General features: G+C 47.5%; 2 protein-coding genes across 3 annotated transcripts; both read right to left on the bottom strand.

Moving 5' to 3' along the window:
- Positions 1-26,603: 26,603 nt before the first annotated feature.
- On the bottom strand, positions 26,604-46,778 carry Acvrl1 (activin A receptor like type 1). 2 transcript variants are annotated; one of them, XM_070041389.1, is made up of 10 exons: positions 46,595-46,778; positions 40,005-40,073; positions 39,006-39,257; positions 38,625-38,833; positions 38,335-38,434; positions 37,408-37,554; positions 36,829-37,104; positions 35,459-35,656; positions 30,652-30,782; positions 26,604-28,700 (listed from the first exon to the last, which is right to left on the bottom strand). In XM_070041389.1, exons 2-10 carry the CDS (start codon positions 40,066-40,068, stop codon positions 28,566-28,568), a joined length of 1,512 nt encoding a protein of 503 aa, XP_069897490.1. In that variant the 5' UTR covers positions 40,069-40,073; positions 46,595-46,778; the 3' UTR covers positions 26,604-28,565. The 2 variants fall into 2 exon arrangements, with proteins under 2 accessions (XP_069897490.1, XP_069897483.1); XM_070041382.1 differs by having other exon boundaries at positions 39,006-39,269; positions 46,595-46,762.
- Positions 46,779-61,451: 14,673 nt separating this feature from the next.
- Positions 61,452-64,836, bottom strand: Ankrd33 (ankyrin repeat domain 33). Its single transcript, XM_070035299.1, has 3 exons — positions 64,707-64,836; positions 64,160-64,300; positions 61,452-62,257 (listed from the first exon to the last, which is right to left on the bottom strand). Exons 1-3 carry the CDS (start codon positions 64,825-64,827, stop codon positions 61,536-61,538), a joined length of 984 nt encoding a protein of 327 aa, XP_069891400.1. The 5' UTR covers positions 64,828-64,836; the 3' UTR covers positions 61,452-61,535.
- Positions 64,837-70,071: the final 5,235 nt, after the last annotated feature.

The following is a 70,071-nucleotide window of genomic DNA, read 5'->3' as shown; positions in this document are numbered from 1 at the left end:
TTTCTGCTCAGGCTAAGATCCTTTGATCTCCGCCTCCTGAGTAGCTAGGATTACAGGCATGAGCCACCAAGCACCCAGCTCCTCCCACATTCTTACTCTCCATGGAGTAGGCAGAACTTCCTTTCCCTGTCCCTCTACTTCGGAGTCCATGAGGTCCTGCAGATGGTGGATCCGGGTCCCCCAAAGAAAGGCTGCAAGGCAAATCTCTACCCAAATGAGAAACAGGAAGGCTCTTGCTGTGCTCCCTGCATTATTGGTTCCTTTGTACTCTGACACAGAACAGACACGGGGTTTAAGCCCAGGCACGCAAAATGGGGGCTGCCAGAGGCTGGAAGAAGCTTGAGTGATCCAAACCTCATACGATTCTTTCCATTCCTCTCTAAGAACATGAGGTGGAAGAGGGTCATACTGACTCTGCCAAAATGTGTAGAAGCTTTCTGTTCCCAGATAGGCTTTCAGGCTAACAAACACCCTTCTCTAACCACCATTTCAGAGAGGACTGGCAGGGACTTGAAGAGAGAGTCTGTGGCCTCTCTTCATTCATTCTGCAGAGGTGGGAAGGAATGGATTGAAAGGTGATGGGGCCCTGGGGATGTAGCCCTGGAACAGAGTGCTTGCCTAGCACATGTAACACCCTGCTTTTGATCCTCAGTCCCAGGGGAAAGAGAGTGTATCTTTCGTTTCCTGCCTTCCAGGGTGAAACCATGGCATCGGTCTCCATGGAAAGCCTGTCTTGTGCAAATGTCAGATTTTACTCCAAGACCTCAGTGGTAAGCTCCTAGTTAAAAACAGGGAATAATCTATTAGAGCTATGATAGAAAGATTGTTTAGACCAGCGACCACTGCATTTGCCACAGGCAGTGGGGGACTTTTAAAAACCAAAGGCCATTTTGGGGATGAGCAAAAGGCAAGGTACACAAAAATGGAGGGAGGAAGGATGAGCAAATGTAGTCATTATATTCAATGTACATTATGTAAAACGTGAACTATTATAACTTGAGGGTAGGGCAGGAGGGAGAAATGGAGGAGAATGAAGGAAATGGTGACCTTGACGAAGAAGCATTATACTCATCAGACTTGTGGAATTGTAACCTCTTTGTACGACTGCTTAATATAACAGTTAAGCCTGAGTCAGGCGCCAGTGGCTCACACCTGTAATCCTAGCTATTCAGGAAGCTGAGATCTGAGGATCACGGTTCAAAGCCAGCCTGGGCAGGAAACTCCGTGAGACTCTTATCTCCAATAAACCAGTAGAAAACCGGAAATGGCACTGTGGCTCAAGCTGTATAGTACTCGCCTTGAGCTGAAGAGCACAGGGACAGTGCCCAAGCCTAGAGTTCAAGCCGCATGACCGACCAAAAAAACAAACAAACAACAACAACAACAAAAACAGTTAAGCCTGGCCTTGGTGGCTTACACTTGTAATCATAACAATTCAGGAGGCTGAGATCTGAGGGTTACAGTTTGAAACCAGCCCAGGCAGCAAAGTCACTGAGATTTTTATCTCCAATTACCCACCCCCCAAAAAAGCTAGACATGAGCTGTGGCTCAAGTGGTAGAGCATAGAGCACTTCCCTTGAGCACAAAAGCTCAGAGTCAGAACCTAGGCCCTACCCTGAGTTCAAGCCCCAGGACTGGTACCACCACTGCCAACAACAACAACACTGGAAGAATAGTAGGAAAAATGTCTTTTAAAGTGACAGAACCTTTCCTATCCCAAACTCTAGGCACTGAGCACTCATGTTGAGAATCCCTACTTTGTTTACAAATAAAAATCTAAAATCTCTAAGTGGTCTCCTCCTTTAGCAACCCCTGGACTAGTTACACAGAAGGAGCTAGGGTGGGGAAATACACCTTCTAGCAGCCTCTCCCAGGTGAGGCAAGCAGGTTTGGGTGGGTAGGCTTACCTGCCTTTAGGCCTGTTGTGAGTAGGCGGGCCCACTGCTGCCTTCAGAAGGGGGCCAGTGTCTAGGCAGGCAGACACTTTCTAGTAGGCAGACAGTTTGTCTGTGCCTGCTCCAGTGTGTGTGTGTGTGTGTGTGTGTGTGTGTGTGTGTGTGTGTGAGAGAGAGAGAGAGACAGACAGACAGACAGACAGACAGACAGACAGACAGACAGACAGACAGAGACAGAGACAGAGACAGAGAGACAGAGACAGAATGCATGCTTGTATATACACTGGAAAAAAATTGGCACAACACCAAAGCACAGAAAGGTGCCCAACTCTCATCCCTTGAACTATGTCAACAAGTCACGCCCTTTCTCCTGGAACCTATAGGAAGGTATTAAGGCCCAGATCTATTTCCACTCAACTTGGGAGAACAAAGACAGATCTGAATTCAAACCCCAGCTTTATTACTTATTGGCTATGGCATGGGGCCTATCACTTAACTTCTCTGATCTTCGGGTTCTTTATATGTAATATAGGAATAATAGCTTTTAGTCTTGCAAAATGTGCACAAGGATAGACAAAAACCATCCTTTATCAATTTGCAAAGGCTGCAGAGAGCCAGGTGCTGGTGGCTCACACCTGTAATCCTAGCTACTCAGGAGGCTGAGATCTGAGGATCACGGTTCAAAGCCAGCCCATACAGGAAAGTCCGTAAGACTCTTATCTCCAGTTAACCACCAGAAAACTGGGATTGGTGCTGTGGCTCAGGTAGTAGAGCACTCACCTTGAGCTAAGGAGCTGAAGGACAGCGCCCAGGCCCAGAGTTCAAGCACCACAACCAACCAACCAAAAAAAAAAGGGCTACAGAGATAAGAGTTATAGCTGAGAAGTCATTGATGTTGGCATTGAAGCAGACAGACAGGTTTTTTGATTGTTTTCATTACACACACACACATGCACACACTCTACCTCAAGAGTTGAATTTTAGGTGTGTGTGCATGAGCCTTCTCCCCCCTCCATCACCTCTCAATGAACAATCCAGGGGCATGCCAAGTTCTGGGGACTAGCTCTTGGTCCCTTTTCCTTCCTCTGTATGACTCCCTGCAGTCTCTTTGCAATCTCTTGCATCTGAGGGTAATGACACAGATCAAAAGATTTGGCTTCCAGGTGCTGGTTCCATGTTTTACTGGCTAAATGACTCAGGATTTCACTTGGGAGTTCTTAGGCCTCTATTTGCCCATTTGTGAAATAGCACTCACCATACCTGCTCTGTAGACTCATTGTCTTGAAGATGAAGAGGACTGGCAAGTTAATTATAAAGCCCTAGATTCTCAGCCAAGCCATTGGTTAGCCACACAATGATGTTCAGCACTGAGCCCTGTTGTGTGTGTGTGTGTGTGTGTGTGTGTGTGTGTGTGTGTGTGTGTGTATGTGTGTGTGTATGCGCATGCGCATGCGCGTGTCAGTCTTGGAGCTTTAACTCAGGGCCTGGATGCTGTCCCTGGAACTTTTCTGGCTCAAGGTTAGTGCTCTACTACTTGAGCCATCACTCTACTTCCAGTTTTTTAGGTGCTTAATTGAAGATAAAGAGGCTCATGGATTTTCTTACCCAGGTTAACTTTGAACCAGGATTCTCAGATCTCAGCCTCCTGAGTAGCTAGGATTACAGGCATGAACCACTGGTGCCTGGATAGGGTTCTGTTTTTGAAAAGATGATAGAGAAATGGTGGCAGACAGGATTGAATCCACGGGATTTTGCCCATCCAGCCATAGCTCTTCACTGAAGGGCCCACTGAGCACTGTGTACAGGTGATACAAGAGTGAAACCTCGCCAGGCGCTGGTGGCTCACGCCTGTAATCCTAGCTACTCAGGAGGCTGAGATCTGAGGATCGCGGTTCAAAGCCAGCCCGGGCAAGACAGACCGTGAGACTCTTATCTCCAATAAACCACCAGAAAACCGGAAGTGGTGCTGTAGCTCAAGTGGTAGAGCGCTTGCCTTGAGCTGAAGAGCTGAGGGACAACGCCCAGGCCCAGAGTTCAAGCCCCACGACCGACAAAAAAAAAGAGTGAAACCTCACAGACAGACTTTGCCCAGCCCCCACTGGCTGGCTCTGCTCTGGAGGGTAGAATATGGCTATCCCACTATTGTAGTGGCTGTTCTTAATCAACAACCCCTTTCTCCCCCAAAGTGAAGCAGATCTGTAGGTTCCCATGACAACAGCACGCCTGGGAAGGACCAGCTTCGAGAAAAACCAGATTTTACTGTAAAGAAAAGCTGGCCTGAAGCCACAGGCAGGGCAAGCTGGGACAGGAGTTCTGCACAGGGATTGGGTCCTGGAACAAGGACCACAAATATGTGAGCACCAGCTCTGTGCTGGGTGGTACAAATGTGCTTGATAGGTATGTTGGGAATTAACAAATATGAAATGGGTGCCATTGTTATCCCTGATTTAGAGGTAAGGTGACATTAAAAACTGGCAGTCAGCCGGGCACCAGTAGCTCACGCCTATAATCCTAGCTACTCAGGAGGCTGAGATCTGAGTATTGTGGTTCAAAACCAGCCCAGGCAGGAAAGTCCATGAGACTCTTATCTCCAATAAACCATATAGGAAGCTGGAAGTGATGCTGTGGTTCAAGTGGTAGAGTGCTAGCCTTGAGCTGAAAAGCTGACGGCAGTGCCCAGGCCCAGAGTTCAAGCCCCACAACTGACCAAAAAAACAAAACAACAACAACGAACAAACAAGCAAACAAAAGTGAGTGAGGCACTGGTGGCTTACACCTGTAATCTAAGGATCATAGTTTGAAGCCAGCCTGTGCAGGAAAGTCCTTGAGACTCTTATCACCAATAAACTACTTAGAAAAAGCTGGAAGTGGCTCTGTGGCTCAAGTGGTAGAGTGCTAGCCTTGAGCACAAAAAGGCCCTGAGTGTCCAGGCCCTGAGTTCAAGCCCCACGACCGGAAGAAAAAAAAAAAGGCAGTCTTGCCAGGTGCCAGTGGCTCGCACCTATAATCCCAATTACTCAGGAGGCTGAGATCTGAGGCTCAAAATCTTTTTTTTGGTTAGTCATAGGGCTTGAACTCAGGACCTCTTCATGCTCGAGGCTAGTGCTCTACCACTTGAGCCACAATGCCACTTCTGGTTTTTGAGTGGTTAATTGGAGATAAGAGTCTCATAGGAACTTTTTCGGCTATGCTAGCTTTGAGCCACAGTTCTCAGATCTCAGCCTCCTAAGTAGCTAGGCGTACAGGCATGACCCACCAGCGCCTGGCTAAGAAGCAAAAAATTTAAACCTACCCAGTCAGACAAATCTGAGAGATTCTTATCTCCAAGTAATCAGCAAAAAGCTGGAAGTGGAGCTTTGGCTGAAGAGTCAGAGTGCTAGTTGTAAGCAAAGAGAAGAATGCAAGGCCTTGACTCAAGCTCCAGTACCATGGAGAGAGAAATAGCAGGGAGTGGGGGGAGGGGGGGTAGAGGAAGGGAGGGAGAGGGAGAAAGGGAGAGAGGGACAGAGAGATTGTTCACATAAGGTACATCCCTACAAAGTATTGTAGAAAGTTTAATAGGGATTAGGTTGAAGCTCAATGGTAGAACATGTGCTTAGCATTTATTAAGCCCTGAGTTCAATCTCAAGCAACAACTCCCCAACTCCCCCCCCAAATTTAATGACATGAAAAGATGTTTATGATATACAATTAGAATAAAAATATAAAGGGCTGGGAAGGTGGCTCAGTGGTAGAGTGCTTGCCTTGCATGCCTGAGGCCTGGGTTTGATTCCTCAGCACCACATAAGCAAAAAGAAAAAAGCTGGAAGTGGCGCTGTGGCTCAAGTGTAGAGCGCTAGCCTTGAGCTGAAGAGCTGAGGGACAGCGACCAGGTCCAGAGTTCAGGCCCCATGACCGGACCTCCCTCCCCCCCCCCAAAAAAAATATATATAAAGGGCTGGGAAGGTGGCTCAGTGGTAGAGCGCTTGCCTTGCATGCCTGAGGCCCTGGGTTCGATTCCTTAGCACCACATAAGAAAAAAGAAAAAAGCCAGAAGTGGCGCTGTGGCTCAAGTGGTAGAGTGCTAGCCTTGAGCTGAAGAGCTGAGGGACAGCGCCCAGGCTCAGAGTTCAGGCCCCACAACCGGACCCAAAAAATAAAAAATAAAAATACTAAAATATATGCCATTAAATCTAAAATTATGCATAAGAGACATGGAAGGATGCAGACCCAAATGTTTATAAGTTCCTTCTGCCTGGTGAAATTGGAAATATATTCTTTCATATTCAAAAATGACTATGTATTACTTTTACTTTTTACTTTTTTTCTTTTTGTTGTTGTTGTGCTGGTCCTGGAACTTGAATGCAGAGCTTGGGTTCTGACTTTGAGCTTCTTTTGCTCAAGGTTAGCACTCTACCATTTGAGCCACAGCTCCACTTCTGGCATTTTGGGTAATAGTCTCACAGACTTTCCTGCCTGAGCTGGCTTTGAACCACAATCATCAAATCTCAGACTCCTTAGTAGCTAGGATTGCAGGTGTGAGCCATTGGTGCCTGGCTCACATATTACTTTTGTGATTAAAAAAATTAGCAAAAGTACATTTAGAATAGAGATTATTCTTTTAATTTGATGATGATGATGATGATGATGATGATGATGATGATGATGATGATGATGATGATGATAGTACTGGGGCTTGATTCAGGGCCTTTTGCACTCTTGCTTAGCTTTTTTGCTCAAGGATGATGCACTATCATTTGAGCTTCAGTTCATTTTCTGGCCTTTTGGTGGTTAATTAGAGACAAGAGTCTCATGGATGTTTCTGTCTAGGCTGACTTCAAACTTAGATCCTCAGATCTCAACCTCCTGAGCAGTTAGAATTATAGGCATGAGCCAATGGTGCCTGGCAAAAATAGAGGTTATGCTGATTAAAATATAATGTATGCACTTGCAAAATCCCATGATATACCCTTGGTATGGTTAATATACAATAAAAAATTAATGACAGGAAAGTAAAACAGGCACTGTTATAAGTTAGTATCAGCTGGATGGGAGAGGTTGAGTAGAGAGTGAATGAGGGTAAACATGGTCCAAATGCTTTATATGCACATATGAAAATGCAAATACAACCTGTTGAAATTGTTTTAAGAAAAGATAGGGGCTGAGAAGGTGGCTTAGTGGTAGAGTGCTTGCCTTGCATGGCTGAGGCCCTGGGTTCAATTCCTCAGTATCACATATGCAGAAAAAGCTGGAAGTGGCACTGTGCCTCAAGTGGTAGAGCACTAACCTTGAGCTGAAGAGCTAAGGGACAGTGCTAAGGCCCAGAGTTCAGGCTCCATGACCGGAAAAAAAAAAAAAAAAAAAAAAGTAATCCTAACTACTCAGGAGGCAGAGATCTGCATTCAAAGCCAGCCCCAGCAGGAAAGACCGTGAGACTCCTATCTCCAATAAACCACTAGAAAACCGGGAGTGGCACTGTAGCTCAAGTGGTAAAGCGCTTGCCTTGAGCTGAAGAGCTGAGGGACAGTGCCCAGGCCCAGAGTTCAAGCCCCATGACCAACAAAAAAAAAAAAAGAAAGAAAAGGTAGGGGAGATAAGGGAGAGTAAAAGAGAGGGTAAGGTTGGGAATACATTATATATACATTATATGCACACATAGATATGCCATAATGAGATATCTCTTATACAATTAACATAGGCTTATCTTTTTTTCTTTTTCTTTTCTTTTCTTTCTTTCTTTTTTTTTTTTTTTTGTCAATTATGGGGCTTGAACACTCTGGGCTGTGCACTGTCCCTGAGCATTTCAGCTCAAGGAGCACTCTACCACTTGAGCCACAGCACCACTTCTGGTTTTCTGGTGGCTAATTGGAGATAAGAGTCTCACGGACTTTCCTGCCCAGGCTGGCTTTAAACCGCGATCCTCAGATCTCAGCCTCCTGAGTAGCTAGGATTACAGGCAAGAGCCACCAAAATTTTTTTTTTTTAAGAAAAGTACATTTAAAATATAGGACAGAGCAGAGCACCAGTGGCTCACACCCGTAGCTACTCAGGAGGCTGAGATCAGAGGATCACAGTTTAAAGTCAGCGTCCTTAGGAAAGCCCATGAGATTTTTAGCTCCAATTAACCAGCAAAAAGCAGGAACCAGTTAGCTTTGATTAAAAAAAGCTAAAGAGGGGCTGGGAAGGTGGCACAGTGGTAGAGTGCTTGCCTTGCATGCATGAGGCCCTGGGTTCGATTCCTCAGCACCACATAAGCAGAAAAAAAAGCCGGAAGTGGCACCGTGGCTCAAGTGGTAGAGGGCTAGCCTTGAGCTGAAGAGCTGAGGGACAGCGCCCAGGCCCAGAGTTCAGGCCCCACGACTGGACCTCCCCCCCAAAAAAAGCTAAGGAACTGTACCTAGGCACTGAGTTCAAGCCCCAGTATGGGGCTAGAAAGAAAGAAAGAAAGAAAGAAAGAAAGAAAGAAAGAAAGAAAGAAAGAAAGAAGAGAGAAAGAGAGAGAGAGAGAGAAAGAAAGAAAGAAAGAAAGAAAGAAAGAAAGAAAGAAAGAAAGAAAGAAAGAAAGAAAGAAAGAAAGGAAGGAAGGAAGGAAGGAAGAGAGAAAGAGAGAGAGAGAAAGAAAGAAAAATGAAGGAAGGAAGGAAGGGAGGGAGGGAAGGAAGAGAGGGAAGAAAGGAAGGAAGAACACATGATGGCAGATGGCTGATCTGTAATCTCAGGAACTCATGGATCTAAGACTAGACCTAGGCAAAAGGTGAGAACTTAAATAGTGGCATAAGCCTGTAATCCCAGCATTCAGAAGCTGAAGCAGTTGGATTGAGAGTTCAAGTCTAGTCTGGGTTACACAGTGATTCTTTAGCTAGCCTTTGCTATAAACAAGACAAAATACTGCTTCACAAGAAGAGAAGAAAAGAGAAGAGAAGAGAGAAAAAAAGAAAAGAGAAATTAATCTTATCTACAAAGATAAACATTGCAAAATGATTTATGATAGCAAAAGAGGAAAGCACATCTTCATAAGGAATAGCTTTATAAAGTATATGATATACTCTATTAAGTATCATAAAATCACTAAAAGATAATAAATTATGTAGAAATATTTTCATGGTTATGAGATGCTAAATGAGAAATATTAGACACAAAATGGAATGTGCAACATGATTATAAGTATGGAAATTATGTATACCAAGAAAAAAATTGCAACTGGGTGCCAGTGGCTTACACCTGCAATTCTAGCTATTCAAGAGGCTGAGATCTGAGGATTGTGGTTTGAAGCCAGCCCCAGCAGGAAAGTCCCTGAGACTCTTATCTCCAAAAATCCAGAAGTGGAGCTGTGGATCAATTATAACGTGCTAGCCTTGAACAAAAATCTCAGGGGTAGTACCTAGGCCATGAGATCAAGTCCAAGATTAGCAAATCAAAAAGAATATGGAGATGTGGCTCAAGAAGTAGAGTGCCATCCTTGAAAAACAAAGGTAAGGGATAGTGCCCAGGCCCTGAGTTCAAGCTCAACTACACACACACACACACACACACACACACACACACACACACACACACACACACACACACACACACACACACACACACACACAGAGCTTTAATTAAGTAAAATGTGGTTACGTGCAATTTTTTACCTCTTTTTCAAAATTGGCTAAATATATGATCCTTTGCTTTTTCAATTATATCTCTATTACTAGCTAGCTAGCTATGGCTGATCCAGTAGTAAATGTCTGTAATTCCAGTACTTGAGAAGCTAAGCAGGAGGACTGTTTTCACCAAGGAGTTTGAAACCATACTGAGAAACATAGACCCTGTCTCAGGAGAAAAAATATTATATATATATATATATAGACACACATATGCACACATTATCTATCTATCTATCTATCTGTCTATCTCTCATAGGATCAATAGTGAATACGCACTGGACTCCATTTCTGAAACAATTATAAGGAAAGATTCAAGGGAGTTCCAATTCCTCTCCTCAGACCTCTCTTCATGCATTCCTTTAGTACACAATAGTAATAAGATAATTTAATAAATATCTACTTTATATGTACATACCTCATTTCCAATTTTCACAATGACTTTTTCATAAGGTAGGTACATTACTTAGGATTTGATTGGTTTTAGTCATTGAAATCTATATCCAATCTAGTTAATGAAGGGAAATCCCCTTCCTTCCACTGCTGGCCGTGGAGTATCAGGATACAGGGGTTTCTGACAGACTTAATACAGCTAGCCTCAGTCAGTGGCTGGAAGCAGGGTATCAGATTTACAAAGTCCTTTCTCTGTTTGTCTTTGTCTTTCTCCTTATGCCCTTGCTTTGTCCAGGTACCTGCCTCCACCTTCAGTTCAGACCAGCTCTCTCTGCTCTCTCAGGAGCCTATGGGCCTGTGGCAATCTAGCCACACAGAAGAGGAGGCTGGTCTAAGTCTCTCTGGATCCTAATGCTTAGTAGGAAATAGGGCTGATGTCAGGCCCCAGCCTCTGGTCCAGTTATCTATGGGTAGGCTGTGTCATGCTGGACGTAGCATGTAGCTGCTTGGGACTACCACCATCTGTATGAGTAGAGATGAAGGGGGCAGTACTCAGTGTAGATGTGTGAGGGTAGGTCTTGTGGATGAAGAGAAAAAATAATGCATGTGAGGCATGGTAAGTTGTGTGTGTGTGTGTGTGTGTGTGTGTGTGTGTGTATGTGTGTGTGTGTGTGATAGTACTAGGGCTTGAACTCATGCTCTTGCTTGGCTTTTTCTGCTCAAGACTGGAGCCCTACCATTTGAGCCACATCTCCACTTCCTGCTTTTTGTTGGTTAATTGGAGATAAAAAATCTCATGCACTTTTCTGAAGAGACAGTCTGGTTTTGAATTCAGATCCTCATCCTCAGATCTTAGCCTTAGTTGGTGTGAGATACCAGCACCCAGAAAATATGGTAGGTTTTATTATGTCTTTCTCTCTCTGCAGATGAAGACTTGAGGTGCAAAGAGATTGGTCAACAGGCTTAAGGTTATACAGCTTAGAGGCTGGGTGTTGGTGGCTCACCCAGGCCTATAATTCTAGCTACTCATGAGGCTGAGCTCTGAGGATCAAGGTTCAAAGTCAGCCTGGGCAGGAAAGTCCATGAGACTCATCTCTAATTAACTACCAAAACAAAATCCAAAGTGGAGATGTGGTTCAAGTGATAGAGCAGGAGCCTTGAGCAAAAAGGCCCAGGGACAGTACCCAGGCCCTGAGTTCAAGGCCCAGGACTAACTTTAGAAAAAGAAAAAAGAAAAGCCAGGCACTGATGGCTCAAGCCTGTAATCCTATCTACTTAGAAGGCTGAGATATGAGGGTTGTGGTCTAAAGCCAGCCCAGGCAGGAAAGTCCATAAGACTCCTAACTCTAATTAACGACCAGAAAATTGGAAGTGGAGTTGTGGCTCAAAGTGATTGACAGAATACTAGCCTTGAGCACAAAAGCTCAGGGACTGCACCCTGGCGGGAGCTCAAGCCTCACAACTGACTAAAAACAAAACAAAGCACAACAAAAAAGACAGTTACATTATCTAGAAACAATGGAACTGGAATTCAAACCCATATCTGTCTCTTTCCAAGGTCTTCACATCTCTCATTTTTTTACTAAAGGAGCAGAGCAGATAGTACATCAGAAGGCCTCCAGGCAAAAAGGAACTAGAGAGCTAAGGTGCAGAAAAGTCCTATAAGGCTAGACCAGGAAGAGGGAGGGAGGGGCTGTGGAGAAAGCTCCGGCTTAAAGGGCAGGTCAGGTCAGATGAAGTGATAAGATCCTGTTAACAAGGAGTTAGGACTTTTGCCTGAGGTCAGTGACATTCTGGGGAGGGTGTCAGGCCAACCAGCCTGATGCTGAAGGACTGGAGGGATCTAGATATCTTTGCAGCGCTTGAGCAGGTGGCTCACATCTATAATCCTACTACCTGGGAGATTTGAGGATCACAGTTCAAAGCCAGTCCAGGCAGAAAATTCCATGACATTTAACCAGAAAACAAACACACAAACAAATAAACTGGAAATGGAGCTGTATCTCAAGTGCTAGAGCACTAGTCTTGAGCAAAACACACACACACACACACACACACACACACACACACACACACACACATGTGCGCACGCCAAATGAGAATGCAAGGCCTTGAGTTCAAGTCTAATACTGCATGAAACAAAGAAGCAAAACAAGACAAAAAAAACCCCAAATCTACTTGGAAACCAAGTGAGATTTCTGCTGACATACATGAGAATGCTGGGAAGGGATGGAGAGAGATAGCTGGAGCTTGAGAGGTGACTGACAGTCAAAACAGATAAGACTGTGTTCAACTAATTGGAGTGGGGGAATAGAAAGTTATGAATGAAGCATATGTTGAGCTAGGAAGAATTGCCTGAACTCTGGAGTTGCAGCAGATTTGGGCAGTTCTGTGTCAGATGTAATGAGTTTGAAACGCCTAGGGGCCTCCAAATAGCCATCCACAAAGAGCAGAGGCTTGAGGGCAAGAGTTCAGAAGGGAGGCTCAACCGGAAACAGATCTGTTGGACATTTGTAAGAATCAAAGCCAAGGTGCATTGAACTCACCCAGGAGGGAGGGGTGTGATGCAGAGGGAGAAGAAGGCCTAGCCTGAGTACCAGGAAGGACAGTACTGGATCCAGAGGCAACCAAGAGAAGGAGCTTTTGACCTCAGGAGGTAGAGGAGACCAGCGCGAGGTACCTGAAAAGCCAGAGGCAGTTGTAGTGCTGAGGGGCCAGCTAAATAGGGAAGGGCTGCGAAGGATCCACTAGATTTAGCAACCAGGAGCCAGTGGTAACCTCCAAAGGATCAGTTTCCATGGCAAAGCCAGAAGGCAGTGGGCTGAGGAATGAGTGGGAGGTGAGCAAGCAGATTTTTTTCCAATATATGTGACCATAAAGGGGACAGGACAGAGGAAGAGAGTTTGGAGTGTGGGCTCAAAGGTTCTGTCTGTAGCAAGTTACTGGTGAGAATGGCCCAATAGAGCAAGGTAGACTGAGTACTCAATCAGAGAAGTGAAAAGTCATGAAGAGTAAAGAAAAATAGACTTGAACCCAAGAGTTCAAGGCTAATCTGGGCAGTACAGCAAGATGCTGTCAAAAAAAAAAAAAAAAAGTGCTGGACCTGGTGGCTCTGCCTATAATCCCAGCCTACTCAGGAAGGATTGAGGCAGCCCAGAGAAACAGTTATTGAGACTCTATCTTGCAGATAGACCTATGATTCATACATGCCCCAGCTATGTGGGAGACCACATAGGAGGATAACAGTCTGAGCTGACTATGGGCAAAAATGTGAGAATCTACCTGAAAAAGAACTAAAGCACCAGCCACTGATAGCTCACTTTTGTAATCCTAGTAACTCAGGAAGCTGAGATTTGAGGCTAGTGGTTCAAAGCTAGCACAACAGGAAGTGAGACTCTTACCTTCAACCAACAAAAATCTAGAGGTGTAGGTATGGCTTAAGTGGTAGAGTGCCAGCTTTGAGCAGAAAAGACAAAGGGACAACACCCAGGCCAAGTTCAAGCTCCAGTACTGGCACACACACAAACAAAAGAAGCTAAAGCAATAGAAGCTAAAGCTGGAGATATGGCCCACATGATAGAGTCTCAGCCTAGCAAAGCACGAGGCCCTGAGTTAAAATTCCAGCATTGTACACCTAGAACAGGACCTGAAAGTTAAGAGGGGATACAGACTCAGCTGACTTTATAGGTACAGTGCTTACAACTGAAGGATATTTTTGAGGGCTTCCTTTTTGTGTGTGTGAAATCAAGCCCCTGAGTTCTGGTATATGTTTTGGGTACTATGGGATCCATTTTTCAGATTCACACCTGAAATACAATGACAATGCAGATCTGGAAACCTTTGAAATTGGGTGCACACTGGTTTTAAAAAGAATGGGAGGGCTGGAAAGGTAGCTTAGTGGTAGAGTGCTTGCCTAGCATGCATGAAGCCCTGGATTTGATTCTGCAGTACCACATAAACAGAAAAAGCAGGAAGTGGCACTGTGGCTCAAGCGGTAGAGTGCTAGCTTTGAGCAGAAGAAGCTCAGGGACAGTGCCCAGACCCAGAGTTCAAGCCCCAGGACTGGCAAAAAAAAAAAAAAAAAAAGAATGAGAGCTAGGTAGCCATGGTTTACATCTGTCTATACAGTAATCCTAGCTACTCAGGAGGCTGAGATCTGAGCATCCCAGTTCAAAGCCAGCTAGGGCAAGAAAGTCCACAAGACACTTAACTCCAATTAACTACTAGAAAACTGGAAGTGGTGCTGTGGCTAAAAGTGTCAGAGTATTAGCCTTGAGTGAAAAAGCTCAGAGACAGCACCCAGACCCTGAGTTCAACCTCCATGACCCCCTTCCCTCCCCCCCACACAAAAAGAATGAGATGCCTAGTGCTAGTGGCTCATACCTGTAATTCGAGCTACTCAGGAGGCTGAGATCTAGGGATCACGGTTCAAAGCCAGCCTGGGCAGGAATGTTCATGAGACTCTCACCAACAATTAACTAACAAAAAGTGGAGGTGTGGCCCAAGTTGAAGAGCTTTGAGGGAAAAATCCATGTGACAGTGTAAGGCCCTGAGTTCAAGCACACACACACACACACACACACACACACACACACACACACACACAAAGTGAGAAATAAATGCTTGTATATATTTCAGGTGCAAACAGTACCACAAAATATTACCTAGTGCTTGGGAAGGAATCATTTGTAATTAACATTGAAATTGTTTGCAATGTAAATGAGAGTTTCTGAAGTACTTGACTATGCTTAAAAAGAATACTTCAGTATTTTAAGAATTCTCCATGTGGGGTAAAACCACTTTATGTCTATTTTAAGACCTTGTTAAGTCTGCTTAAATGGAGTTAATTTTTTTTTTTTTCTGGAAAAGATACCGGCTACATCAGAAAGCAGTTTCTGGCAAAGGTAAGCTGGTGTAATTGCGTACTTTGCACAAGCATTTCCAAAGGCCATTTCCACCAGAGTGCAGATCTGATTGCCCGAGATTGTTACTAAGGGAACCGTAGAGCGTGAATAGAAATTTCATTTCTCTGAAGACCTAACTAAAGTATTGATCCAAGGCAAGCAGGCAGTGAGTACAGGATGAGGAGCCATTTTCTCATCAAAACAAATAAACATAAATAGACAAATGGGCAGCAACATTTCTGCGGGGCTTTCCCCTTGCCCTGTGGGTGGAATCGCTCCTTCTGAGCTGCTTGCTGCTTGGCTGTGGAGGTCAGCAAGATAAGGAAGCCAGAGGTGTTGACTGCAAGCTGGGGCCTGCAACTCTGCAGAAGCGCAAGCCAGGGCTGCTGTGGGCAGGACTATGTTACCACCAATATTATTATTATTATTTATTGGAAAATAGCTGGCCAGACCCTTTGCCCTACATGATTATGACTCCTCATATCCCCTAATACATTATCCCCACTGAAAGATGAGGACATGGTCCCTGGAGGGCCTGCTCAGTTTCCTGCCTAGGATCACAAGCTCATGAGTGGCTGAGTCAACATTTAACCCTGTGGTCTAGATTCTTTTTTCCCCCTCCCTTCTCTGTGCCTCAGGTTAATCATAGGGTAACATGTTATTATCTGTATCCTATGCAAGGGCTCTTAACTTTTTTTTAATGCTGGTCCTGGGTCTTGAATTCAGGGTCAGGCTCAGTCTCTAAGCTTTTTTGGTCGAGGCTAGTACTCTACCACTTGAGCCACAGCTCCACTTCCAGCTTACTTTGGTGGTTAATTGGAGATTAGAGTCTCATGGATTTTCCTGCCCAGGCTGGCTTCGAACTACAACCTTCAGATCTCAGCTTCCTGAGTAGCTAGGATTACAGGCATGAGCATGTGTGTATGTGTGTGTCTGTATGTGTGTGTGTCTGTGTCTGTGTGCATGCATGCACACACATGCATGGGTTCCTGTACCGGGTCTTGAAGCTTGAACTCAGGGCCTTGTGTTCTTGCATGACTTTTTTTCCTTTTTTTTTTTTTTTTTTTTTACTGGTTCTGGTACTTGAACTCACAGCCCAAAAGTGCTGTCCCTGACCCTCTTTGTGCTCAAGGCACTTGAGCTACAGCACCATTTCTGGCTTTTTTTTTTTTTTTCCTGGAGTAGCTAATTGGAAATAAGAGACTGGCTTTGAGCCATGATCCTTAGATCTCAGCCTCCTAAATAGCTAGCTAGGATTACAGGCATGAGCCTCTGGTGCCTGGCTTGCATAACTTTTTGCTCAAGGCTTGCACTCTACCACTTGAGCCAATACCTCTACTTCTGGCTTTTGGCTGGTTAATTGGTGGTGAGTCTTTTAGACTTTTATCTGCTTAGGCTGGCTTTGAGTCAGTATCTTCAGATCTCAACTTTTAAGTAACCAAGTTTACAGGAGTGTGCTACCAGTACCCAGCAATTTCATTCTCTTTTTTGCTGATTAATTCCATATTCTCAAGATTTATGTTAGATAGATGTGTATATATACACACATACTCATATTTGGTTTACTCCTTCCAATCACTGATAGCATATTCTGAGAAATTTATTCTTAGCATTTTGCTTATCTACTCCTTGGGGGATGGGCAACAAGGATGGTGACAGCCCTGCTACCACAAACAGCAGTGTGTTGAACTTCCTTGTGGGAGTTGTGCCTTTGTGGACTTCTATGGGAGTGTCTCTCAAATATGCAACATCATAATATGTCAAGGTCAAGTGTGGCAAAGGTCTTCCCTTGCTGGGACACTGAGAAAGTGCTCCCAGGTGCTGCTTTCCCAGCTGTGAGAATTTCCATGTCCTTGTCCACGCTGGCCTTACTCACTTTATTTTGTACTTGGATGGATATTAGTGGCACATCTCATTTAGCTGTACATTTTTGGGAGAATGGGGTGTAACTCAGTGGTAGAGTGTGTACCTAGCATGGGTGGTAAGTTTTTGAGTTCTAGCCTAAATACTGCAAAACAATTACAAACACCAATGGTTCATGCCTGTAATCCTAGCCACTCAGGAGGCTGAGATCTGAGGATTGTGGATGAAAGCCAGCCTTGGGGAGAAAAGTCCATGAGACTCTTCCCTCCAATTAATCATCAAAAAGCCAGAAATGGAGCTGTGGCTCATTTGATCTAGTGTTAGTCTTGAGTGAAAAAGCAAAGCCAGAGTGTGAGAATCTGAGTCGCCCCTGTACTGGCAAAAGAAAAAAAAAAGGCAGTGATAGTAGGTGATCTCAGCATCCTGCATACTGGGAGAAGAAGAGTATGAATGAGTTCATGGTTAGGCTGGGGTAGAGTCCAGGCTGGCCTGGACTACAGAGTGACTCTGCCTCAAAAACAACACAAAGCAAGAAAGTAAAACAGGTTCTGTTGGACAGTGGGTATCAGTGGGAAGAGGGAAGGGGAACAGAGGGTGAATGAAGGTGATTGTGATTGAAGTATTTTATATGTAGTTATGAAAATAGAAAGATAAGTTGAAGTTGTTTTAAGAAGGGAAGAGAGGGTTAAGGAGAGCAATAGAAGGGGTGAGTTTGATGGAATGTATTGTGTGTAAGTATAAAAATGCCACAATAGGCTGGGAAGGTGGCTCAGTGGTAGAGCGCTTGCCTTGCATGCATGAGGCCCTGGGTTCGATTACTCAGCACCACATAAGAAAAAAGAAAAAAGCCAGAAGTGGCGCTGTGGCTCAAGTGGTAGAGCGCTAGCCTTGAGCTGAAGAGCTGAGGGACAGCGCCCAGGCCCATAGTTCAGGCCCCATGACTGGATCCCCCCCCCAAAAAAAAAATGCCACAATAAAAAGCCTCCTACTACTGTATGCTAACAAAAATCTCTTTTTTTCCCCCTTTTCTTTTCTTTTTTTTTTCTTTTTGGTCAGTCATGGGGCATGAACTTTGGGCCTGGGCACTGTCTCTGAGTTCTTCAGCTCAAGGCAAGGGCCCTACTACTTGAGCCATAGTGCCACTTCCAGTTTTCTGGTGATTAATTGGAGTTAAGAGTCTCATGGACATTCCTGCCCTGGCTGGCTTTGAACTATGATCCTCAGATCTCAACCTCCTGAGTAGCTGGGATTATAGGCGTGAGCTACTGACATCCCACTTTTTTTTTCTTTTCTTTGTGCTGGTGCTAGGGCTTTAACTCATGGCTTGAGCACTGTCCCCTGGCTTTTTCCACTCAAGGCTAATGATTTGAACCATAGCTCCACTTCTGCTTTTTGGTGGTTAATTGGAAATAAGAGTCTTATAGACTTGCCTGTCACCAGAGTCAGCAAAAAGTTACATTCAATGAAACGTGTGTGTGTGTGTGTGTGTGTGTGTGTGTGTGTGCATGCACACATGTGTGTACAGCCCTAGGGGTTGAACTCAGAGTCTGGGTACTGTCCCTGAACTTAATTTTTTTTTGGGGGGGGGTCCAGTCGTGGGGCCTGAACTCAGCCTGGGCGCTGTCCCTCAGCTCTTCAGCTCAAGGCTAGGCTCTACCACTTGAGCCACAGCACCACTTCCGGCTTTTTTCTTTTTGCTTGTGTGGTGCTGAGGAATCGAACCCAGGGCCTCAGGCATGCAAGGCAAGCGCTCTACCACTGAGCCAACTTCCCAGCCCCCCATGAACTTTTTTGTTCAAGAATAGCACTCTACCTTTGAGCTACAATTCTAGTGTATTATGCCATTTGAATTTAAAATCTTGTAATTAAAAATCCAATCCTAGCAGGCACTGGTAGTTCACACCTGTCTGTAATCCTAGCTATTCCAGAGGCTGAGCCCTGAAGATTGTTGTTCAAAGCCAGCCTGGGCAGAAAGGTCCATGAGGTTCTTATCTCCAATAAGTCACTAAAAAGTCAAAAGTAGTTTATTGGAGATAAGTGGTAGGCTAATGTTGAGCAAAAGAAGCTCAGGGACAGCACATAGCTCTGATTCAAGTCTTAGGATGGGCACAGAAATAAGTAAGTAACTAGATAAATAGATAGGTAAATAAATAAACAAGAGTGGCAAGAAAATAAGTCTGGCTCAAGAGGTAGAGCATCAGCACTGGGGGATGTGTGTATATGAGAGTGGGGAAACAACAATAAATGACAGCACCCAGGCCAAGTTTAAGCCTCAATTAAAAAAAAAAAAAAAGAGTGGCTAGGCCCAAAGTAAGCGTTAGTTTCTAGTTTGGTGGTAACCAAGACTGGAAATAGCTAAGAGTTCAGGATACAGTCTCCAAGTTGTACTAGCTCTTGGGTTTTTGTTTGTTTTAGAAAATTGGACACTTAGAACTATCTATTTTCCTGCTTTATATTTACCTGTTTTATTTAAAAATTGCATCTTCTGAGGACAAGGAGGAGGAAAAAAGAATTGATGAACATAAGGTCTTTTTATCGTTTTTCTGTCCTTGAGTAAGGACAACTTGGAGCACAATGCAGACAAAGCCTCCTCACCCACCTGGTGGCAGGTCACCCTAACTGCAGGTCAGACACGTTAGAAAAAAACCTTTGTCAAGATGAACTTTAAAATCCAAACCCTCCATCCCTGTAATCCCTAGCTACCAGGAAGCTGAGATCTTTTTTTTTTTTTGGGGGGGGGGGGTCCGGTCGTGGGGCCTGAACTCTGGGCCTGGGCGCTGTCCCTCAGCTCTTCAGCTCAAGGCTAGCACTCTACTACTTGAGCCACAGTGCCACTTCCGGCTTTTTTCTTATGTAGTGCTGAGGAATCAAACCCAGGGCCTCGAGCATGCAAGGCAAGTGCTCTACCACGGAGCCACCTTCCCAGCCCAAGGCTGAGATCTAAGAATTTCAGTTCTCTGCTCAAAGTCAGCCTGGGCAAGAAAATCCATGAGACTCTTATGTCCAATTAACCACCAAAAATCTGGGAATGGAGCTGTCACTCAAAGTGGCAGAGCTGGATTATTTATCATAGCTAAGATATGGAACCCACCTAGATGCCCCTCAATAGATGAACGGATCAAGAAAATGTGGTATATATACACAATGGAATTCTATGCCTCCATCAGAAAGAATGACATTGCCCCATTTGTTAGAAATGGAAAGACTTGGAAAAAATTATATTAAGTGAAGTAAGCCAGGGGCAAAGAAACATAGGTCCCATGGTTTCCCTTATTTGCAATAACTAGCATATGTCTAAGAGAAGCAGAAATGGTCAGATAAGTTGATGTTAAGTGAAATAAACCCCAAGATAAGGACTCAAATGTTTTTTCTTTCTTGCTATTGTTTTATAACATATTTATAAGATATTTCTTTGTTGCTTTGTATGCCCCTCCCCCACGGTATAACCCCTGTTTTCACTGTATTTGATGTTGGTATAATTTGTGGAGGGGAAGGGAAAAAACCAATTGTTTAAATAGGGATACAGGTAGACCCATTGCAACGATGAGATGTACAAGACGTTATGTCAAAAAACAAACTTTACAACTTTGGTGTGGGGTGGGGGTGGGTGGGTGGGGTCAGGGCAGGGGGTTGGTGGGAGATGGGAAGGGATGGGAAGGGGAAACAAAAGAGGAGGCAACAATGCTTGATAAGAAATGTACTCATTACCTCGTCCATGTAATTGTAACCCCTCTGTACGGTATTTTCACACACACACACACACACACACACACACACACATACACACACACACACAAAAGTGGCAGAGCTGGACAGCCTTAAGCACAAAATCTCAGTGATAAGGCCCTGAATTTAAGTCCCAGGATTGGCACTAAATAAATGAATAAATAAGTAAAATCCAAACCTCAGAAGGACAGTGGTAGGGTAGGGTGTGCCTTGAGAATGTGTTTGCTTTGTTTATTTTCCTAAACACAGCCTACTTCTTGTCCTCATAGATCATACATTACAAAATAGTAAAGTCAAAATTAATGAGATTTTTTTCCATTAATAAGCCTAAGAAGAAAGTGATAGGAAATCCACTAATTTATAGACTATCTAGCCACCTAACCATTGCTCGGATCCAAACCTCTAGGAGGTTGAAGAGAGAGGGAGCAGGAAGGGTATAAATATAACCCAACCTGTGCCCACCTGGCATTCCTTCCTGCTTGTTGCCCTTTCCCCTAGGCTTGGGGACCTCAGCACCCAGTGCTTCCTGTCTTTGGGCTCCTCTCCCAACCTAGGCTGATCCAGGATCTGCTTCTAAGGGCTATGTAAGTCTTCGGGCTAAAATTCCTGGAAACTCCAAAATAGAGCCCATAGTTGAGGGGGGTGAGGGGGTAGCGTTTCTGCTCAGTTCTGGGAAGTAGTTGAGGGGTGGGGGGGATGTTCAGAGAAGGAAGAGGGGTAGAAAAGGCTGACAAAATGCCCATTATGCCCAAGCTTATCCATTTCCTTTTTTCATCTCTTTATCAGTGTTTGTAAGAGAGCTTCTTATCAACAGGAAACGCCTGCCTGAGGGGATGATGCAGGTCCTACAGAACTGAACTTCAGATAGGAATTCTGGGTAGTGTGTTGCTGCTGGGAGGCCTTGCTGCGTGCACTCTTGATTGGCAGAAGACAGGCTCTCTGCCTTAGCACCTAGTGGATCCTTCAATGAACACAGGGAAAAATACACTAACCAGAGGCTTAGGCGTCTCCAGAAAGGAGTTCTGATTCTCTGTGACCAAGGACGGGTCACCAAATAGCTCAAGCAATAAAGTGAGGAGAATTGTCTTTGCTCTTGATCTCCACCAATCCCCTTCCTTCCTAGGTGAGGGGAGGCCAAGTATCTTCCAAGGTCATAGACAACTTCTTGATAATCATCCCAACTGGCCCTTCTGGTGTGTTTACCTCTGAACCCACAGAGGCAGCATCAAGCCAAGGAGAATCAAATTCTTGTATACATTTCTAGCTGAAGGAATGAAGGGGGCTGTAACACAGACTGACATTAATGAGTCAAACATCATAAACATTGGTTGTTGCTGGGAGCCGGGGGCTCACGCCTATAATCCTAGCTACTCCAGAGGCATCTCAGCATCATGTTTCAAAGCTAGGCCTAGGCTGGAAAGTCCATAAGACTTTAAGCAGCAAACAGCTGGACGTAGAGCTGTGGTTTGAGTGGTAGAGCACTAGTGTTGAGTGAAAAAGTTCAGGGACAATGCCCAGGCCCTGAGTTCAAGCCCTAGGACCAGTACCAATATATATCCATATATTTGTTCACCAAACTAGTATGCTAAACCAGGTGCTCGTGGTTCTGTAACCCTAACTACTCAGGAGACTGAAATCTGAGGACTGGTTTGAAGTCAGACCAGAACGAAATCCAATCTCCAATTAATCACAAAAACCTGAAAGTGAAAGTGTGGAACAAGTAGTAGAGCACCAGACTTGAATGGAAAAAGCCCAGTAAGGCCCTGAGCTAAAGTCCTGGTACCAGCACAAAAACAAAAACAAGGGCTGTCAATGTGACTTAGTGGTAAAGTGTTTGCCTTGCATGCATGAAGCCTTGGGTTCGATTCCTCAGTACCACATACATAGAAAAAGCACATACACAGAAAAGCTGAAGTGGTGCTGTGGCTCAAGTGGTAGAGTGCTAGCCTCTTGAGCAAAAGAAGCTCGACAGTGTCGGGGCCCAGAGTTCAAGCCCCAGGACTGGCCAAAAATAAACACAAAAACAAAAACAACAACCTAGGATTCTGATCTCTCAGATAGGCCTCCCAGAAGAGTGGCTAATTGAAGGTCATTTTTCCCAGGGGGCTGATGTCAACTCTGAGTGCTGAAAAGAAGTTAAAAAAAAAAAAAAAAAAAAAGGCCCAGCTGCCAGTGGCTCATGCCTGTAATCCTAGCTACTTAGGAGGCTGAGATCTGAGGATTGCTGTTCAAAGCCAGCCTGAGCAGGAAAGTCTGTGAGACTCTTAGCTCCAGTTAATCACCAGAAAACCGGAACTGTCACTGTGGTTGTCTTGAGTTGAAGAGCTGAGGGACAGTGCCCAGGCCCAGAATTCAAGCCCTATAACTAACCAAAAAAAGAAAAAAAAAAAAAAAAGGCAAGGTTTTCTGGGTGGCTAAGAAACACAGGTTTATCAACCTAGACTCCTTTCTTCAAGGTGGCAGAAGACTGAAGGGTGAATACTTGACCTGACCATTCTGCTAAGATGTGTCTGGGAATGGAGGTGGCTACCTAATTACCTCCTTTCTCCCTTATCCACTGCTTATCAGTTGCCCTTCAGCAACTTGACTCACTGTTTGTGCTGGTGGAGATATAGGAAATTGCCCTGTGCTTCTCACCAGGTATGGTTCCCAGGACAACCTTACTCCCCACCTCTCCCCACCTTGTGCTCCTGCAGTTGAGGATGTAGGTCAATAAGAGTAGGTGGGTGAGAAAGAACAGAGAAGAGACTCATCCAGACATGACACCCGCAGGGCAGCAGTGACAACACTTGAACCTGAAGACTGCCTGAAAATAGACTGTGTCTATGACATTATGCAAATCATATGCAAAGTCAAGAAGCCCTCTGTCTCTATTTCTAGCAAACTGAATGTGGCCCTGGTAGAAGCAGCTTGTTCCAAGAAGTCGCCCACCCAAAGTGCTGATTGCATAGCTAGTGCCAGTCCCAGCCCTGAGACAATGGACTTGGGATGGGGAACCTCACTGCACCCCAGAATGGGCCTTCTAAGCATGAGGGCTTTGTCGTCCCTTGGGCTATTGATCTGAATATGTAGGAGGATCTAGAGGAAGAAGAATACTCTCCTTGCAGGCTAGTGTGAGGCAGGATGGAAGGAGGATGGTCCTGGGAAGGCATAAAGAACTGCCCTACATAATCTAGGTACTACCACAAGGCCTCAGCAGAGGAAGGAATGGGCCTCAGTCTCAAGGCTCACCTGCAAGAGCCTCCATCACCCCTCTTCAGCATCCAACCACCTTACAGCCCTCTGGAAGGGCCTTTGTCACAAGATTATCCCTCCCAGTTGCATAGGAAAGTTGGAAGCTGAGGTCGTCTAGGCAATCAGCAAAGCACCTGAAAAGCAAAAGGAGTAGCAAGATTTTCTACCCTCAAAGACAAAGCAGATGTCAGATACTTGTGGCTCACTCCTGTAACCCCAGATATTCAGGAGGCTAGGGTCTAAGGACCATGGTCCTTAGCCAGTGTGGGCATGAAAATCTATACAACTCTAATCTCCAATTAACCATCAAAGAACTGGAAGTGGAGGTGTGGCTCAAGTGGAAGAGTGCCAGTCTTGAGTGAAAAAGCTAACGGATACTAATACCTAGGGCCTGAGTTCAAACCCCAATTCTGTCACAAAAACAAAACAAAACAAAAGACAGGGGCTGGGAATGTGGCTTAGTGGTAGAGTGCTTGCCTAGCATACACAAAGCCCTGGGTTCATTTCCTCAGTACCACATAAACAGAAAAAAAAGCCAGAAATGGCACTGTGGCTCAGGTGGTAGAGTACCAGCCTTGAGCAAAAGGGTCAGGGACAATGCCCAGACTCTAAGTTCAAGACAGGCAAAAAATAAAAAATAAAAATAAAAAGGCAAACCCATTCCCTGGGATTCTACAGAAGAAGGGAGGCTTAGACATGGTGACTTTCCAAGGACTCAATGTACGGCCAATGGCTCATACCTATAATCCTAGCTACTCTGGAGACTGAGATCTGAGGATTGTAGTTCAAAGCCAGCCCAGGCAGGAAAGTTTCTGAGACTCTTATCTCTAATGAATCAGCAAAAAGCTGAAAGTGGTGGAGTGCCAGCCTTGAGCAGAAAAAGCTAAGGGACAGTGCTCTAGCCTTGAATTCAAGCCATAGTACCAGTACCATAGTACACACACACACACACACACACACACACACACACACACACACACACACACACACACACACACACACACACACACACACACACACACACACAGATCCCACTAGCCTTTCTGGAATTCTTGCTCTGTGATTCTCCTACTCTCTTCTCCCCTGTCTCCAACCCTGATGTGACTCTCAGGAAAGAACCAGGGCCTGGTAGGCCTTCAAGGAAGGGAAAGGGTGCCTTTACAAGGTGCTAGGAATGCTATTAACATCCCTAACGCCAGCTGCAGAGGCCCCTTGCAGTCCTCTGGGAAGGTACTGCTGTGCAGCCCCCCCCCCCCATTCCAGTGCAACAGCTGCAAGCATGGGGCAACTAGGGGCTGCAGAAGTAGACAGTGTCCATGGTAGCAGGAACTGAATTGAGACTCTCTTCCTGTTTCCTTAAGAGAGCATCTAAGTTGGAAACCAGTGGCTCACACCTGTAATCCTATCTACTTGGAAGGCTGAGATCTGAGGATTGAAGTTCAAAGCCAGCCTCAACAGGAAAGTCCATGAGACTCTTATCTCCAATTAACCACCAGAAAACCAGAAGTGGAGCTGTGGCTCAAAGTAGTAGAGTGCTAGCCTTGAGTGAAAAAGCTCAGAGACAGCACCCAGGCCCTGAGTTCAAGCCCCATGACTGACCAAAAAAAGAATGAGCAAGCCTCTAACACCAAGGCTTCCATACTCAAGCTAGACAGTCTGGTGGCAAGGTCCTTCCCATCTTTTATTATTTAATTAGATTTGTTTTTGTGCCAGTATTGAAGCTTGAACTCAGGGTCTGGATCTGTTCCTTAGCTTTTCCCCCTCAAGGCTGGCACTCTACCATTTGAGCCACAGCTCTAGCTCTGGTGTGTGTGTGTGTGTGTGTGTGTGTGTTTAATTGGAGACAGAGACCATGCAATTATACTAGCCTACAGGGCTGGCTAGGGCTGGCTAGGAGACTGGCGGCTGGGCCCTATATGGTGGAGGGAAGTAGCTGCCGGGCAGCTCATTGGCCAGCAGGGGGCAACTTTAGGCTATTTCCCATCCAGGATTGGAGCTGAGATTTGAGGCCCTGCTAGGGCCTAGGGAAGGTCCGTTCTGGAGCTGTGCCTAGTCCAAGGATAATGTGGGGACATATACCCTGGCAGCTTGTTCTTCTTGTCCCTTCTGGTTCCCTTGGGACCTCTGCAAGCAGAGGTATCAGTCTGGGAAGAGTCAGCAAGCAGCTCAGGAGTCAACCACGGTGTATGGAGAACCTACTATGTACAAGTCACCTACTGAGTGTTCTCATAGATAGTAAGAGAGGTGAAATTTTGTTATACCCACAAGCCAAGGAGCTGTTATAGGTGCAGTTCAAGTCAGTTATCAATAAAACACATGGCAAGCTCACAGGCAGGCAACCCAAAGGTCTTTCTGACTCCACCTAGTGTCTGTATACTCCACTCATGGACCAGATGACCAACGGACCAGATGGCCCAATGACCATAGTCAGGGTCCGTACACCACCTGCCCTGCTTCCTAGATCCATGGCAACAGAACGATGTGCAAATATAGCTAATGGGCCAACTCCAAGATGTTCTAGAGCAGCTTGGACATACTAATTAGGCAACTTCAAGTTGAGAGTGGTTGAGAGTAGCTAGGACATGCTAATGAACCAACTCTAACGTGTCCTCTAGAACCAACTCTAACGTGTCCTAGAGGTGGCTTTGATTTATTAAAGAACCAACCCTAGGGTGGTTAGGCTGTGGTCTTGGTAATAGACTAACTCTAAGGGTAGCCAGATTAAGACCCTGAAAATAGGCCATAAAGTCTTGTAGACTCCAAACTTCACATTCCAGCCTCACATCCTCCAGCCTCAGGGGATCCTTCCAGCTGTCTACCTCTCCTGCCAGACTCTCTTGTCCCAGCAACATGCTCCCTCTGGTGAGTGCTGATGAGCAAACTTGCATAATCATAGTGGATTCCAGACCTGTCATTGTTATTATTGCATAGAGTAACAAACGACTTGATGTGTGAGTGGTGACTACTTGTTAGAATTTTATTTTGAATTGTTGTATTATTGCAGGACATCTTACATTTGAGTCTTTATGGCATACCTATTCTACTGCCATCATCTCACATCTTGAGATGGAGACAGAGACAGATTTCTATGGTGGAGGTGGGGTGGGGTGGGGTGTGTGGGGGTGGGGGGGAAATCCTTCTGTTCTCAGACAGAAGAATTTTCAGACAGTTCTTTCCAGTTTGGGGTCCTCCCTCCCTGCACCTCCTCCGCCCTCAGAGCTCCCTCTGGAACTTTGCAGGCTCTGGAGAGCTAGCTACTGTCTTTAATTTCTGGCTGTGGAGTCCCAGGGAGAGTTCACTCCTAAATCTAGTAGAGGTCAAATCCTTCAGGCAGAAGATGACTTCCTAACCAGAGAATCTGTACACTCTGTCCCAAAGCTCTGGGAAGCCAGCCCTCCATGTAGCTGTTTTCACCCACTTTCACTTCCTACTTCTCCTTGGGCCTTGCACAATGCTGGGGACAGGCCTGGGAAAGTGGGTGACGGGGACGGGATGGAGGAAGACACCCCAGAGGCCCAGCCTGGGGAAGTTGTGTAGGTAGGAGGAGCATGGTCTAGCTTCTTCCCAGTGGCCATGGCTTCCCCAGTTGGTACTAGGCTTGTCTGTAGCCAGAACCCCATCTATCTCCTCTAGCGCTGCCCCTAACCAACTCCTTTGGGCTTACCCACTCAACTCAGGGTCACCTGCTCCTTACATGGGCTTATACTCTTGACATTTTCCAAACACTAGACTTTCTTTCTGTGTGTTTCTCTAGGGCCCTCAACTTCTGAGATACATGCTCTGAGGACTGGCCTAGGATGTAGGTTTGGGCATGGGCAGTTGGGGAGCAAGAATCTGGGTGTTGGAGGCTTATGTATGTGTGCATGCACACATGTGCCCCTACTGGAGCTTGAACTCAGGGCCTTGAACTCTAACTTGGCTTTTTTTTTCTACTCAAGACTGATGCACTATCACTTAAGTCACAGCTCTACTTCTGGCTTTTCTGCTGGTTATTTGGGAATAAGTCACATAGACCTTTCTGCTGGCCTAGATTCACACCTCAATCCTAATCCTCAGATCTGAGCCTCCTGAGTAGCTAGGATTGTAGGTGTGAGCCACAGCTCCCCACTGCCAAATTTCTTTTGAGCCTTGGAGTCTCCAGAGGAAGCAGTTTTCAGCCCTGGGACAGGGAACAAAGCCTCAGAAGGGGCAGAGGGCACAGAGCTGGATGATGTCAGCATGGCCGAATGCAAGAAGTGGAGCTTTATTCCGCCTCCCCTCCCCACACACTAACAGTCCTCATTTTCAAATTGCCAAGGGTCAGGGCAATAGGAACAGATGAGATTGGTGAACTTAGCTGGCACATAGGTTGGCACTCAAGGAAAATCAGAGCTGGTGAAGATTCAAAGAAGTGAAGTCCAAATCTTCCAGTATGTCTATGGAAAACCAAGATGTGACAGAGCCAAGCCCTGTGTATCTGGAGGATGGTCCAGAGGCTGAGGTCTGGCTAGGTGGCATGTTCACGCTGGCAGCTCTGGTGGGGCAGCAGGGTTGACTAAGGGCAGGGATGTTGCAGGACTAAGCTCTGGACCTGTGATTCCCTAGCTTGGCTACCCTGACTTTGGAACCGGTGCTACATCCTTCCCAGGGAGTGGTGAGGTACACCCCACTGGCATAAGGGGCTGGGGGGAGAAAACAGGCGTCAGGGAGACAGCCACTTTGAGCAGGCCAGACAGTGCGGGGATCAGATTTCAGCCCAGCTGTATTTTTGGCTGAATGAGGGGAGGGGGGAGGGGGAGGCCAAGTTGGGTAGGCACAGCTGCCCCATGGGGAGGCAATCCCACCCCATTAAATACCCTCACACTACCTCCATCCAGATAACCACCCATCTCCTGACTTCCCCCTCTTCCCCCCACCACAGAAAGAAAGAGTCCAGTGCTCCAGGACTAGGGGATCACTTTGGGCTTCTCTGGATTGAGGGTGAGTTTCTGTAGGGTCTTCTTGATGCGCAGTGCGGTGAGGCGGGCAGAAGGGTTGGGGTACCAGCATTCCCGCATCATCTGAGCCAGGCCACAGAGAACCTAGGGGTTTGGAGAGAGGCAGAGAGGAAGCAGGGACATAGGTCAGGAAAGAAATGAGGCAGAGAAGTGGATGGCCCAAGAAGACAGATGCAAGCAGAAGGATGGGAGAAACAAAACAAAACAATACAGGAAGAGGGAAATGAGGGTGTTGGACAGGTGTTTGTGAGGAAAGGCAAATGGTGAGAGTGAGGATGGAGAGGCCAGGAAAGGATGAGGAGAGGAAGAGACATGGAAGCAGAAGGGAATGGGTAGAGACAGGTAGAAGAGAGAACAAGAGCATTCAGTCTCAATCCCTCATGCTTCCTGAGTGAACAACACCTATGCCACCAGGATCCCCAGGGAAGGGCAGCTCTGCTATATTGGGGCTTCGGCATCCCCAGCTGAGACCCTCCCACACAGGGCATGACTAGGCCTAGTTAGTGGGCAATGGAGGAATGAGTGGTGGGCACTGTTCTAAAAATACATGTGAGGCTGGTAACATGGCATACTGGTAGAGTGCTTACCTAGCATGCATGAAGCCCTGGGTTTGATTCCTCAGTGCCAAGTGGTAGTGTGCTAGCCTCGAGCAAAAGAAGCTCAGAGACAGTGTCCAGGCCCTGAGTTCAAGCCCAAGACTGGCAAAAAATAAAAAATTGTCCAGTTAAGACCTCAGCCTAGGGGCTAGGAAGGTGGCTCAGTGGTAGAGCGCTCGCCTTGCATGCCTGAGGCCCTGGGTTTGATTCCTCAGCACCACAGAAGCAAAAAGAAAAAAGCTGGAAGTGGCGCTGTGGCTCAAGTGGTAGAGTGCTAGCCTTGAGCTGAAGAGCTGAGGGACAGCACCCAGGCCCAGAGTTCAGGCCCCACGACCGGACCAAAAAAAAAAAAAAGACTCCGGCCTAGGAAGCTTGGTCAGCCCAGAATGAGCCAGTCCATCCCTTCTAATCTCTAAAAGTGAGTGTGTGTGTGTGGGCACACACGCACACGTACGCACACAAGATGCACAGGAATGCATGCATCCATTGGTTTTTTGGTTTTGTTTTGCTTGCTTTGCTTTGTATTGTTCTGGTAATAGCACCAAACTCAAGGTCTCGTGCTCTCACTCGGCATGTTTGATCAAGGCTGGAACTCTAACACTTGAACTATAGCTCTACTTGAGGCTTCTTCTCATGGATTTTTCTGATCTTAGCTTCCTGAGTAGTTTATGGTTACAGGTATGAGCCACTAGTACCCAACTGCATCCATGTGGTTTATTTTGTGAATATGTATGTTGTATAGAAATGGTTGTGTCTGTTTGCATAGATATGTGTGCATTTATTAATTCTTTCAGTAAATATTCATTGGGCATATACAGAATGTAGGCACTATTGTAGGTAACAGGGATAGAAGATGAGCAGAAGCTGGGTGTTGGTGACTCAAGCCTGTAATCTTAGCTACTCACCAGGCTATGAGCTGAGGATTGAGGTTTGAAACCAACCCCATCAGACAAATCTGAGAGACTCTAATCTCCACTTAACTACCAAAAATCCAGAAGTGGAACTGGCTCAAGTAATAGAGGGCCCAGCCTTGAGCAAAAACGCTCAGGGACAGCACCCAAGCATGTCTGCACGCACATGCACATGCACACACACAGAGAACAGACTTGGGGCCAGCAAGCTAACACATATGTGCATGTGTAGACATGAATGTCTTTGTATGTGAAATGTTTTGAGGGAAGAAAAAAAACAAAATTCTGTAACTCTATAGCAGAAAATGCACCAGAGATTTTCCACAGGTAAATTAAGAAGAGGGTTCTGAAAATCTCACATTGAATAAGGTCTTGGATAGAAAGCCACAGGCCAAGAATTCAGGAATACACCCCCTATTGAAGAAGCAGAGACACTAGTTCCTGAGCCCAGAAACGCAAACTGTGAGCCTCAATCCACCCTGTGCCATCCCAGCCTGAACCCCAGCCCCAGCTCCACAGAGGCCTTACCGGGTCTGCAGCTAGCCGGTTGGGGATGGTAGGAGTCTGCTGGTCAATACACACCACCTTCTTCATGTCCTCGAAGCTGGGGTCATTGGGCACCACATCATAGAAGGGTGGCCTATAGTCCTCTACAAGACCTGAGGATTGGGGCGGGTGGGGGAATATAAGCCGTTGAGCTCAGGAGGCTAAATGGCTCCTAGAGAACAGCTTTGCCCAGCCTCTGTTCCAGGAGCCAAGAAGCAAGTTGCCTGGCTATGCTACCCCTGAGAGGGATACTGTAAGATAATGAATGTATTCATAACTAGTAACAACTATTAACATATTTATAACTAATAATGATTACAGTTTTTATTTATTTACTTTTTCCCAGTCATGGTGCTTGAACTCAGGGCCTGGGCACTGTCCCTGAGCTGTTTTTGCTCAAGGCTAGCACTCTACCACTTGAGCCACTTCCAGACCACTTCCAGCTTTTCCTGTTTATGTGGTACTGAGGAATTGAACCCATGGCTTCATGCATGCTAGGCAAGCACTCTACCACTCAGTCACATTCCTAGCCCATGATTAGAGGCTAGTGCTCTACCACTTGAACTACAGTGCCACTTCTGGCTTTGTTCTTTTTGCTTATGTGGTGCTGAGGAATCGAACCCAGGGCCTCATGCATGCAAGGCAAGCGCTCTACCACTGAGCCACCTTCCCAGCCCTGATTACAGTCTTGGTTTTACACTTCCCATGTGCCAGGCATTGTACCGGATGCGAGCCCTGTTATAGGAGCTATCTTGCTAGTGATTTTGACATCAGTGTAAGAGGGGCATCATTAATATCTCCATGCTATCAATAAAGAAACTGAGGGGCTGGGAAGGTGGCTCAGTGGCAGAGCGCTTGCCTTGCATGCCTGAGGCCCTGGGTTTGATTCCTCAGCACCACATAAGCAAAAAGAAAAAAAGCCGGAAGTGGCGCTGTGGCTCAAGTGGTAGAGCGCTAACCTTGAGCTGAAGAGCTGAGGGACAGCGCCCCGGCCCAGAGTTCAGGCCCCACAACCAGACCAAAAAAAAAAAAAAGAAAAAGAAACTGAGGCTCAGAAAAGTAGGGCCCAAGCTTACACAGCCAGATTCAAACGTACTTGTTAGATTGTTAAACTAAATCTTGTCCCAGTCTTTCATCAATTGCCTTGTATCTAGGGCAGGATGCTGATGCCCACCTAATGATAACAGCACCTACTATTTACTGAGCACTTACTAAGTGCCAGGTACTGTCCTAAGTACTCTGCATTAAATCCTTACAACATCCCTAAGGACTTAATAGTTCCCCCTTTACAGCAAAGAAATTAAGGTTAGAAATTTAGTGATAGAACTGCCAGGTGCTGGTTGGTGGCTCATACCTATAATCCTAGCTACTCAGGAGGCTGAGATCTGAGGATGTTGGTTTGAAGCAAGCCCAGGCAGGAAAGTCTGTGAGACTCTTATCTTCAATTAACCACCGGAAAACTGGAAATAGAGCTGTGGCTCAAATGGTAGAGCCTTGAGCAAAAAAAGCTCAGGAACAGTACACAGGCCCTGAGTTCAAGCCCTATGACTAACAACAACAACAACAAAAATCTCTCCTAAAAGAAAGGATTTTTACCTTGGCCCAGATAATGTCCACCCACTGTCAGGTAAGACTGGGGTCTCCACGGATCCCATCCTACCCCACTCTATCCCCAGTGCACTGGCCTTTGGAGCTTTCCGAACACCGTGGGATGCAGTCAGCTTCATGCCCCATTCTGCTTCTAGGCCTGGCCTTGGCCACACAGGCTACTAGTGGAGCCTTCTCCAGCTGTTCTCCCCATGGCGAGCTTCCAGGCCGCCCCTGTGCCGCTCACGCCTTAATCAGTGTTGCACAGAGGCCTGAGTGTGTCTAATGAGCCTTTAATCAGCGCCCGGGCTGACACCAGATTACAGTGTTTATAATGCGCCTGGAATCTGTGTGCAGCTAACAGAGCTTGCCCTCCTCAGCCCAGGAGTCAGAGGCAGCCTTCCCAGCCCTGCCTTTCCTGCCGGTAGCCTGGTCTTGGCTCCATCCAGGTGTCCTTTCTCCACACTCTAGCCTCTTACTCCACTTGGCAGTTTACGCACCGGAATTAGAGCCCCTTAAGAGATTTCCAGAGGAGCAGGGCACAGTGGCTCAAGCCTATAATCCTAGATATTTGGGGGAGGCAGAGGGTGGGGAATCACAGTTTAGGGCCAGCTAAGATTAAAAATAAAGAAGTTCAAGAGATTTCATCTTAACCAGCTTCTGGGTTAGGACCGTATATGCTGTTTTCCCAGCTATAGATCTTCTATATAATGACTGCACAGTGTGTCATGTGCCTGTTGTTCCCAGAGACACAGGTAGGCCTAAGTGGGAGGATCCTAGCCCAGGCAGGCCCAGGCATAAGGCAAAACCCAACCTTGAAAAACACTCAAGGCACACTGGGCACCAGTGGCTCACACCTATAACCCTAGTTACTCAGGAGGTTGAGATTTGAAGATTGTGTTTCAAAGCAAGTTTGGACAGAAAAACATATGAGACTATTTATAATTAATCACCAAAAAGCCAGATGTAGAGCTATGGTTCAAGTGGTAGAGTACTATCCTTGAACAAAAAAGATCAAGGGCAGTGCCCAGGTCCTGAGTTCAAGTTCCAGGACTAGCCAAAAAGAACAAAAAGCAAAATGAGGCTGGAGGTGTGGCTAAAGTGGTAGAGCACCTGTGTAGCAAAAAAAAGAAAGAAAAGAGAGAGAGGGAAGGAAGGAAGGAAGGAAGCAAGGAAGGAAGGAAGGAAGGAAGGAAGGAAGGAAGGAAGGAAGGAAGGAAGGAAAGAAGGAAGGAAGGAAAGAAGGAAGGAAGGAAGGAAGGAGAAAAAGAAGAGAAGAAAAAGACAACTCTGGGCTGGGAAGGTGGCTCAGTGGTAGAGCTCTTGCCTTGCATGCCTGAGGCCCTGGGTTTGATTCCTCAGCACCACATAAGAAAAAAGAAAAAAAGCCAGAAGTGGTGCTGTGGCTCAAGTGGTAGAGCGCTAGCCTTGAGCTGAAGAGCTGAGGGACAGCACCCAGGCCCAGAGCTCAGGCCCCACAACCGGACCCCCCCCCAAAAAAAGAGAGAGACAACTCCCCCAGAGGGTCCAGACTGTCAAGTCAATGACCCTGGGGACAATTGAAGTCCCAAGGACTGACTTCTAGGAATGTTTTTAGCAATGAGAATATTTCTGAGCAGAGACAAGTCATGTCCTGAGGATTTCCCCCAATCTGTAGGACTCCTAGCAGCCCCTGGCCGTGGCTGGCCTCCACACAGGCTGACAATGCCCCCATCAGTCCAGATGACCTCACATCTCCCGTCCAGCCAGGGCTAAAAGAGTACGGACCACAGGGCTGCCTAGGGCAGAGTCATTACCAGTCTCCCCAAATCAGAGCTGTGCCTCACACCACCATGGCAATCCACAGCATAATGAAGCTGCAGTCTTCAGGCAGCACAGGTACTGTGATGGGCTGAGGAAATCAGGGACCAGACATTTAAGTGCCACTGTGATGAGTACTGGCCCCAGAATCAGATCACCCACTCTCAGACACCAATGAAGCCTCTAGCCAACTATGATTCCGTGCCTCGCTCTCCTCATCTATACAATGGGGACATTACTATATTAGGTACTCATTACAATAATGGTCACTAATATTTATCTCTAGATAGTTCTGAATACTTCTGTTGGATTAGCTCAACAACTATAAGCTATTTAGGTTGCTTTTCTGGTTTTGTTTGTTTGTTTGTTTATAGTACTGAGGTTTGAACTCAGGGCCTTGTGCTTGCTAGGTAGATACCCTTCCATTTGTGCCACACTGCCTTTTTTGTTTTTATTTTTCAGAGAACATCTCTCATTTTTGCCTGAGGTGGACATGATCTTTCTATCATTGCTTTCCAAAATAACTGGGATTGAACCACACTTGGCTTATTGATTGAGATGAAGGTCTTGCTAACTTTGGGGCCTCAAATCACCATCCTTCCAATCTTTGCTTTCCAAGCAGCTATAATTACAATCATGCATCAGCATGCCTGGCTAGCAGATATTCTTAATTATCACTTTACAAATGAAGAAACTAAGGCACAAGGAGGTCAAGTAACCTGCCCAGTCATTATATACTTGGAATTGAATCTAAACACTCTGATTCCAATCCTTTAACCACTAAGCAATACCCCCACCCCTCTCATCCAAAATGGGAGATGTAAGAAAGATAGTATGTGGAGAGAATATAGCATGCCACATATTTAGGCTCAACACATGTGAGATAATATTTCAGGTTTTACAGCCACATTCAGACACATGCTCCTTAAAAGGTCACTTAGGCTGAATGCTGGTGGCTCACACCTGTAATCTTAGCTACTTGGGAGGCTGAGGTCTGAGGGTTGTGATTCAAAGCCAGCCCCAGCATGAGATTCTGATGTCTAGTTAACTACCAAAAAAAAAAAAGCTGGAAGTGGGGCTGAGGTTCAAGTGGTAGTACACTAGTCTTGAGCCAAAAAGCTCAGGGTCAGTGCCCAGGCCCTAAATTCAAGCCCAGGACCAGCACACACACACACACACACACACACACACACACACACACACACACACACACACACACACACACACACACACACACACACATACACGGCCACTCGGCTGACTCAGCCAGTGGGTGACAGTGAAGAATACTAGGAGTCATAGCTTCAAACCTCTCAGGCCATGGACAGCAACCACTGCAGGAAGCCCCCTTCTCTACCGGCCTCCTTCCCCTGCTCCCATGCTGAGCATGGTAGCCTCTCACCATTGATGATGGTCCTCCGGGTGATCTCCCACAGCACCAGGCCAAAGGCCCAGACATCAGTCCATTTGTAGGACTCAAAGCAGTCAGTGCGAATCTGCTCATCCAGCACCTCGGGCGCCATGTACCGCTTGGTGCCCACTCTCGGGTTGTTGCCGATGTCCAGGTAATCGCTACCCTGGGAGTGTATCACAGCCAGGCCTACGGGTAGAAGATTTGTCACTCTAGCCACTCAGTCTGGCCCAACAGAGCTATTTCCAGAGGCAGGGGGCCCAGGAGGCAGGAGACAGACATAGGGGAGCAGACAGAGAGACCTGTCCTAAGATTGACTGGAAGGCAGTGGCCAGAGGGAGAACACCTATTCCAGTTACTCTTCTCTTGTATAGACCCAAGAACCCACTGAGATGTGAATAGGCAAGGCTGGCTTTATGATGTCCATTTCACAGAGAAGAACCATGAAGTCAGTGCTGGAGAATGGGCTGGGGGATGCTGGGGAGCATGTGCCCAAATGAAGCCAGGATGAGGTTCTTGGACTCCTGGATCTCTTCCCTCCTGGAGCTAGTGTGGGTGGTGGAAAGACTCTGGCCTTGAAAAGGGAGTTAAACGAGTCACTGGTGGTTCATGCCTGTAAGCCTAGCTACTCAGAAGGTTGAGGTCTGAGGATTTTGTGGCTCAAAACCAGCCCAGGCAGAAAAGCAGGAAAGTTGTGAGACTCTTATCTCCAATTAACCACCAGAAAACCGGAAGTGGTGCTGTGATTCAAGTGGTAAAGCACTTGCCTTGAGCTGAAGAGCTAAGGGGCAGTACCCAGGCCCAGAGTTCAAGCTCTACAAGTAACAAAAAAAGAAGAAAACAAAAAAATGGAGGGGGGAGTTATATGGGGGCACCAGTGGCCCATACCTGTAATCCTAGCTACTCAGGAGGCTGAGATCTGAGAATCATTATTCAAGCAAGATGGACAAAAAAAGTCCGTGAGACTCTTATCTCCAATTAACCACCAAAAAGCTAGAAATGGAGGTATGGTTCAAATGGTAGAGTACCAGCCATGAGCAAAAAAAGCCAAGGGAAGGTATAAGGCCCTGAATTCAAGCCTCAGTACCAGCACACACACACACACACACACACACACACACACACACACGCACACACACATGTACACATGCACACACACAGGGGGATTTAAGACAACTTTAGGACTCTTGTGAAAGAGAAATGAGACAACAGATTTCTCCAAGTTTTCAAGTACTAGTCATAGTCTCAGTTCATCAAAACAGGCAAAGAAGCCCAGAGTACAAACTCTGTCCACCTGCCTAGGGTCCTCCTTGCCCTGCCTCACCTCCTTCTCCCTCTTCAACCCCACTTTGCACACCCACCTAGGTCAGCGATACAACACTGCAGGTTGCTCTTGACTAGCACATTGCGACTCTTGAGGTCACGATGGGCGATGGCCGGTTTGCCCTGCGTGCCAAAGATCTCCATGTGCAGATGTGCCAAGCCGCAGGCAGCAGACGCAGCCAGCCTCAGGGCCAGCTGGGGTTCCAGGGTCTGTCTCTGTAGAAAGTCATAGAGGGAGCCATGCTCGTGGTAGTGAGTGATAAGCCATAGCTGTGTGCTGGAGTTGCGTGAGGTCATGTCGGAGGCGATGAAGCCTGTGTGTGAAAGAAGGATCAGGTGACTGAACCAAAGGACTGGGGAAAAGGGAGGCTGGACTGGTCAGGGTCCAAGGTAGGACCCTGGCATCAGTGGCCAAAGCTGGAGCTTGGTTAGGGATTCATTTCATTCTGATCAGGGAGCAGAGTTACTGGAGCCAGAAGGTAAGCTGAAGGTGGGCTGGGAGACTTTGGATTAAGTCAAAGTTGAGAAGTGTATGGACTCCAGCCCGAGAGCAGGAGATGGAAGCTCCAAGCTTGGCACAGCAGGGGCAGTCCCCCCTCTACTCCCCCCACCCTTGCCTAGGATGTTGTCATGTCTGAGCAGCACCGTGTTGTAGATCTCTGTCTCCCGGAACCATGACTGTTCATCTCTGGAGGAGAAGATCTTGACTGCCACACTCTCGCCATGCCACAAGCCCCGCCACACCTCTCCATAGCGTCCCTTTCCTGGTTCAATGGTCAGAGGAGAAGGTGAGAATCACACACAGCTCTGGAAGTACCTTCTCCCCCATCCAGATGCTATGCCAATCCTACCTACAGAACCTTTAACTTTATGCATATCTTTATTTTTTTTTTTTTTTGGTGTCAATCCTGGGGCTTGAACTCAGGGCCTGGGCTCTGCCCCTGAGCTTTTGTGTTAAAGGCTAATGCTCTACCACTTGAGCCACAGCTCTATTTCCCACTTTTTTGGTAGTTTAGTAGATATAAGAGTCTCAAAGAGGGCTGGGAAAGTGGCTCAGTGGTGAAGTCCTTGCCTTGCATGCATGAGGCCCCGGGTTCGATTCCTCAGCACCACATAAGCAAAAAGAAAAAAAAAGCCGGAAGTGGCGCTGTGGTTCAAGTGCTAGAGTGCTAGCCTTGAGCTGAAGAGCCGAGGGACAGCGCCCAGGCCCAGAGTTCAGGCCTCACAACCAGACCAAAAAAAAAAAAAAAAAAAAAAAGAGTCTCAAAGACTTTCCTGCCCTAGCTGGCTTTGAACCATGATCCTCAGATCTCAGTCTCCTGAGCACTAGGATTACAGGCATGAGCCACTGGTGCCAGGTTCCCATACTATGTTTTGCTCTTGCAAAAAGACTTAGGCCCTGGTCCATCTCTTACTCCCTGCCGCAGAATTCCCATTCTCACCCTTCTCTTTCTCTTTGACTCTGGATGCCACGCTTTCCCTTACTCCTCCATGCTTACAGAAACTCTTTGTCCCATCTCCCCAAGCCCAAACCTTCCACTCACCCACACACTCCACCAGAGCAACCTGGCGCGCCACTGTCCTCTGCACCAGGAAGGGAAGCCCTGAGCCACTGCCTGTGGTGCAGTCACTGTCCAGGAAGTCCTGGAAATACCAAGAAGCTACTCAGAAGCTAGTCCCACCACACAGCCCCCTTCTGGCCTCAATCAGGTCACTACATGCTCCTCACAGGACCAGTTCTCTGACAACCCTAATTTCTGAGTGGACCCCCACCCCCACCTGACTCTGTGGCTCCTGTCTGCCCACACCTCCATCCTGGGTCCCAGGATCATACCCCCAGCATGCTGTCCCCCTGCTCAGATGCCTTCAGGATGAGGCTCGACTCGCCCAGGTCGCTGCGTAGACCCCGCTGTTTCTCTCGCCTTCGCCGGATATGCCACACTCCCAGAGCACCCAAAGCCACCAGGACCAGTAAGGCAAGTACAGGACCCAGGATCAGAGGCAGCTGGCTTATTCCTGGCTCCTTCGTAGGAGGTTGAGTAGCTGGGGGAGGGGGACACTAAGTCCCAGCTTCCACCAGGCCAGCTCCTCTGCACTGGGCCAGATCACTGTGCCAGTCCAGTGGCAGCCTCCTGCCCCTGCCCTGTTATGAGGCAGAGGAGAAGACAGCAGGGTCTGAGAAGATGGGGAAGGGCTGGCAGGCCACCAGACTTACCCTTGAGCACCAGGGACACGTTGTGGTTACAGAGGGGACTGTCGCAGCAGTAATGATTGACGAACTCAGTGGGGTGCCCCCTGCAGAGCTCCTGGTTCTGGCTTCCACAGCCCCGATATTCTTGGGGGTCCTTGTCCTGCTCCCTAACCAGCACCACTGTACACCAGATGCCCAGGCAGGTAGGCTCCCTGCAGTATGGGCTCTTACACGTGCAGTTCACCAGCGGGCGCCGAGAAGGCTTCATGGAGTCACCTGAGAGACACACTGCAAGCTCAGCCATGCTGGGCACAGCTTTCCAAAAGTAAGATCCACATCCATTCCTGTCCCAACATCCCCTCCCTTCTGGTCCCTCAAACAAACCCTTGGAGGCCTTTGATCCCTTACTTCCATCCCCTGACCATCCTTCCTCAGGGCCTTACCTCAATGGGGGCAGCAGAGATTGAGAAGCTAGCTTTTCCCCCTGTCTGTCCTGACACCCAACCAGGCCCCTGAAGACTCTCCAAGACTCTCTTTGCTAACACTCTCCCCCCCAACCTGTAGGAGCCCACCCAGGATTATATTAAGAAGACAGCAAAAGCTGTCAGGATGTGGAGATCTGAGGCTCAAAAGAAGTTGGTGAGACTTATCTCCAATTAACCAACAAAAGTGGAGCTGTGGCTCAAGTGGTAGAGTGCCAGCCTTGAATGAAAAAGTTAAAGGGACATGAGTTTAAGCCCTTCTCTCTCTCTCTCTCTCTCTCTCTCTCTCTCTCTCTCTCTCTCTCTCTCTCTCTCTCTGTCACACATACACACACACACACACACACACACACACACACACACACACACACACACCAAAGAGAGTTGGGACAGCTGGAAGTTTAGCCTAATTGAATCTTTCTATCCCCACCTTCCAGCCACTCCTAACCGCTCTGCAGTACCTCAGATTCAACCCCAGCAAGAGCTGAGTTGTGCCCAAATAGCCTTTCTCCATCCAGGCCCAGGTTCTTCCCATACTCACTCTGAGTCAGGCCCAAGGCCATCAACAGCATCAGAAGACTCCTCCCGGGGAGGCCCAAGGTCATGGTCCCTGGAGAGAGGAGAGTGAGAGGAGGGGAGGTAAGATCTACAAATGTGACAGCTGTGCTCTCTCCTACCAGAAGGAAATTACTGGAAGGTTTGAGGGGGGGAGGAGGCAGAGGCCACCTCCCCAATCCTACGTCTGGTTTTGGGGCGGGGCCTGCAAGGGAAGTCCTGGTTCACTTCCCCATGGAAACCATCCTGTTAGGGGTGAAGGGTGGAAAGCCATGTTTCAGTGACTGAGAACTGGAAAGAACCCCAGATCCGCACAGTCTGCTGCTGAGCTTAGACTGGAGCAGGCTGGGAGGGTTGCAAGGAGAATCTCTTCTAGCAGCTCCCCTCTCTCAGCCTCCACCTTTGCCCACCCTTTCCCAGAACAACCCCCACCTCCCCCATCCCTAGCCCTGGCAGCCTCAAACATAAACAGGCTCCTGTCTTCACTTCCTGCCATTCAGGGTCCCGCCAAGTTGGGAACAGGAATCAAGATTGTTTAGATTGGGGTCTGGATAGAACAGGCAGGAGTCACGCAGAGCAGGGAATTAAGGGCATGTTGTCAGGGCAGGCTGGGGCAGCCACAGGGCCTGGAGGACCCACTTTGGGTTCAAAGAACTACCTGACACAGCCAGAGAGGAGCCCTGGCAAGTCAAAGGACAGTTTCTGATGTTAGAGAAAGGATTAAGGTTCACAAGGGAGGAAGCTTGTCCAGGGTCAGGCAGGACTCCATTGCAAGAATAGGAGTCCAACCCAGGTGTCCAGATTCCCTATTCTGGGCTCCTCCCTCTGTCTCCTCAGTCTGAGCCTGCAGGATTGTCACCAACATGGAAAGGCTTAGCAATTCTATGTCATGCCAACTGTAAAGAGACCTGTGCCAACCTCACCAGAGACAAAGGTGCCCTCCAGAGCCATTCCCTGACCCCTTCTTGTCCTTTTGTGCTGAGAAAGAGTTAGGGGTGTGTGGGCCAGTGATGCGGGGGGGGGGGGGGGGCGGGAACGTGAAATACACTTGCACACATGGTGGGCCAGGGTTAGACTTTTCCAGAAGTGTCCTAGAGACTGTTAAAAGGAATCATTCTGGTCTATGATAGTCTCCATCTGGTCTATGAGAGTCTCCAACTGAGGACCCAAGTAGACTTGTGAATTAGAAGCCACCCCAACCCCACTCTTCATTTCTTACAGCTTTAGAAACAGAAAATGTGGGTTGAGGCTGCAGCATCAAGGACTTTCTGATGAGCAGAGTGGGGAGTCATGTGTGTAGGGATTGGACCCCAAGAGAAAAAAAGTTTTATTTCTGGCCTAATACAGGTAAGGCTGGTAGGTTGCTGGGCACCTGTAATCCTAGTGATTTAGGAGGATTGAAGTTCCGGGATAGGAAAGTCCTTGAGACTCTTATTTCCAATTAACCAGGAAAAAGCAGAAAGGGGAGCTAAGTGACCTAAGTGATAGAGCACCAGCCTTAAGCCAAAAAGCAAACAGACAGCACTCAGGCCCTGAATTTAAGCCCCAGTACACACACACACACACACACACACACACACACACACACACACACACACAAAGTGAGGCTGGTAAGGATGTGATATAGCCAGGTTACAAAGGGTCCATAGTCTCAGACTGGTACCAAATGAAAATCCAAGATGCTGGGGCTTTGTGGGCAGAATGGCTGAGGGTAAAGTGGTAAGGGGGTTTCATGGGCCTCTCTGGCTGATGGCAGCTCTAGCCTTCCTGTCTGGGCTTTCTCTGGCCCAGAGGCCTGGCCTGGAGAGGAAGCAGAGCCCTGGGCTGCAGCATTGTCCCTGGCCTCTGCCTGATCTCCTGCCTCATTCTTCTGGGCAACCAGTGAGGACTCTGGCAATCACTTTGCAGTGGGCCAGGCAGAATGTTCCAGATAAGCTTGCCCACTAAAGTGTGGTCAAGCAGTCACTCTTGGCAGTCATCACTTGCCCAGAAAGCAGCTAAGAAGAGGGTATGGGGCAGGAAGTGGCTAAAACCAAAGAGACCTCTGGCATTCTTCTGGATCCTTCTATCCAAGCTTGCATTTCCCTCCCCGTCTCCTGGCCACCTGTTTGCCTTCTCTATTACACAGATGCACAGCTTGTGGTCTCACCCCTAACTCCAGATCCCCATCCAGTCTATCTGGAGACCAGCAAAACAAAACATGCTTTTGTAAACTGTTCTCCATGAAAGTCTGGGCAGTTTGTGCAGGCACTCGGCGGTAATTAACACATCCTACACAGAGCTGTGCCTGGCTCCTGAGCTGTCATTCTGCTGTTCAATGCCCTGCTGGGTGAGTGGACATGGGCCGCAGAGAGAAGGGATTCTAGATCTTACTCTGTGTCCATCTCCTGGGGGAGCAAGAACAAGCAAGGCTAAGTACAAGGCCAAGGACTTAGTGACACTGTAGGGTGAGTGTGGGGATGAGATTTTTGATCTGGACATTAGAAGTACAGGGAAAGGACAGTAACATTGCAGAAAGTCATATATGATCTAATCCTTGGAGTGTGATGGAGTACAATTGGGATGTCCAGTTCTTGTGTGTGTGTGTGTGTGTGTGTGTGTGTGTGTGTGTGTGTGTGTGTGTGTGTGTTTGCTGGTCCTGGGGCTCAAATTCATGGTCTGGGTGCTGTCCCTGAGCTTTTTTATTTAAGGATAGCTCTCTACCACTTGAGACACAGTTCTACTTTTGGCTTTTCTAGTAGTTAATTGGAGATAAGAGTCTTTCAGACTTTCTTGCCCAGGCTGGCTTCAAACTGTGATCCTCAGAGCTCAGTCTCCTGAGTAGCTAGGATGACAGGTACAAGCCACTGATGCCATGCCAGGATATCCAGCTCTTAAATATGCTCCCAATAAAGCTAAATGCAGGAGTGGATCTGGGTTCTTTTTTATTTTTTATTTCTGTTGGTCATGGGGCTTGAACTCTGGGCCTGGACGCTCTTCAGCTCAAGGCAAGCGTTCTACCACTTGAGCCACAGGGCCACTTCCATGAATCTGGGTTCTTACCAAGCCAGATTCAGAGCCGACTGCATACAGTTCACACTGCATCTGATTGCCTCACAAACAAACTTGTATGGCTTTCTACTATCTTTTGGCTTCTTAGCAAAGCTGCATGGAATATCTCCTGCAGACTGAAGTATCAGTGTTACTGGCCAGAAATCACAAATGTTAAGATAATTCCAAACATTAGCTTAACACTGTGAAATAACAGTAATACTTCACTGGTTGTAAGTACTAGTTACATTTTGCCAAGTACTGAACTTGAATGGTTTATTGCATTTAATCCTTACAATCCCATAGGGAAACTGGGGTTCAGGACAACACATCACATACCCATAATCATTAATGTGCCTTAACCAACTTAGATTGCTGTTTATAAATCCTTTCCTGTTAGCTGGGAGCTAGTGGCTCATACCTGTAATCTTAGCTACTCAGGAGGCTAAGATCTGAGGATTGTAGTTCGAAGCCAGCCAGGGTAGAAAAATACATGAGACCTATCTCCAATAAATTACTCAGACAAAACTGGAAATGGTGCTGTGGCTCAAGTGATAGAGTGCTAGCCTTGAGCAAAATGAAGCTCAAGGACAGCACCCAAGTTCTACATTCAAGCCACAGGACTGTCATCAAAAGAGAGAGGGCTAGGAATGTGGCTTAGTGGGTAGAGTGGTTGCCTAGCATGCATGAAGCCACATAAACATAAAAAGCCACAAGTGGTGCTTTGGCTCAAGTGTTAGAGTGCTAGCCTAAGCAAAAGAAGCTCAGGAACAGTGCCCAGGTCCTGAGTTCAAGCCCCAGGACTGGGGCGGGGGTGGGGGGTGATTAACAACAATAGTAAGAAAATACAGTAATTTTAACAACCTGCTTTTTTAAAACAGTCTTTTTTCTTTTCTGTCATTCATGGGACTTGAATTCAGGGCCTGGGCACTGTCCTTGAGCTTTTTTGCTCTACCATTTTGAGCCACAGTGCCACTTCCTGTTTTCTGGTGTTAATTGGTCTCATAGACTTTCCTGCCTGTGCTGGCTTCAAACAGTGATTCTCAGATCTCAGCCTCCTGAGTAGCTAGGATTACAGGTGTGAGCCACCAGTGCTCAGCTTCAGGCTTTGCTTTTCTCTCCTTTCTTTCTTTCTTTCTTTCTTTCTTTCTTTCTTTCTTTCTTTCTTTCTTTCTTTCTTTCTTCCTGTCTCTCTGTCTCTTTCTCTCTCTCTGTCTCTTTCTCTCTCTCTCTCTCTCTCTCTCTCTCTCTCTCTCTCTCTCTCTCTCTCTCTCTCTCTCTCTCTCTCAATCTCTCCTTCCTTCCTTCCTTCCGTCCTTTTACCTTTTTAGGTCCTGTGGATTGAACCCAGGCCTTACATTTGCTAGGCAGGCATTCTTCTGAAATCCCTAGCCTTTTTGTTAGTGCTTTGTTTTTTAGATTGAGTCTCACTAATTTTGCTTGCAATGGCTTTGAACTCCCATCCTCCTGCCTCTTGAGTATCTGGGATTATAGGCACGAACCACCACGACTGTAATCCCAATCATTATAAGGCTACTTGAACAGAAGCCCTACAACAACCTCCATAGTCAATTTGAAAATCATAACAGCTAATGAGTGACTCATGGGCAGGCGGGCAGCACAGCGTGCACACACTGGACCCAGGGATAATTCACATCTGAGGTGGGCAGAGAGGGATGACACAAGGTTTCAACACACAGTTCAGGACTGTGCACAATGTAGAATTTAGAAATTGGTCATTTCTGGAAGTTTCCACTTAATATTTTCACACTACAGCTGATTGCAGATAACCAAACTCTGAGAAAACAAAACTGCAGATAAGGAGGGACTATTCTATAATAGAGAGATGAGAGTGTAGGCTCTGGATCATGTAGACCTGGGTTCAAATCCACTCTCAACCACTTGTATCTATCAGAATTGAAGTAAGTTACTTAAAATTTCTAGGTGTAGGCTTCCCCTCATAGGTTCAATGGAAATAATAATAGTGTTTATTTCATAGGTATAATGTAATAAAGGTATTTAGCAGAATACTAAATGGTATACAATAAGCCCTTAATAAATGTTATTAAAACCCCAACCATGCTATTGACACCACCTAAGGAACTCTGGACAAGTTATTCAGGTCGGAACCTGTCTCTTCTTCTGGAGGCTAGGCATAATAACCCTTCATTTGCTAGACTGCAGCCAGGATTACATGAGACAAAAATGTCTGGAAGTGTCTATGTAGTAAGTACTCAAAACAAAAATGTAGCTGTTTTTTGGTGGGAGGTGGTATCCTGGAGCTTGAACTCAGGGCCTGGGTGTAGTTCCTTAGCTTTTTTTTGCTCAGTGTTGGGTCTTACCACTTGAGCTACTACACTTCTACTTCCTGCTTTTTGGTAGTTAATTGGAGAGAAGGGTGTCACAGACTTGTCTGCCCGGGCTGGCTTTGAACTCAAATCCTCAAATCTCAGTCTCCTTTTGTAGTTAGGGTTATAGGCTTGAGCCAAGGGCTCCTAGAAAATCTAGGCGTTTTGTTGTTGTTTTTGTGTTGTTGTTGTTGTTGCTGTTGTTGGTGTGGGGCTTGAACTCTAGGCTTGGGCCCTGTCCCTCAGCTCTTCAGTTCAAGGCCAGGGCTCTACCACTTGAGCCACAGTGCCACTCCCTGTTTTCTGGTTGTTAATTGGAGATAAGAATCTCATAGCCTTTCCTGCCCTGGGTGGCTTTGAACCAGAGATCTTCAGATCTCAGCCTCCTGAGTAGCTAGGATTACAAGAGTGACCCACCAGCACCTGGCTTTTTTTTTTTTTTTTTTTTTTTAAATTCAGTGACATAGAAGCCAGGTGAGAGGCCAGATGAAAACTCAGAAGCTGCTCTGGCCTGGAGGGTACAACCTTTCCTTGGAAAATAAGACAGGATACAGTCAGCTCAGGAGCTTCAAAGGCTTCAGCCTCCTAGGAATCCCCTGGAATCCCCTTTGTCCTAGGTCCTGAAGGAAGGCTGTGACAGGGGACTTTGTGAGGCCATACAGGCCTAGGCTGAGTGGGGATTGTGAGATGACATTGGCACCAGGTTCCTGATCTGGGAAAAGTGGGCTCCAAGCAAAAGCCAAGAATGTGGAATGTGGGTGGACATTCACACCTGCGCTCTCTCTCTCTCTCTCTCTCTCTCTCTCTCTCTCTCTCTCTCTCTCTCTCTCTCTCTCTCTCTCTCACACACACACACACACACACACACACGACCCTGCAGGTCACAGGAGCAGCAGAGCTAGAATCCTTTTGAGTGGAGAGAGGTTGTGAGAGCCCCCTTACTCCCCTCTTCCCCCCTACTCCTCTCTCCCCCCTCACTCCCCCCTCGCCCCAGCTCCTGCGCGTGCGCGTGCGTGCTCACACCTAATAGGAGCAAAGGTTTTGGATTCCGAGTGGAGGAATTCGCCCGGCTCCTCCCAGTCTCAGGTGTGGGCTGACAGCCACGGGACGGCTGGGACAGCTGGGACAGCTGGCTCTGCCCGAAGTAAGGGGGCCTTAGGGCGGGGGTCAGGCCTCCCTCCCTCCGACTTCGACTCACCTTTGGGCGCGGGCAGGACCGGAGTGTGCGGGCGGGGCCTCCCCTCCGCAGGGGTGTCCGTGGTCGTTGTAAGAGCAAGGGGCTGGGGGGGGGTCCGGGGTCCGGGGTCCGGGGCTGGGATCGGGGCTGGAGCCGGGGAGGGGCTCGCTCTGCGCGCTAGCGCGGCGGGCGGCCTCCCAGGACTGGGAAGGGGACGGAGCAAAAATGTTTCTTATTCCAGCGTCTTCCTGCCTGGCCCAGCTCCACCACTCCCTCCTAATAAACCGTTTCCTATTGCCCAGCTCACCCACAGGCCGCCCGATCGCCCCTCGCTGGGCCTCAGGAGCCAGGCCTCTCCAGTGTGGTTTCCAGACCCCCCCGCCCCCCCTCCAGGACACTCATCCCCAGGCCCCCTGCCCCGGCCTCCCACATCCTCCTTCCCGAGGGGGCGGACCTTGGTGGACTTGCGCCATGGGTCCCTTGGGTCCTGGCGGGAGCCCTGGGGGCCAGAGCCGAGTTGCTGGAGTCTGGAGGCCCAGAGGGGGTTAGCTCCCCCCCCAACCCGCTCCCCCCTGCAGGAGCTGATGGGCCCTAGGGGAAGCAGGGGACCGAGGGAAGGGCACACGCAGGGGTGGTCTGGGCAGATCCTTACCCCACTGTCACTGGGGGGTTGTTAGTCTAGGAGGTTCAGAGCAGCAAGGATAGAGTTTGGGGTTGGAAGGTTCCAACAAAATGTTGGCTCCACTCTTAAAGACTTCCCACTCGGCTTAAATTCTTCTGGCCTCCTCCCTCTGGCCTCTTTATGCATCCATCCCCTCTCCTCTTTTCGAAGGCTGCCCCATGGCGCTCAGCCCATGGCTAAAGAGGTCAAGGTAGGGTGGTTCCTGTGTCAGGGGTGAGGATGGTTTGCATCTCCAGGCTCAGTGTAGCCCCTGGGACAGGTCAGGTCGCCCTCTCCTTCAGGGGTGGCCAGAAATGAAAGGAGGGCTGAGAGCAGCCTTGGAATTTCTTTCCAAAAAGGGCCCCTCACATGAGGCTTTAGAAAAGGGGGGACAGAGTCTCCAAGGCAGTTGGAGGGAAGAAGAGTAGCTTCAACTTTATAAGAAAATTAACTCTTCCTCCTGATGCTCCAGCACACGCTGGGATTGTACAAACACCCTGCCTCACTTGGCCAAACTTGAGTTTTATTCTTAGCCTTCTGGTTATCCACACAGACTGAAGTCAGACAACTCCTGGGACTCCAGGCTAGTTACTAACCTTAGGCAGGTGATGCCTCCCTCTGGCTGCAGGTCCCTCCCCTCTGTTAGATGAGCATAGTACACAAATTCCACAGCTAAGGACATAGTGCTCATCTGAGCACACAGCAAAGATGCTGCATGCTGAGGAGACACAAAATGGGCCCTTGATAAAGGAGTTTGTTGATTAAGTTAATATGAAAAGGCTGGGAGTAGCTGGGGGCCAGTGGCTCATACCTATAAACCTAGCTATCTAAGGATCCTAGTTCAAAGTCAGCCTGGGCAAGAAAGTGCATGAGACTTTTTTTTAATCCAGGACTGGAACTGAGGGCCTGGGTGCTATCCTTGAGCTCTTCTGCTCAAGGATAGTGCTCTACCACTTTGAGACATTTTTCTGGTGGTTAATTAGAGATAAGAGTCTAATGGACTTTCCTTCCCTAGGCTGGCTTTGGACCTCGGTCCTCAGATCTCAGCCTTTTGAGTAGTTAGGATTACAGGTATGAGCCACCAGTGCCCCCTTATAAGACTCTTATCTCTTCCACAAAAGTGGAAGTGGAACTGTGGCTTAAGTGGTAGAAGGCTAGACTTGAACAAAAAAAGCTCAGAGGCAGCACCCAGGTTCTGAGTTCAATCCCCAGTACTGGCAAACCTACACAGACACACACAGACACACACACACAGGCTGGAGTAGAAGTGGCCTTGGTGCCCAGTTGAAAGAGTGAACCTCTGAAGATATCTTGCTCCTATGAGAGGATTCTAGAAGATGGTCCCGGGACATTCCACCCCACCCTATGACAGTTGAGTGGCTCGTGGAGACAATGGCCAGAGGCTCAGACAGGTATAAATTGTTGACTGACCTCATTTCCTCCGCTGAAACCCTCCCCACCCCCACCCACAGCCGCTTCACAGCTTGTAAGCGTCATGAATTCCCAGAAGCCTATACAACCAAATTTCAGTGTCTGGACCGACCATGTCCTGCAGGCAATAGGAAGTCCTATGGGATTACAGTATCTGCTCATTCAGATGATAGCCGCTACTTTGGCACTCTATTAGTGCATAATGGGGGTGTGGCTACACGCCATCTTTCACACCCACTCTTCCCCCTGCTTGCTATGGCTTCTTGCCAATCTCTCTGGCCCCAAGTCCATGGATTTCTGTCCTGGGAAGTGGGAGTGAGAGCCCTGGGCCAGGATCCCATAGGATCTCCACAGTGTGAATTCATTGCTTGGCTCCTGGGGAAGGCAGCTATGAGAGACTCTGGAGTTGGTCAAGAGCTTGAGAGTCTCTGAAGAGAGTCAGTGGGGATGGGAGGCTTTCTGTGGGCAGCTTTGTGAAAAGATTAAAAGTAGAGGAAAGCAGGGCAAAAGTAGAGGAAAGCAGGGCACCGGTGGCTCACGCTTGTAATCCTAGCTACTTAGGAGGCGGAGATCAGAGGAGCCTGGTTCCAAGTTAGCTAAATCCGAGACACTCATCTCCAATTATCTAGCAAATTGCTGGAAATGGAAGTGGTAGAGCACTATCCTTGAGCAGGAAAAAAATAGTGAAGCAAAATTACAAGTCCCTGAGATCAAGCCCCAGTACAAGAACAGGAAAAAAAAAAAAAAAGGAGAGGAGGAAGAGAAGACCTGGTAGAAGATGGTGCTATTCATCAGCTATTCATCACTTTACCAAGCACAAAACCTTCTTGACCCTGACTGGTGCTTTTTTTTTTTTTTTTTTTTTTTTTTTTTTTTTTTTTATGGTCCTGGGGCTTGAACTCAAGGCCTGAGTGCTGTCCCTGGGCTTCTTTTTACTCAAGGCTAGCATTCTTCCACAGTGCCACTTCCAGCTTTTTCTCAGTATTTTATTGGGATAAGAGTCTCACAGCCTTCCCTGCCCAGGCTGGCTTTGAACTGAGATCCTCAAATCTCAGCCTCCAGAGTAGCTGGGATTACAAACATGAGCCACCAGCGCCAGATTTGACTGGTGCTTTTGAGAACATTTGCAAGCCCCAGGCTTCCCACAAGCACACAGAGAGCCTTGGGGAGTAATCAGAGGAAAGTCAGAGAGTTGGAGAGAGCTCTGGGGCCTCAAACCAATGAGGACATAGAAAAGGAATTACACACGGTGTCCAAGTCTACAAGAATAAATTGCTCACAGGGACCAGCTGTTCCCTATATTCAGTGTGGACAGAATGAGAGGAAACAGGCCAAGGGATTCTGATTTAGATTTAGATACACAGAAGGATTTCCCAGCAGTGCTTGAAGCAGATATCTGAAGGTTCTGGGGAGAATAGGGGTAAAATTCCAAGGAGATCGGCCTCTACTGGTGGCAGGAGACATGAAGTCCAACATGGAGGTAAGACAATGCACACCTTGACCTTTCAGAACTAGCTGTGTGCATTAAGTTCAAGTATCACTTTTTTTTCCCACCTCAGTTGTGGGGCTTCAACTCAAGAGTCTGGGCACTGGACCTAAGCTTGTTTGCTCAAGGCTAATGTTCTACCACTTTGAGCCACAGCACCACTTCCAGTTTTTGAGTGGTTAACTGGAGATAAGAGTCTCACTAGGGGGGGTAGGGGGTGTTGGGAAAGTGGCTCAGTGGTTTAGAATGCTTGCCTTGCATGCATAAGACCCTAGGTTTGATTCCTCAGCACCACATAAGCAGAAAAAGCCAGAAGTGGCTCTGTGGCTCAAGTAGTAGAGCACTAGCCTTGAGCTGAATTGCTGAGGGACAGCGCCCGGGCCCAGAGTTCAGGCCCCGTGACTGACCAAAAAAAAAAAAAAAAATCTCACGGGGACTTTTTTTCTATCCAGGCTGGCTTTGAACTGTGATCCTCAGATCTCAGCCTCCTGAGTAGCTAGGATTATAGATGTGAGCCACCAGTGCCCAGCTTCAAGTATCACCCTTGAGACTAGGACTTGACTTGGCATCAAAATGTGAAATCAAGACAGATGTTCAGAGCCCCTGACGTGGTTTCTTCTCTGTGGTTGCCATGTTGAAACTCTTCACGATCCCATTGGACAAGCAAATTGATATTGCACAAGAAAGAGTGATGCTTCTAGATACTTTGTAGTATTTTGTGTCACTCTCAAAACAGTAGCAACTGCCTTTCAAAGGACACCTAACTTTAATGATGCTTGATCAAAGGGCTCAGAATTTTGTATGTGTGTATGTGCCAGTACTGGGGGCTTGAACTCAGGGCCTGGGCATTCTGTACCTCAGCTTTTTTTGCTCAAGGCTGTCACTCTAACACTTGCACCACAGCTCCACTTCTGGCTTTTGGGAGGTTACATTGGAAATAAGAGTTTCACAGACTTTCCTGACTAGTATGGGTTCAAGCCTTGATCCTCAGATCTCAGTCTCCTGAGTGGATAGGATTACAGGCATATAATTTTTGTTTTGCCCTAGGCCCTATAAATTATGTAGCTAAGGGGGAAAAGACAAGGAGGAAAAGTAGTACCCAGAGAGCTGGGCTTTGCTCCATGTAAATTATAAAAAGAGGGCTCAGGTAGGGCTCAAGGGCTCAGCACTTACCTAGCATGAGCAAGACCCTTGGTTTGATCCCGAGCAACACACACACACACACACACACACACACACACACACACACACACACACACACACACACACACACACACACACACACACACGAGATTTTTCAAATGCAAAAGACAGGAAAGGACTCTCTTTAGGGGAGAAGTGGGCAGATCCATCTATTCAACACAGGACAGATTCTCAGAATGATAGACTGAATGGAGTCTAAGTTTTTTTTTGTTTTTTTGTTTTTTTTTAGTCCGGTCATGGGGCCTGAACTCTGGGCCTGGGCGCTGTCCCTCAGCTCTTCAGCTCAAGGCTAGCGCTCTACCACTTGAGCCACAGCGCCACTTCCGGCTTTTTTCTTATGTGGTGCTGAGTAATCGAACCCAGGGCCTCAGGCATGCAAGGCAAGCGCTCTACCACTGAGCCACCTTCCCAGCCCCTCTAAGTTTTTTTTCTAGGGCAAAAGGGACAGAAAATGACCTTCCAGGTGTCCCTAGCTCAGAGTTGAAGGCACCACAGAATCCTGAAAAGAGCAGTAACTGGGAGTCATGGCTCTCGGTTCCAGGTCTGGATTGCTTCACTTTCCTCCTCCTCTGTACACTGAGATTGAGATGAGAGTCTCCCAGGGTCCATTCCAGAGATGTGATCTTCTTTGGCTCTAAGATTCAGTAAACTACCTGCTTCCAGGCTCTGTCACGACAGCTCAGGTGAGAAGGCAGTTTGGGCCAGGTGCTGCTGGTTTATGCCTGTAAACCTAACTTCTTAGGCAAATGAGATTTGAGGATCATGATTTGAAGCCGTCAGGGCAAGAAAGTCTGTAAGAATCTCACCTCCAATTAACCACCAGAAAACTGGAAGTGGAGCTGTGGCTCCAAGTAGTAGAGTGTTAGCCTTGAACAAAAGAGCTCAGGGACAGTGCCCAGGCCCTGACTTCAAGCCCCATGATCATCAACAACAACAACAACAACAACAAAAGGCAGTTTAGTGCCTAGGCCTGGAAGGGCAAGGAAGCCAGAGTGCAGCCCGACTCCTCAGGAAGAGGCTGTCAAACACCAGCCAGATTCCCAGACTTGAAGCCGCCTAGTCATCTTCCTCTTCCTCATTGCTCTTCCATAGCTGGTGCTGTGCCCCACTCTGCAGGGGTTTGTCCACTCCCTGCCCACCCTGAACTGGAGATGACTCATCTCAGGATGCAACTTGGGGAGGAAGGGATGGCAGCTGAGGGCAGGAGGGCGGGGCTGAGAAGGCTTCCATGGGATGCCACGGTGGGGGGGGGAGGGGGAGGGCATGAAGCCCAGTCCCTGTTGGGAAGCCAGTCAAGACCTATCTCCTTGGATCTCCCTATGCTACATGCTTTCTGGAGCCCCAAACACTCACTACTAAACCAGTCCGACTACTGAAGAAGAGAAGAGTCAATGGAAAGAACTCAAGCTTGGAGTTAGAATGCCAGGCCGGGAGTCTCACTTTCCACTTCTGTAGAAGGGGTTGATAACGCTTCCTCTACCACAGGCTATCGGCAAAACATATAAAGAAATGCCATACTGTTGCAAACCCACATCAATGTTGGCTTGTTGGTTAGTAGTGGACAGAGCTGGGAGAGAAGAAATAGCACTGAATCAGGAGTCAGCAGACCAGAGGCTGTGTGAGAGCTGAGTGGCCTCTGTTTCCTATCTGCTCAAGATAAGTCATAAATATTGCCTCTCCAAGATACAGGATTACAGTACAGATGCATGGATAACCATGATCATGAGGCAGGGCTGTGAAGTCAGAGGCAGTCACTAGAGGGGAAAAAAATCAAATCCCAAATAAGCACAGGGTAAAATAAATAAATAGAAGTCTGTGTAAGCGTTTATAATAGGAAGCCAGGCACCAGTGCCTCATGTCTGTAATCCTAGCAACTCAGAAAGCTGAGATCTGAGGATCTTGATACAAAGCTTGCCTAGGCAGAAAAGGCTGAGAGATACTTACTCTAATTAACCAGCAAAATGCCAGACTAGATGTGTAGCTCACATGGTGGTAGAGTGCCAACCATGAGCAAAAAAAGCCAAGCAATTGAGGGAGGTCCTGAGTTCAAGCCCCAGTATCAACCCCCACACAATAGTTTATTACATCTGAGTCTACCGCCTGACCCTCTCACTGGGATATCGCTTCTCCTAAAGTTTTAGCTGTTGTTCCCTTGGTACTTGCCTCAATCACTCAACAATATGAACACCCAGATTTTAAAATTCAGTGCTTTTTTTTGTTTGTTTGTTTGGTCTGTGGTAGGCCTTGACCTCAGGACATGGGCACTGTCCCAGAGCTTCTTTTGCTCAAGGCTAGCACTTGAGCCATAGCTCTACTTCTGGCTTTTTGGTGGTTTGTTGGAGGTAAGAGTTTCTCAGATTTGCCTTCTCTGGTCTGGCTTTGAACCATTGATACTCAGATCTCAGCCACCTGAGTAGCTAGGATTACAGGCATAAGCCACCAGCATCTGGCACTTCAGGGCTTATTTGAAAGGTTCAGGGGATGTGGCTCAAGTGGTATAATACTTGCCCAAGACATGGTAAGCCCTGAGTTCAAAACTCCAGTGCTTCCAAAATAAAACTATCTTGAGAGCTAAAGGATTTAGGTCATTGAGATAGTTTTTTTTTTTTTTTTTTTTTTTTTTAAATATCTGTGGTATCAAGGAATCAAACCCAAAGCCTCATGCATGCTAGGCAAGCACTCTACAACTAAACCACATTCCCAGCCCTCCCTTTAATTATTGAGCGTTATATTTTGTCAAATTAAATAATATAGTAAGCTGGACTCTGGTAGTTCATGACTATAGTCTTAGGTACTCAGAAGGCTGAGATCTGAGGAGTGTGGTTTAAAGCCAGACTGAGCAGGAACAAGTTCATGAGACTATTACCTCCAATCAACTATCAAAAAGCCAGAAATGGAGATGTGGCAAGAGTAGTAGAGTGCTAGCCTTGAGTAAAAAGCTCAAGGCCCTGAGTTCAAGCCCTACTACCAACGAAGAAAGGAAGAAAGAAAGAAAGAAAGAAAGAAAGAAAGAAAGAAAGAAAGAAAGAAAGAAAGAAAGAAAGAAAGAAAGAAAGCATTCTGGCTGTTCCTAGCCTATTAGTACTGACAGGATCTCTTCCTGAACCTTCATTAATTATTTAAAAAAAAATGACCTGCATCCCCTTCCCTGAATTTGGAATTTAATGCTAAATGAAAAATGTCAATTCACTGAACGAAGCCTCAGTTATTAGGAGATATTCAGATGAAACTGATGGTGGTCTTGTTGAACATTTTGGATGGCACCTGGCTTCCCAGAGCCATTGAGGTCTTTCCTGCCCCTTTCCCTAGAGGCTGGGCCTGAGCTTGGGTGAGGGAGGGGCCAAGTTGACTGGCAAGGGGCTGGGGGAGATGGTATGAGGGGACCTTTGCTGCCTGGGGAGGCAGATTAATCAGGTTAAGGTGGCCATCTCCAGTGGGAAGGGGTTAGCATTTGGACAAGACTCAGGTCTCCAGGATTAGCCAGTAGGTAATGTGGTTGGCTGGGAAACAGATTGTTTGAAAGCAGGGCCCAAGTGGCTGGGTGAGGCCAGAGGCCAGGGGGATTTCCTTCAGCTCCAGCCACTCAGGTGGGTGGGGCCGGATTGCTCTTGCTGCACACAGGAATCTGCCTTTGTTTCCAGCTGGAGGGGAAATGCCATAAATCCTGCCCCTTTCCCGCCCTTTCAATATCCGTGCCCAGGCTCTGCTCTTCCCAGGCCTGGGACTGAAGGCCCTCACACAAACTCTTGTTCTCAATACCATCACATCCAACAGGGCAGCGCCCCTTGTCTTCCTCCCCACCCCCCAGTGCAGAGTACTGGCATGGATGTTCAGAACGGAGGTTCCAGAGGGCATCAAAGGCTGCTCTGAAAGAAATAGTCACCAACAAAAAGGGAACACAGCTCTTCATTCACAGTCAAGAAAGGAACCCTGGCTCAGGTGGCAGAGTGTCAGCCAAAATGGCCTATCCAGAGTCTTAGTATCAGAAGAAAAAAAAAAAAAAGGAAAGGTACCTAGAGTCAGGTACCTGGTAGCTCATGCCTGTGATCCTAGTAACTAAGGAGGCCAAGAGCAGAAAACTTTGGTTCAAAGTCAGCCCAGGCAGGAAAAGTCCATGAGACTCTTATTTCCAATTAACCAGCAAAAAGCCAGAAGTGATACTGTGGCTCAAGTAGTAGAGGGCCAGTCTTGAGCAGAAAAGTTCAGGGAGAGTGCCCAGGCCCTAAGTTTAAGCCCTAGGACCAGCACAAAAAATAAGCAAGCAAACAAGCAAGGAAGGAAGGAAGAAAGAAAGGAAGGAAGGAAGGGAGGGAGGGAGGGAGGGAGGGAGGGAGGGAGGGAGGGAGGGAGGGAAAGAAAAAGTTATGTAAGTGAGAACAGAGGACTTGAGGACAAGGCTTGAGCCCAGTCAGTACTCCAACTCCAAATACTCAAACAAACACTTGAACTCTAGACTCAGTCACAAAGATAATATACAGCCTGGTGCTGGTGGCTTATACCTGCAATTCTAGCTACTCAGGAGGCTGAGATCTAAGGATCATGGTTTGAAGCTAGTTTGGTCAGGAAAGTCCATGAGACTTATCTCCAATCAACTAGCAAAATGCTAAAAGTGGAGCTGTGGCTCAAGTGTTAGAGTACCATCCCTGAGTGAAAAAGCCAAGAGAGAGCAAGAGGCCTTGAGTTCAAGCCTTGAGTTCAAGCCCCAGTACTGACTCACAGAGAGACAGAGAGAGAGAGACAGACAGACAGACAGACAGAGACAGAGACAGAGAGAGACAGAGAGACAAAGAGGCAATATGTAACACTCAATGCATAGTGCTAGGGACTAGGGGCTAAGAAGAAAGTATAGGCCCAGAGCCCCAGGGAGCTCCTTGTCTTGACTTTCTCTTGGTCAGAACATCTATGTGTATTCCCATGTGCTTGCATGTGTCACCCCTCTGTGTGTACCTGAGTCTATGGTGCAATTGTCCCATGTACACTTCTATGTCTGTGAGCCTGAAGATCCCTGTGGGTCCTGGGTGATAATGTCTGCATGTGGCATTGCCTGTGTAACGGTGGTCCAAGTTTCAGGGTCTAATGATCTGGAGCAGGAGTTGGGATAGCCTGTTGAAGAAAGGTCATGCTCTCCACACCTGACCAGTGAGGTGACACTGTACTCAGATGGCAAGGACAGAGGGTGACAGGCCCAGATCCGTGCATGAGTCCTGGCCAGCAGCTGAAAGCTGACAGATGAAAGGTCCTGAGAGGTCAGGACAAAGACTGGTAGGGGTGGTGGTGAGGAAGCATGGGGCACAGGCAAGGCTGGCTCTCTATTTGGGGTGTGGATGACATTTATAGATATTTGGACAGTATGCCAGCTGGAGAGGAGGGAATCCTGTCTGGGTTCCCCATGAGGACCAATGAGTCTCCACCTGTTCTCTTTTGCCCCTAAATATATACTTCTTTGCCTTCTTCTGGCCCAACACGAGTTTCCTGGGGTGTACCCTGGTGTTATAGGAGACACAGGAACACTGGCATTCCCAGAGATGATAAAGACACTCTCTATATCCCAGACCTTGGTGGAGCCCAAACTTCATTTCTTTTGTTTGTGCACTTATTGAGCCTTATGTTAGGGATCTAAACCCATCCCTGTCCACACAGGACTGGGATCCCCCTTGAGCCTGACTGACAATCCCAGGGTATAACAGGACAGCTAACACTGTAATCTCACATGTAGAGTTTCAGTTTGCTAAGGTGGAGGTGGGAGCATGCTCACAATAAAGCTGCTGGGGGCAGTAGTCCAGGCTGCAGTGGTGGGGGGCAAAGGGGTAGGCTGGGCTGGGGGGGGGCAGAGATAGGCCAAAGCCGGTCAGAGAAAGTCTCTGAGATTGATTCCTTCCTTCCTTCTTTTTCCTTTTCTTTCTCTGGTAGTGAGCTTTGAACTCAGGGCCTTTCCTTTGCTTAGTTGGAGCTCTACCACTTAAGCCACATCTCCATCTCTGCTTTTGCTTGTTATTTTGGAGGTAAGAATCTCAGGGACATTCCCTCCTGGTCTGACTTCAAGCCATGGTCCTCCAGATCTCAGCCTCCTGAGTAGCTACGATTTCAGGAGTGAGTCAGGTGCAGATAAATAGGTTTACACTGTAATGGCCACCAAAATAGCATCTTAGAACTACAGGAGAGGCCATGGGGTTCAGTGACATTCCCCCTGCTCCTCTGTGGTGCTGTCTTGGACTGTTTCCTTGCTTCCATGGTTCCCTCAGATAATAGACTGCTAATTGCCTACCTGCATCAGGAGCTGTTCAGTAGCCCCCTCTTTTAGGCCTCACAACAACCCTGGAAAGTAGCAGTTGTTATATGTGATCATCATTTGATGCTGCAAATAAGGAGACAGAGGCTGGGAGGGGCAGGGCTAGGATTGACAGCAAGGTCTGCCAATGCTGAAGTCCTAGGCTGGTGGCGTCTCTGTGGCCTGTGTTCTGCATGACCAGGGACTGTGTGGATTCTGCATCTCTGCTGACAGGAACCAAAGAGTAGAAGCCTTAGAAGCTAGAATGAGAGTAGAGACCTGAGGTGTCACAGGAACAGGCAGAGCAAGGCCATATCTGAGGCTCTTCTCCCTCCCCTGTGCTCAGCCTGAACAACTCTGGGAAGGAGAACAGGCTGTGGTCAGGAGTTGTTTCAAATTAGACAGAAATAGGTTGGCCTGAGATGGTGCTGCTTGAGAAAGGTCTGGGATTCCAGATTTCCAGATGCCAGAGAGCTGGCTAGGCTTTGGGAGTGGCAGGTGGGAGCCAGATGGAAAGGCTCCCTCTGCTGGAAAACATTGTACATTTAGCCTCTGACCTCAGATGCGGCCCAACACAAAACAACACTCTCTCTGTCTCTCTGTCTCTCTGTCTCTGTCTCTGTCTCTCTGTCTCTCTGTGTATAGATGCCAGTGTCACTCCTGAGCAGGTGGGAAGTAGGAAGGACAGGCTCAAAGACTCAGAGGGAGAACTGGGCACTGGTGGCTCATGCCCTGTAATCTTAGCTACTGTGATGAAGGCTGAGATATGAGGATCCAGGTTCAAAGCTAGCTTGAATGGAAAGGTCTGTAAGATTCCATTTTCAATTAACCAGAACAAAGCTAGAAATGTAGTTGTAGCTCATGTGGCAGAGCACCAGCCTTGAGTGGAAACGGTAAGGAAAAGGTCTGATTTCAAGCCCTGGTACCAACACAAAAACAAAAAGGAGGAGGCACCTGGGAATGTGGCTCAGTGGTAGAGTGCTTGCCTAGCATGCACGAGGCCCTGGCTTCAATTCCTCAGTACTACATAAAGAGAAAAAGCTGGAAGTGATGCTGTGGCTCAAATGGTAGAGTGCTAGCCTTGAGCAAAAGAAGCTCAGGGACAGTGCCAGACCCTGAGTTCAAAACTAAGACTGGCAAGAAGAAGGAGGAGGAGGAAGAATTGGAGGAAGCCGAGCTGTGAGCAGAGGCTTTGGTGGTTTCAAGTTCCATATGGCCACTTACCCGCTGGTGACATTGCGGTAGTTGTTTAACCCTCACAACCTACATTTCTTTGTGCTTAGGTGGGAAATCTTCCTGATCTCCAGCTGGAATTATAGGTGTCTTCAATTATGCTTGGCCATCTCTTTTTGTTTAACTTTTCAAATTTTACAAATACATAATCATAGCCAAGCGCTATAATCATCTATAATCATCTATAATCCTAGCTGAGGCTGAGATCTGAAGATCAGAGTTTGAAGCCAGCCCAAGAAGGAAAGTCCATGAGACTCTTATCTCCAGTTAACTACCAAAAAGCCAGGCGTGGAGCTGAGGCTCAAGTGGTAGAGCTCCAGACTTGAGAAAACAACAACAACAAAACCAAGCAGGAGTGCAAGGCCGGGATGGAGGGTGTGACATTGATCAAGATGTATTGTATTCATAGCCTGTCTCAAGGAATGGTAACTTCTTTATATAACTACTAACAATACAATTTTTAAAAATTAAAGAAAAGGCATATGAGGCCCTGAGTTCAAGCTCCAGTAGTAATACACCTCTCTTTCATTCTCTCTCTCTCTCTCTCTCTCTGTCTCTCTCTCTCTCTCTCACACACACACACACACACACATACACACACGTAAAAAGGATACTCAAAAAGTTTCCCTCTCACCCTGATCAGCTGCTCAGTCCTTTTCCAGAGAAAATAGCTGTTTCTTTTCAGAGTTGTTCCCAGGAGACAATAAGATTAGTGCTACAGGGGCCACGTCTGGAGGGCTGATCTTGATCTCTGCCAGTCTTTAGTGTGGGACCTGCACGCTTCTTAACTTCTCTGTGCCTATGTCCTCAAAGATGGAATCTTGAAGATTTGGGGGAGGGTCAAATGCCTTAAGGTATATAGGAAGCACCTTCTAAGTGTATTTACTATAATTACTATGAATATTCAAGTAAATGTATTTCTGCAACAAATGTGTGGAGGAAAAGAATCCAGAACTTGTGAGTCAAGTTCCCAAACTGTTACTGAATGTCCTTTCAAGGATATGTCAGATCACTTGGTAATAACCTCAGTTCTGTGTCATCCAGGGGAACTTTCACATACGATTTACTTACCCCCTCCTCATGTCTTCTTTTCTCTTCTCTTTTCTTTCATTTGTTTCTCTCTCTCTCTCTCTCTCTCTCTCTCTCTCTCTCTCTCTCTGTGTGTGTGTGTGTGTGTGTGTGTGTGTGTGTGTGTGTATGTGTGTGTGTGTGTGTGTGTATGTGTGTACTGGGGCTTGAACTCAGGACCTGGGAGTGATTCCTGAGCATTTTTGCTGCAGACTAGCACTTTACCACTTGAGTAATAGCTCCACTTTCAATTTTTTTGGTAGTTAATTGGAGATCATAGTCTCATGGACTTTCTTGCCCAGGCTGGCTTCACGGTGATCCTCAAATCTCAGCCTCCTATGAGTAGCTAGGGTTATGGGTGTGAGCCACTGGTGCCTGTCTATCTGTTTCTTTTTTGAGAGATGGTCTTGCTATCTTGCCTAGACTAGCCTCAAACTCAGCTCAAAGTGATCTGCCCACCTCAGTCCCCTGAGTATCTGGGATTAGAGGTGAGTAAAACAGCATGTCCAGTTAATACACTACTAATAGTTAGGAGTCTATGAAAGAAGACATTAACCTGAAGAAGATTGATAAGTAGCAATTTTTTAAAAAAGAAATACTATATTTTTACTGCCAGATAGGAATTAATTTTTTTCTTCCTCACTAGACTTTTTTTTTTTTTTTTTTGTCGGTCATGGGGCTTGAACTCCGGGCCTGGGCGCTGTCCCTCAGCTCTTCAGCTCAAGGCAAGCGCTCTACCACTTGAGCTACAGCGCCACTTCCGATTTTCTGGTGGTTTATTGGAGATAGGAGTCTCACGGTCTCTCCTGCCCGGGCTGGCTTTGAACCGCGATCCTCAGATCTCAGCCTCCTGAGTGGCTAGGATTACAGGCGTGAGCCACCAGCGCCCGGCTCTCACTAGACTTTTCTTCAATTAACTGGCAATAAGAGTCATCATTTCTTGCTTTGATCCAATCTGCGAGTTCACTGATTCAGTAGTTAAATAAATCTTGGTACTCATGCTATATTGTATTTATCATGTTTGTTTATTTTCTGTGCTTGTCCTGGGGCTAGAACTCCTGGGCCTGGAGATTGTCCTTGAGCTTTTGTGCTCAAGGCTAGTGCTCTATCACTTGAGCCACTGCTCCACTTCCCAGCTTTTTGTGGTTATTTGGAGATGAAAATTTCACCAATGTTTTCTGCCTGAGATGGCTTTAAACAGAGATCCTTGATCTCAGCCACCGGTGCTCAGCTGTCATGCTTATTTTTGTGAAAAAGATTTTATTTGACAAACAATACTTTTGTCACTTTTCCATTCTTTTAATTTAATAAATCTTGAGGGTCTCCTTTAATTCGAATATAAGGAGCTTCCTTTCTCTTCCTTAATAATCCTCTGTAGAGGATACAGATTACAGGGTAGGTATGGGTATAAGGCAATTACCCCCATAAACAATATAGCCAGTCCCCAGTGGGCGGACACTTAGGTGGGTTCCATTGTGTTACTGCTAGGATGAATAAATAGCCTTGTACACAGAAGCAGATTTCCTCCAGCAGAACTAGATGGGAAGTCAGAAGAGGCTGTAAGCAGAAAAAGAGTCTAGACAAGAGCCTGACCACCTATTCCTAACCAGGCCTAGCCCATCTTCCCTTGATTCTGTGTACACCTGGCCTCCTCCTCCTGCCTCTTTCTTGCCATTCTGAGCTCTTGATATGGCCAGAGAGGAAGGGCCAGACTTTGGTGGCCCACAGACCTGGGTATGGATGGGCACTGGCTAGGGGATGAATGTGCCTTGGAGAGGAGGATCTTGGGGACTTGAAACTTTTTGTTGGTGCTGTCCCTGGGCTGTAACCACTGGGAGAGAAGACCCTGGGTACTCTGGTAGGGGACAAAGGCTCTGGAGCCAGGGACTTGCTGAGGAGGCTGGGGTGCTGGGGCAGGAGGAGGGGCAGTCCCTAGCAGCTCTGGCACCGACTTGCTTCTGGTGCCCAGGGCAGGTGGTTGGTCAGGGCAGAGTGTGTGGCAGGCAGTGGTGAGGAAGGGACTGGCGAGGCCCGTGGTGATGGTGACAAGGTGGTCTAGAACACCTCCCTCCTGAGGAGGTTGGGCAAAAGAGGAGTTCAGTGAGGCCTGAAGCCTTTCTAGGAGGGATGGGGCAGCCTGAGCCTGGGCCTGGGCCTGGGCCACGAGCCCAGGCAGGGGCGGCCACTCGGGCTGGTAGTGCTGGCTGAGCTGCTCAGCTCTGGGCCTCCGGAGAAGCTGCCGGATCCTCCGTACCGTGTCGAAGCTGTCTGTCAGTACAGCCCACTCCAGGGCTGTCTTGCCCCGAACAGGATCCACCGAAGTCAAGTCAGCACCTGGAAGGAGGCACAGGGTAACAAGGGAGTTAAAATAGGGAGTAGTGGCCAGGTGTCAGCAGCTCACGCCTGTAGTTCTAGCTACTCAGGAGGCTAAGATCTGAGGATCATGATTTGAAGTCAGCCTGGGCAGGAAACCTCATGAGACTCCAATTAACTACCGAAAAGCTGGAAGTGGAGATATGGCTCAAGTGGTCTTGAGCAAAAAAAGCTCAGGGACTGTGCTCAGGCCCTGAGTTCAAGCCCCTGGACTGGCGCAACAAAGAAAAAGAAAAAATAGGGAGTGGTGATTTGTGAAAGGAGAATTGACTCACACTAAGTTCAAAATCCACAGATCCTAGCCTTGGAAGACTACTACAGCCTTCTGCATCAGAGAGAAGAGACTGGATCCAAAAGGGAGGAAACTCCAGGCCTAGAGTTCAAGCCCCAGGACACACACACACACACACACACACACACACACACACACACACACACACACACACACACACACACACACTGCTAATCCTATGGAAAGGGCAACATCTGGGGTAAAGAGAAAGATGCGGAACTCCTTTCCCATCTTTCCCCAGGGAAAAGAGGCTTTGGGAACAATGAAAATTCCAACTTCATAGTCAGAGTGATCCTCACTCCACAGCCCCACTCAGCACAGCAAGAGCCTCAACTATACGCCACTGTATTCCCGGGAGGCCTGCCTTGTCCCAGCTGAGGCCAACCCAGAGAAGGCTGGCACACTCTCCATACTGGTGAGGCTCAGAGGAAGAAGTCATCCACCCAGGGTCACTCAGCCAGAGGCAGGGCAAGGACTAGAACCCAAGAATCAGATTCTAGGTCCCAGCCATTTCTTGTTTCCAAGATGTTTTGTTTGTTTGTTTGTTTTTTCAAGGACTTGAACTCAGGACCTGGATGTAGACTCTGAGGAGCTGCTTCTGCTGACTCCTTCTCCTCCTCTTCTTCTTCCTCCTCCTCCTCCTCCTCCTCCCCTCCCTCCTCCCCTCCCTCCTCCTCCTCCTCCTTTTTGTTTTTTGGTTGGTCATGGGGCTGGAACTCGGGGTCTGAGCACTGTCCCTCAGCTCTTCAGCTCAAGGCTAGCGCTCTACCACTTGAACCACAGCGCCACTTCCAGTTTTCTGGTGGTTTGTTGGAGGTAAGAGTCTCATGGACTTTCCTGCCCGGGCTGGCTTTGAACTGTGATCCTCAGATCTCACCCTCCTGACTAGCTAGGATTACAGGCATGAGCCACCAGCACCCAGTTTCTTCTTTTTTGTGGGTCCTGAATTCAGGGTCTGGGTGCTGTCCCTGAGCCTCTCTGTGCTCAAGGCTAGTGATCTACCACTTGAGCCACAGTTCCGCTTCTGGCTTTTTCTGAGTAGTTGATTGGAGACAAGTCTCATGGACTTTCCTCCCCTTGGCTAGGTCTGATCCTCAGATCTCAGCCTCCTGAATAGCTAGGATTACAGGCATGAGCCACCTGGCACCTGCCTTGAACTTTTTTTTTTGCTCAAAGCTAGTACTCTACCACTGGAGCCACAGTTCCACTTCCAGATGTTTGGTGATGAATTGGAGATACGTCTCAGGAACTTTCCTTCTCTCAGGCTGGTTTCAAAAGGTGATCCTCAGATCTCAGCCTACAGAGTAGCTAAGATTATTAGCTAAGGCAGAAGCCACCACACCTTGCTGTTTTGCTTTCCCTCCCAAGCTTTCCTGAGATCAGCTCTCCCAGAGTTATCAATAGCTCGACTTGGTTGGGAGAAAGAACCCAATCTTCTAGAAAGCCCCTCCTTTAGGAAGGTGGCCAAGATTGACATTCCATCTCTACCTCCCTGCAGGTGAATGATGGTTGCCTTAGGGTCTGGAGGGGAGGCCGAGCAGAGGGACATTCAGAGTCCAGGGCCCATGCACCTGCCATGAGGAGGGTGGCCACGCACTCGGGACGGTCCTGCACTGCTGCCTTCATCAGGGCGGTGAATCCCCGTTGGTCCCTGCGCTCCAAGTCCAGGCCCGCATAGTAGTTGAGCAGGAAACTCACTAGAGGGGTATGGCCTGCAGGGCAAGAAGGGAGGAGTGTGGTTCCCCAGGCCAGGAAGTGCTGAAGCCCAAAGCTACCCTCCAGACCTTGAGCTCAAGTCCCAGGACTGGCACAAAAAGAAAAAAAATAGGGAGTGGTGATTTATAAAAGGAGGATTGGCTCACATTAAATTAAAAAACCAAAGATCCTAGCCTTAGAAGACTTACTGCGGCCTTCTGCGTGAGAGAGATTGGAGAAAACCTCAGAGAGACAACTAGGGGGCTTTGGAGTCGTGGAGTCCGTAGGAGTAGAGTGCGGGTTGCTCAGGACAGGGGGAGGCTGTGCTCTCCGGGCTGGAGCAGAGCCTGACTTGGGACAATCTCATGCCTAGTCCTGATGGCTGGTGAAAGTGCACACGGTGGGTGGGGGGCAGCCTCGAACCTGCTTGGGCAGCCAGCATGAGGGCCGTGTTCCCTTCTTTGTCCTGATGGTTCACATCCAGGTAAGGACAGCGGCTCAGCAGGGTCACAATACTTGCGAAGCCATGGTAGCAGGCGACCATGAGGCCTGTCTGGGGGTGGGGCAGCTGAGTCCCCACTTTCCCCCAGGGTCTCCCTAAGGACCTCCTGTGCCCTCTAAACCTATATCTGTCCCAATACCAGTCCCACCTCTCTCCCACCCAAGCCCACCCTCACCCTTCCCAACTGTGGAGATTGACCCTGAAATTCTCAGGGTCAATCAGATCAATATGGCCTGGTAGGGCGACCCAGTTGTCCCCAGCTGCCTGGGGAAAACCCCTGGCAGCACCTCACCCTTCCATTGCTGTCCGCATGAGCCACCTGCTCTGGGGAGACCCCAGCATCCAGGATGGCTTGGAGCTGAGCAGAGTGGTTGTGAACACAGGCCCGGTACAGGGCTCCCAGACTCTCGTCAGGGGCAGGGGTCTCCTCCTTGGGGCAGGACGGTGTCTCAGCCATGTCCAGCTCCTCTGCTTCCAGCCTGAGGCCTGTGGGTGAGTCCCTCCTCACGTGGCTGGCAGCTGTGGCAGAACAGACAGGTGCAGTATCTCCCTGGATCCTGGGCAGGGGTCCCATGCACCAGGCTGAGGACCAGAGGTAGATGGACGGGACCAGGAGCAGTAGAGGGGTACTGTGAAGCAGAGTCCCATGGAGGCTCCCCACAAGGAGTTACTTTTCTCTCCCCATCCTTACCTGGGGCTCGAAGATCTCCAAGAGTAAGGTCTTGCCGGGCACTGGAGACATATGCCTGTAATCCTAGCTACTCAAGAAGCTGTGATCTAAGGATCACAGTTTGAAGCCAGCCCAGGGCAGGAAAGTCTGCGAGATTCTCTCTGATCTCCAAGTGACCACCAAAAGGCCCCAAGTGGAGCTCTGGCTCAAGTGGTAGAGTGTTAGCCTCGAGCAACAAAGTTCAGGGTCAGCACCCAGGCCCTGAGTTCAAGCCCCAGGACTGGACACAAAAAGAAAAAAGGACTAAGATCTTACCTCCCAGCACACTCGCTCCGCTCCGAGTGACCTGGAAGCAGGTGACAGATGGCTAGACTCAGAGAAAAAGCTGCCACAAACACCTTGGGGCTGAGCCGGGTCAAGCGGGTTAGGAAGGGATTGGAGTGGGTGGGTATTGTCTAAAGCCAACCAACATGGGCCCCAAGGCCCTGCCAGACCTGCCTGAGCTCCCAGGCTGCTACCCCTACCGAGAGCACGGAGGACCAGCCTCTGTCCTGCGCTCGCCTCTGCCTTTGAGACCTGCCAATTGCTCTCCAAAGCAGAGCTTTAAGTTCAAAGCAGGGAAAGGGCTATGTGGGCTAAGAGCAGAGGTGTTCTCCTCTCTGGTACAACATGGCTGAGGATGGTGTGAAAGAGGGAGAGGTACAGGAAGTTCATTAAATATGGCTACAACACTCAGGATAATGGAGGAGGGGGCGCTCAGGAGTTACCTGCACCTGTTTGTTTATTTATTTTTACATTCTAGAGAGATCAAAACATAAAGAATTGATGGGCACCAGTGGCTCATGCCTGTAATCCTAGCCGCTCAGGGGACTGAGATCTGAAGAGCAAGGTTGGAAGCCAGTCCAAGCAAGGAAGTCCATGCAACACTTATCTCCAATTAGCCAGCAAAAAGCTGGAAGCAGTAGAGCAGTAGGTTTGAGTGAAAAAGCTCAGGGACAGTGCCAGGTCCGGAGTTCAGAGTTCAAGCCCTAGGACACATACGTATACACACACACACACACACACACACACACACACACACACACAGACTCAATGATTGCCTACCTGATTCAAACCCTAGTACTGACCCCCTCAAAAACGTATAGGAATTGTGATATATTAAATGTAATGGATTCATTTCAGAGTGCTAGTCAATAGGAAATACTTAACTTGAATTATTTATTAGTGTAATAATAGCTGAGTGCCAGTGGCTCACATCTCTAATCCTAACGACTCAGAAAGCTGAAAGGATTTGTGGAGGATCATAGTTCAAAGCTAGCTCAGGCAGAAAAGTCTGCAAGATTCCATCCCTAATTAACCAGCAAAAAGTAGAGCTAGAGACATAACCAGCCTAGCAACTGTGAGACTCTTAAGTTCAAACCCTACTACCAGCAAAACAAACAGAAAAAGACTTCTTATGAATGTAATAATAGATCATTGCTAAATTATTCCTTACGATTAACTTTAGTAGATTGGAGTTCAATGTAGAATATTGAAATGACCCTTTTCCCTCCAATCATATCATCCCAGCACTACTTAATTACATTTCCCTTCCATCTCTGATCCCCACGTTGGCTTTCTCATCTCTTTATAAATTTTTAAATGCCATGCACTTATAAATTTTTGAAAAAGTACATTTCATTGAAAAAGGTAGTGTCGTGTGTGTGTGTGTGTGTGTGTGTGTGTGTGTGTGTGTGTGTGTGTGTGTGTGTGTGTGTGTGTGTGTGTGTGTGTGTGCTGGTTCTGGGGCTTGAACTCAGGGCCTAAGAACTATCCCTGAGCTTCTTTTGTTGAAGACTAGTGTAGTATTACATGAGCTATAGCTTTACTTCTAGCTTTTTGGTGGTTAAAGATACGAGTCTCATAAACTTTCCTGACCAGGCTGGCTTCAAACTGCAATCCTCAGATCTCAGTCTCCTGAGTAGCTTTAGGATTGTAGGCATGAGCCATCATGCTGGGATGATTTTTTTAATATATATTTTTGAGACAGAGTCTTGCTTTCATATTCCAGACTGAATTTACAATCCTCCTGCCTCAGTCTCCTGAGTTCTGGGATTGCAAGTATGCACCACCACACCCAGCTTATGGATATATCTTTAAGCAACATGTTGTGCCCTGGTGTTCTCTGTTTATTTCCCTCAATGCTATATTTAAGATCTACCCTGGTTCCGGGAGTCATGTGGCAGTTTAGAGCACTTCTGGTTGTGAGTGCCTGAAGCTGACTGTTAGGTTTTTAAAAAGAGGTATGTCAAGTAAGAACAGCAGCACTCATGTGGTATTCAGGTAAGGGGTAGGTTTATTCAGTAGACTTGCTGGGACCAGGCAAGGTTGGCACTCCACGCGGCTGGGAAAGGCCTGGGAATGAGAGAGAGCTGGGAAAGAGAGAGGAAAGAGCTAGAGCAGACAGAGCTAGAAAAGAACAGAGAGAGAGCAGAGAGAGCTAGAAAAGGGCAGAGAGAGAATCTTGGCCTGGGCTAGCCCTTATCTAGGGTATGGGCGGAGAAAGGTATGGCCACATCAAATTCAGATGTGACCTCTTCCAGGTGTCCCAGTTGCCTAGGTAACGCAGGTACTGGGTGGAGACTTTGCTGCAAGGAGGGTGGAGTCTGCTCGCCATCCAGGAGCGGACCTTACACTGACTTCAGTAGTGAGCTCCCCGTTCTGGGCCAGCCACTCAGCACCCAATGGAAGCTGCTGTGAGAATTTCTTTTGAACTACAGAAGCTGACAAAGTAAACAGCAATTCCTAGGGTCCCTGCACTAGGAATCTGCAGTGTAGGGTCTGTGTGCAAGGCACACAAGTTTAGAACAGAGCCATGAAGCATGGGCCATCTATTCAGCAGTCATCGACTCAGCAGCAGGCAGGCTCTGGGAACAGTTTCCTGATACATCAGCTTCCATAGTAGTCTCTCCGTTGATTTCTAAATTACAGGCAGAGGTCCCGTGACCATAGCAGTCACATGACCTTCAAAGCTGGCAGTTGTTCCTGACCTGAAGCCTGATTTTTCTAATCCTTTCTATTTAAAATAGTCAGATGTATTTCTGTTCTCTGCAACTGAACTGTGAAAGAGGGGGTTGTTTTTTACACATATACGATTAAAAGTTTAGGGCCAGTAAGCTATTGTTGTCAGCTAAACAATTTGATCAAATCAGGGCCTTCTCTGGATTCTTTTACCATTTCTTCTTAGTCACAAGATAGCTGCTATGCCCCTTGCCGTCACAGTAAAATGTCTTGGGTACATGCTATGGAATTCTAAGTGGCATTTAGGAGAGATCTATCAGTTTATATGTGAGTCATCTCTGATTAGCAGACACAATGCCTGACCATAATCCCCCTTCTCTCTAGTCACCTTTCAGCTTCATGTGGTCATGTACAATGCAATGTGAGCGAGTAAAATGCAAACATCGGTCTAAACAGTAGGAAAATCTTTGCTTCCTCAATAAAAGATGAGGAGGTACATTTTTCCTTCCTTCCTTCCTTCTTTCTTTCTTTCTTTTTTTTTTTTTTGGTCCGGTCGTGGGGCCTGAACTCTGGGCCTGGGTACTGTCCCTCAGCTCTTCAGCTCAAGGCTAGCGCTCTACCACTTGAGCCACAGCGCCACTTCCGGCTTTTTTCTTTTTGCTTATGTGGTGCTGAGGAATCAAACCCAGGGCCTCATGCATGCAAGGCAAGCGCTCTACCACTGAGCCACCTTCCCAGCCCCCTTTCTTTCTTTCTTTCTTTTCTTTCTTTCTTTCTTTCTTTCTTTCTTTCTTTCTTTCTTTCTTTCTTTCTTTCTTTCTTTCTTTCTTTCTTTCTTTCTTTCTGATGAGAGAGAGGGAGAAAGAAAGAGAGCGCGAATATTGATACTTGAACTCAGGGCCTCATGCTCTGACTTAGTTCTTTTGTTCTATGGCTGGTATTCTACCACTTGAGCTATGCCTCCAGTCCACCTTTTGTGCTGATTAATTGGAGATGGAATTTCTTAGACTTCTCTGCCACGACTGGCTTTTTGTTGTTCTTGTTGTTGTTGGTTGTGGGGCCTGGGCACTGTCCCTCAGCTCTTCAGCTCAAAGGTAGTGCTCTACCACTTGAGCTACAGTGCCACTTCCAGCTTTTTCTGCCTATGTGGTACTGAGGAATCGAACCCAGGGCCTCATGCATGCAAGGCAAGCCCATCTGCCAAGACTGGTTTTGAACCTTGATCCATAGATCTCAGCTTCTGAGTAACTGGGATTACTGGCAACATCTACCAAGCATAAGCCTGGACATTTTTGTTTGGCAACATTTCTTGGTAGAGCTGGAGGTGCAGTTCAGTGTTAGAATGTGTGCTTATCATGCCCTAGTCCCTGGGTTCAATACCCTGCATTAACTCCAAAAAGGTTCTTGGTCATTCTTTTTCTTTTTGGTGGTACTTGGACTTAAACTCAGGCGCTCTATCACTTGAACCATGTCCAACTTTTTTTTTCCTGATAGGGCTTCAAATAATTTTTCCTAGGCCTGCCTTGACTTCAAGCCTCCTGTTTATACTTCCCATGTAGCTGAGAAAACAGGAGCCTATTGGTACATCCAATTATTGGTTGAGATGGGGGTCCCAT

Source organism: Dipodomys merriami, unplaced genomic scaffold (assembly GCF_024711535.1).
Source record: "Dipodomys merriami isolate MVZ:Mamm:240054 unplaced genomic scaffold, mDipMer1.0.p SCAF_10, whole genome shotgun sequence".
In the NCBI taxonomy this organism is placed as follows: domain Eukaryota; kingdom Metazoa; phylum Chordata; class Mammalia; order Rodentia; family Heteromyidae; genus Dipodomys; species Dipodomys merriami.
The sequence above is the reverse complement of the archived record's forward strand: the minus strand, read 5'-3'. Positions and strand labels throughout refer to the sequence as shown.

What these genes read in the sequence shown, in the direction of transcription:
- Acvrl1 (XM_070041382.1), bottom strand. Translation starts at nt 40,068, where the DNA reads ATGACCTTGGGCCTCCCCGGGAGGAGTCTTCTGATGCTGTTGATGGCC. An exon ending in GTGTTGTATCGCTGACCTAG is followed by an intron (nt 35,657 to 36,828) that starts GTGGGTGTGCAA and finishes TTCTACCCGTAG; the next exon opens with GCCTGGCTGTGATACACTCC. An exon ending in CCGGAGGACCATCATCAATG is followed by an intron (nt 30,783 to 35,458) that starts GTGAGAGGCTAC and finishes CCCAATCCTCAG; the next exon opens with GTCTTGTAGAGGACTATAGG.
- Ankrd33 (XM_070035299.1), bottom strand. Translation starts at nt 64,827, where the DNA reads ATGGTCGCCTGCTACCATGGCTTCGCAAGTATTGTGACCCTGCTGAGC. An exon ending in CATGCTGGCTGCCCAAGCAG is followed by an intron (nt 64,301 to 64,706) that starts GTTCGAGGCTGC and finishes CTTGCCCTGCAG; the next exon opens with GCCATACCCCTCTAGTGAGT. An exon ending in GGCCACCCTCCTCATGGCAG is followed by an intron (nt 62,258 to 64,159) that starts GTGCATGGGCCC and finishes GCCTCCTTCCAG; the next exon opens with GTGCTGACTTGACTTCGGTG.